Raw genomic sequence first — 72,089 nt, 5'->3', positions numbered from 1 at the left:
TAATATCACAGCGCCCCCTGGTGGCATCAGGAAATGTATGTTTTTTTGCATGTCTTACACTTGGATGTATTTCTCCTCATCCACTGACCTCAACCATGTCAAACTGTATCAAATGGGTCTCAAGACATTGATAATGAAGATATAAGATTACTGTGACTTTTCGTCAAACGCCATACTAATGGCGTGGCATCAAAGTTCATCAACTCGCCATGACACATGAAATTGCTGTAACTTCCGTGTTCATGGTTCCATCTCACTCAAACTACATGTGTGTGTTAACATTCCCCCCTTAAGATATTCATCTGGTTTTAAGAAATGGGCGTGGCAAAAAAACTGACTAGCGCCCCCTAAGGGCAGCCCTGGCACTACGATTGGTTGACATGTACAAAAATTGATTATGGCATGTGTCTTTTCATAACAAACAAATAAGTCTCTTGGATCGATATGTTAGACCAAACAGGAAGTCCGCCATTTTGGATTTAGTGGCCATTTTGACCATATTCCACATTTTTACTTTGACATACTTGTCCCAGGGCTTTCATCAGTTCATCTTTAAATTCAGATGAGTGTCATCACAACAAGATGGAGATAAAAAATGATTTAGGGATTGTTTTTTCGTCACACCGTGTGACCGTGGCGTTGCGTCAAAGTTCATCAACTCGCCGTGAAACACGAAATGCTGTAACTTCAGTGTTCATGGTTCTATCTCACTCAAACTACATGTGTGTATCAACAGCCCCCCCCCCTGAAGATCTTCATATGGTTTTAAGGCCGTGTGACCGTGGCGTCGAAGTTTGATTAAACGCCATCAAAACATGAGGTTCCTTACTCGGACATATATTGTCCAATCAACTCCAAACTAGACATGTAAGACTAGAGTCCCGGCCTGATGACATCTACACAGAAATCATGACTTTAAATCACAGCGCCCCCTGGTGCCTACAGGAAGTGAAGCGTTTATTGTCCAATTGAGTCCAAACTAGACATGTAAGACTAGAGTCCCAGCCTGATGATATCTACACAGAAATCATGACTTTAAATCACAGCACCCCCTGGTGGCTACAGGAAGTGAAGCTTTTATCCTTGCCACAGATAGGAAAACGCATCCAACGCGGAGACATGCGCTTGGTCATCGACCGCTCTCTCCCCCGACCGCAACAGGCTTCAACGTGCAGGTGCTCGGGCCCGCAAGTGCTACAACGTAGCCCTAGTTCTTATTATTATTAGGGCCCGAGCACCGAATGGTGAGAGGCCCTATTGAAATTGTAAGGATTATTCTTATTATTATTATTGTGACTAAAGTGAATTGGCTTTTTGAGGGCTTTAACATGGTGAACTTCTTACCAAACTTTGCAGATAATTAGAGAGTAGTGAAAATTTACGTATTCTGGAGTAATTTGAAATGGGCGTGGCAAAATGGCTCAACAGCGCCCCCTGGAACCCAGACCCTAGGTTTCCACATAACCGATTTTCACCAAAATCGGGCAAGAGGTGTATCGTGACAAATCATGAAAAAAAGTCACAAAGGGCATTATGAAAAACGCAACAGGAAGCCCACCATTTTGGATTTAGTGGCCATTTTGGCAATTTTTGCTTTGACGTACTTGTCCCAGGGCTTTCATCAAATCAACTTTTAATTTAGATGAGTGTCATCACAACAAGATGGAGAAAAAAGTTGACTTAAAAAATCAACTTTTCGTCTCACCGTTGTTGGGACATGGTTTTTGTGCAAAAAGGCAGGCCTCTCTTTCAGGCCTGTATTGGAAGTCAAAACCTGAAAGCACATGTCCTTTGTCCTGACAAGCCGCATGGGCTGGAGAATACTCAATCTCCCAGAGTGCAACATGTTCTCTTTGTCCTGAGAAGGTCAAATAACTCAAACTCCCAGGAGGCAACATGTCCCCTTTGTTTCAGCATCTTCGCACATAGGTGCGAATATCTACCAGGGTCAACTCCAATTGGTCAGTCTGGTCCCATGACCAAGGGGCAACCGGGTCTATAAAAGATCAAGGCTCCCCCAAAGTTTCTCTCTTTCTCCAATCCCTCGGAGGGCCGAAGGCTGCTCCAGCAGCGCTCTTCTCCACCGACCACCACTGAGGACAGCAGGCCGCTGGCCTTTCCTCCTGCATCGGCGAGTGGAGGAACCGGATTCCTCCAGCTCAAATCTTCTCTTTACAACAACTGGAGGTCAAAGGTCGAGCTTCCAGCTCATCTTCTCAAGAAAACCTCCACGCATCTCAAGCTTCTTCTAAACTCCTTGCAGCGACTCGGTGTCCTGCAGGTAAGAACTACAGATTCAATAAGCAACTGAACTGCACAGCTCAACAGAACCGCGGAAGCAGAGACCACACGAATCAGAGACTTCAAAAGCCAGAACTGCTAACCGAACTGCACAGCAACTTTCTCCCTGTCCTTGGACTGGTAACCTAATCTGGGCTTAATAATTTTACTAGGCTAAGCAAGATATTTATTTATTTGATTCTGTGTGGTGTTTATAAGTTTGATATATGTGGTGATATTGTGTTACAAGTTAAATCAAGGTTAATGTGAGTTGGGCTCTACAAAGACCCTGCCATTTTTCTGATTAGCATTTTCACAGACCCCGCATATCTCTTCACCTACTTAGCTACGTCCCCCGACCAGAAGGAGGGGGGGGGGGCCTGCTATCTTAGAGATCTTAAAAGACCACAGGAAGGTGTGACTCTCTTTGTTAGCCACCAGAGAGACCCTCACACACACACACACACACACACACACACACACACACACATCTTTGTTAGTTAGCACATATTGTTAGTGACTTGTGTTTCAATACTTTATTATGTTTATAATAAATGTTTTCTTTTAACCTTGTCCTGTCATTAATGTTGCATAAGTGAAGTTTGCCAACCTCTACACTGTCAAGAACTCTATAAACCTTAACTGTTCATTATATAGTCTTTAATAGTAAATATTAAGATTTCTAATTGAACTAGATCTAAATGAGACTGATCTTAATCAATAAATTGGCTATCTTTCCCTTCTATGAAGGGTGGTGCCCCGCGAGAACTTAGTCAAACTAAAGTTATGATTTAATATTAATATGTTAAATATTAATGTTTTATTTTCTATTTTTGATAACCACATTTATTGAACGCCTAAAGGCACACTAGCTTATGGTATCACTCCTAACCATTATTGCACAACACCGTGTGACCTTGGCGTGGCGTCAAAGTTTGATTAAACGCCATCAAAACACGAGCTTCTGTATCTCGCACATACATGATCCAATCAAATCCAAACTACACACATAAGACAAGAGTCCCGGCCTGATGACATCTGCACTGAAATCATGACTTAATATCACAGCGCCCCCTGGTGGCAACAGGAAATGTATTTTTTTTGCATGTCTTAAACTTGGATGTATTTCTCCTCATCCACTGACCTCAACCATGTCAAACTCTATCAAATGGGTCTCAAGACATTGATAATGAAGATATAAGATTACTGTGACTTTTCGTCAAACACAGTATTAATGGCGAGGCATCAAAGTTCATCAGCTCGCCGTGAAACACGAAATTGCTGTAACTTCCATGTTCATGGTTCCATCTCACTCAAACTACATGTGTGTATCAACAGCCCCCCCCTGAAGATATTCATATGGTTTTAAGAAATGGGCATGGCAAAAAAACTGACTAGCGCCCCCTAAAGGTTGGCCCCAGCACTACGATTGGCCGACATGTACAAAAATTGAGTATGGCATGTGTCTTTTCATAACAAACAAATAAGTCTCTTGGATCGATATGTTAGACCAAACAGGAAGCCCGCCATTTTGGATTCAGTGGCCATTTTGACCATATTCCACATTTTTACTTTGACATACTTGTCCCAGGGCTTTCATCAGTTCAACTTCAAATATAGATGAGTGTCATCACAACAAGATGGAGATAAAAAATGATTTAGGGATTGTTTTTTCGTCACACGGTGTGACCGTGGCGTTGCGTCAAAGTTCATCAACTCGCCGTAAAACACGAAATGCTGTAACTTCCATGTTCATGGTTCTATCTCACTCAAACTAGATGTGTGTATCAACAGCCCCCCTCTGAAGATATTCATATTGTTTTTTTAGGCCGTGTGACCGTGGCGTTGAAGTTTGATTAAACGCCATCAAAACACGAGGTTCTGTATCTCGGACATATATTGTCCAATCGAGTCCAAACTAGACATGTAAGACTAGAGTCCCGTCCTGATGACATCTACACAGAAATCATGACTTTAATTCTTATTAGGGCCCGAGCACCGAATGGTGAGAGGCCCTATTGAAATTGTAAGGATTATTAGGGCCCGAGCACCGAATGGTGAGAGGCCCTATTGAAATTGTAAGGATTATTCTTATTATTATTATTATTATTAGGGCCCGAGCACCGAATGGTGAGAGGCCCTATTGAAATTGTAATGATTATTATTATTATTATTATTTTTCCGGCAAAAGGATGGGCTTTTTGAGGGCTTTAACGTGCTCAAAAAGTTATGAAACTTTGCAGTAAATTAGTAAGTGGTGAAAATTTACGTATTCTGGAGTAATTTGAAATGGGCTCGGCAAAATGGCTCAACAGCGCCCCCTGGAACCCAGACCCTAGGTTTCCACATAACCGTTTTTCACCAAAATCGGGCAAGAGGTGTATCGTGACTAATCATGAAAAAAAGTCACAAGGGGCATTATGAAAAACGCAACACGAAGCCCGCCATTTTGGATTTAGTGGCCATTTTGGCCATTTTGGCCATTTTTACTTTAATGTACTTGTCCCAGGGCTTTCATCAAATCAACTTCAAATTCAGATGAGTGTCATCACAACAAGATGGAGAAAAAAGTTGACTTAAAAAAATCAACTTTTCGTCACACCGTGTGACCGTGGCGTGGCGTCAAAGTTTGATTAAACGCCATCAAAACACGAGGTTCTGTATCTCAGACATATTTGGACCAATCGATTCCAAACTATACACATAAGACAAGAGTCCCGGACTGATGATATCTACACTGAAATCATGACTTAATATCACAGCGCCCCCTGGTGGCAACAGGAAATGTCTTTTTTTTTGCATGTCTTACACTTGGATGTATTTCTCCTCATCCACTGACCTCAACCATGTCAAACTCTATCAAATGGGTCTCAAGACATTGATAATGAAGATATAAGATTACTGTGACTTTTCGTCAAACACAGTATTAATGGCGTGGCATCAAAGTTCATCAGCTCGCCGTGAAACACGAAATTGCAGTAACTTCCATGTTCATGGTTCCATCTCACTCAAACTACATGTATGTATTAACAGCCCCCCCCTGAAGATATTCATATGGTTTTAGGCAACGGGCGTGGCAAAAAAACTGACTAGCGCCCCCTAAAGGGCAGCCCCGGCGCTACGATTGGCCGACTTGTACAAAAAATGATTAGGGCATGTGTCTTTTCATTACAAACAAATAAGTCTCTTGGATCAATATGTTAGATCAAACAGGAAGTCCGCCATTTTGAATTAAGTGGCCATTTTGACCATATTCACCATTTTTACTTTGACATACTTGTCCCAGGGCTTTCATCAGTTCAACTTTAAATTCAGATGAGTGTCATCACAACAAGATGGAGATAAAAAATGATTTAGGGATTGTTTTTTCGTCACACCGTGTGACCGTGGCGTTGCGTCAAAGTTCATCAACTCGCCGTGAAACACGAAATGCTGTAACTTCAGTGTTCATGGTTCTATCTCACTCAAACTACATGTGTGTATCAACAGCCCCCCCTTCAAGATATTCATATGGTTTTAAGGCCGTGTGACCGTGGCGTCGAAGTTTGATTAAACGCCATCAAAACACGAGGTTCTGTATCTCGGACATATATTGTCCAATTAAGTCCAAACTAGACATGTAAGACAAGAGTCCCGGCCTGATGACATCTACACAGAAATCATGACTTTAAATCACAGCGCCCCCTGGTGGCTACAGGAAGTGAAGCGTTTATTGTCCAATTGAGTCCAAACTAGACATGTAAGACTAGAGTCCAAGCCTGATGACATCTACACAGAAATCATGACTTTAAATCACAGCGCCCCCTGGTGGCTACAGGAAGTGAAGCGTTTATTGTCCAATTGAGTCCAAACTAGACATGTAAGACAAGAGTCCCAGCCTGATGACATCTACACAGAAATCATGACTTTAAATCACAGAGCCCCCTGGTGGCTACAGGAAGCGAAGCGTTTATTGTCCAATTGAGTCCAAACTCGACACATAGGACAAGAGTCGCGACCTGATGACATCTACACAGAAATCATGACTTAAAATCACAGCGCCCCTTGGTGGCTACAGGAAGTGAAGCGTTTATTGTCTAATTGAGTCCAAACATAAGACAAGAGTCGCGACCTGATGACATCTACACAGAAATCATGACTTAAAATCACAGCGCCCCCTGGTGGCTACAGGAAGTGAAGCTTTTATCCTTGCCACAGAGAGGAAAACGCATCCAACGCCGAGACGTGCGCTTGGTCATCGACCGCTCTCTCCCCCGACTGCAACAGACTTCAACGTGCAGGTGCTCGGGCCCGCAAGTGCTACAACGTAGCCCTAGTTAGGGCCCGAGCACCGAATGGTGAGAGGCCCTATTGAAATTGTAAGGATTATTCTTATTATTATTAGGGCCCGAGCACCGAATGGTGAGAGGCCCTATTGAAATTGTAAGGATTATTCTTATTATTATTCTAACCCAAATGAATTGGCTTTTTGAGGGCTTTAACATGCTGAACTTCTTACCAAACTTTTCAGATAATTAGAGAGTGGTGAAAATTTACGTATTCTGGAGAATTTGGAAATGGGCGTGGCAAAATGGCTCAACAGCGCCCCCTGGAACCCAGCCCCTAGGTTTCCACATAACCGATTTTCACCAAAATCGGGCAAGAGGTGTATCGTGACTAATCATGAAAAAAAGTCACAAAGGGCATTATGAAAAACGCAACAGGAAGCCCGCCATTTTGGATTTAGTGGCCATTTTGGCCATTTTTGCGATTTTTGCTTTGTCGTACTTGTCCAAGGGCTTTCATCAAATCAACTTCAAATTCAGATGAGTGTCATCACAACAAGATGGAGAAAAAAACTGACTTCAAAAATCAACTTTTCGCCACACCGTGTGACCTTGGCGTGGCGTCAAAGTTTGATTAAACGCCATCAAAACACGAGCTTCTGTATCTCGGACAAACACGGTCCAATCAGGTCCAAACTACACACATAAGACAAGAGACCCGGCTTGATGACATCTGCACTGAAATCATGACTTAAAATCACAGCGCCCCCTGGTGGCAACAGGAAATGTCTTGTTTTTTGCATGTCTTACACTTGGATTTATTCCTCCTCATCCACTGACCTCAACCATGTCAAACTCTTTCAAATGAGTCTCAAGACATTGATAATGAAGATGTAAGATTACTGTGACTTTTTGTCAAACACAGTATTAATGGCGTGGCATCAAAGTTCATCAGCTCGCCGTGAAACACGAAATTGCTGTAACTTCCGTGTTCATGGTTCCATCTCACTCAAACTGCATGTGTGTGTTTACATCCCCCCCCTGAAGATATTCATATGGTTTTGATAAATGGGCGTGGCAAAAAAACTGACTAGCGCCCCCTAAAGGGCAGCCCCGGCACTACGATTGGCCGACATGTACAAAAATTTAGTATGGCATGTGTCTTTTCATAACAAACAAATAAGTCTCTTGGATCAATATGTTAGACCAAACAGGAAGCCCGCCATTTTGGATTCAGTGGCCATTTTGACCATATTCCACATTTTTACTTTGACATACTTGTCCCAGGGCTTTTATCAGTTCAACTTTAAATTTAGATGAGTGTCATCACAACAAGATGGAGTTAAAAACTGATTTAGGGATTTATCGTTCGTCACACCGCGTGACCGTGGCGTGGCGTCAAAGTTCATAAACTCGCCGTGAAACACCAAATGCTGTTACTTCAGTGTACATGGTTCTACCTCACTCAAACTACATGTGTGTATCAACAGCCCCGCCTCCGAAGATCTTCATATGGTTTTAAGGCCGTTTGACCGTGGCGTCGAAGTTTGATTAAACACCATCAAAACACGAGGTTCTTAGCTCGGACATATATTGTCCAATCGAGTCCAAACTAGACATGTAAGACTAGAGTCCCGGCCTGATGACATCTACACAGAAATCATGACTTTAAATCACAGCGCCCCCTGGTGGCTACAGGAAGTGAAGCGTTTATCCTTGCCACAGAGAGGAAAACGCATCCAAAGCGGAGACGTGCGCTTGGTCATCGATCGCTCTCTCCCCCGACCGCAACAGACTTCAACGTGCAGGTGCTCGGGCCCGCAAGTGCTACAACGTAGCCCTAGTTAGGGCCCGAGCACCGAATGGTGAGAGGCCCTATTGAAATTGTAAGGATTATTTTTATTTATTATTATTATTATTATTATTGTGACTAAAGTGAATTGGCTTTTTGAGGGCTTTAACATGCTGAACTTCTTACCAAACTTTGCAGAAAATTAGAGAGTGGTTAAAATTTACGTATTCTGGTGTATTTGGAAATGGGCGTGGCAAAATGGCTCAACAGCGCCCCCTGGAACCCAGCCCCTAGGTTTCCACATAACCGATTTTCACCAAAATCGGGCAAGAGGTGTATCGTGACTAATCATGAAAAAAAGTCACAAAGGGCATTATGAAAAACGCAACAGGAAGCCCGCCATTTTGGATTTAGTGGCCATTTTGGCCATTTTGGCGATTTTTACTTTAATGTACTTGTCCCAGGGCTTTCATCAAATCAACTTTAAATTTAGATGAGTGTCATCACAACAAGATGGAGAAAAAAGTTGACTTAAAAAATCAACTTTTCGTCTCACCGTGTGACCTTGGCGTGGCGTCAAAGTTTGATTAAACGCCATCAAAACACGAGCTTCTGTATCTCGCACATACATGATCCAATCAAATCCAAACTACACACATAAGACAAGAGTCCCGGCCTGAAGACATATACACTGAAATCATTTCTTAAAATCACAGCGCCCCCTGGTGGCAACAGGAAATGTCTTTTTTTTTGCATGTCTTACACTTGGATGTATTTCTCCTCATCCACTGACCTCAACCATGTCAAACTGTATCAAATGGGTCTCAAGACATTGGTAATGAAGATATAAGATTACTGTGACTTGTCGTCAAACACAGTATTAATGGCGTGGCATCAAAGTTCATCAGCTCGCCGTGAAACACGAAATTGCTGTAACTTCCATGTTCATGGTTCCATCTCACTCAAACTACATGTGTGTGTTAACATCCCCCCCCTGAAGATATTCATATGGTTTTAAGAAATGGGCGTGGCAAAAAAACTGACTAGCGCCCCCTAAAGGGCAGCCCCAGCACTACGATTGGCCGACATGTACAAAAATTGAGTATGGCATGTGTCTTTTCATAACAAACAAATAAGTCTCTTGGATCGATATGTTAGACCAAACAGGAAGCCCGCCATTTTGGATTCAGTGGCCATTTTGACCATATTCAACATTTTTACTTTGATGTACTTGTCCCAGGGCTTTCATCAGTTTAACTTTAAATTCAGATGAGTGTCATCACAACAAGATGGAGATAAAAAATAATTTAGGGATTGTTTTTTCGTCACAACGTGTGACCGTGGCGTTGCGTCAAAGTTCATCAACTCGCCGTGAATCACGAAATGCTGTTACTTCAGTGTTCATGGTTCTATCTCACTCAAACTACATGTGTGTATCAACAGCCCCCCCCCCCCCCGAAGATATTCATATTGTTTTTTTAGGCCGTGTGACCGTGGCGTTGAAGTTTGATTTAACGCCATCAAAACACGAGGTTCTGTATCTCGGACATATATTGTCCAATTGAGTCCAAACTAAACATGCAAGACTAGAGTCCCGTCCTGATGACATCTACACAGAAATCATGACTTTAAATCACAGCGCCCCCTGGTGGCTACAGGAAGTGAAGCGTTTATTGTCCAATTGAGTCCAAACTAGACATGTAAGACTAGAGTCCCAGCCTGATGACATCTACACAGAAATCATGACTTTATATCACAGCGCCCCCTGGTGGCTACAGGAAGTGAAGCTTTTATCCTTGCCACAGAGAGGAAAACGCATCCAACGCAGAGACGTGCGCCTGGTCATCGACCGCTCTCTCCCCCGACTGCAACAGGCTTCAACGTGCAGGTGCTCGGGCCCGCAAGTGCTACAACGTAGCCCTAGTTATTATTGTGACTAAAGTGAATTGGCTTTTTGAGGGCTTTAACATGCTGAACTTCTTACCAAACTTTGCAGAAAATTAGAGAGTGGTGAAAATTTACGTATTCTGGTGTATTTGGAAATGGGCGTGGCAAAATGGCTCAACAGCGCCCCCTGGAACCCGGCCCCTAGGTTTCCACATAACCGATTTTCACCAAAATCGGGCAAGAGGTGTATCGTGACTAATCATGAAAAAAAGTCACAAAGGGCATTATGAAAAACGCAACAGGAAGCCCGCCATTTTGGATTTAGTGGCCATTTTGGCCATTTTGGCGATTTTTACTTTAATGTACTTGTCCCAGGGCTTTCATCAGATCAACTTCAAATTCAGATGAGTGTCATCACAACAAGATGGAGAAAAAAGTTGACTTAAAAAATCAACTTTTCGCCACACCGTGTGACCTTGGCGTGGCATCAAAGTTTGATTAAACGCCATCAAAACACGAGGTTCTGTATCTCGGACAAACACGATCCAATCGAGTCCAAACTAGACACATAAGACAAGAGACCCGGCCTGATGACATCTGCACTGAAATCATGACTTAATATCACAGCGCCCCCTGGTGGCAACAGGAAATGTCTTTTTTTTTGCATGTCTTACACTTGGATGTATTTCTCCTCATCCACTGACCTCGACCATGTCAAACTCTATCAAATGGGTCTCAAGACATTGATAATGAAGATGTAAGATTACTGTGACTTTTCGTCAAACACAGTATTAATGGCGTGGCATCAAAGTTCATCAGCTCGCCGTGAAACACAAAATTGCTGTAACTTCCGTGTTCATGGTTCCATCTCACTCAAACTACATGTGTGTATTAACATCCCCCCCCTGAAGATATTCATATGGTTTTAAGAAATGGGCGTGGCAAAAAAACGGACTAGCGCCCCCTAAAGGGCAGCCCCGGCACTACGATTGGCCGACATGTACAAAAATTGAGTATGGCATGTGTCTTTTCATAACAAACAAATAAGTCTCTTGGATCGATATGTTAGACCAAACAGGAAGCCCGCCATTTTGGATTCAGTGGCCATTTTGACCATATTCCACATTTTTACTTTGACATACTTGTCCCAGGGCTTTCATCAGTTCAACTTTAAATTCAGATGAGTGTCATCACAACAAGATGGAGATAAAAAGTAATTTAGGGATTGTTTTTTCGTCACACCGTGTGACCGTGGCGTTGCGTCAAAGTTCATCAACTCGCCGTGAAACACGAAATGCTGTAACTTCGGTGTTCATGGTTCTATCTCACTATCTATCTAACTGCATGTGTGTATCAACAGCCCCCCCCCCCCGAAGATATTCAAATGGTTTTAAGGCCGTGTGACCGTGGCGTTGAAGTTTGATTAAACGCCATCAAAACACGTTGTTCTGTATCTCGGACATATATTGTCCAATTGAGTCCAAACTAGACATGTACGACTAGAGTCCCAGCCTGATGACATCTACACAGAAATCATGACTTTAAATCACAACGCCCCCTGGTGGCTACAGGAAGTGAGGCGTTTATTGTCCAATTGAGTCCAAACTAGACATGTAAGACTAGAGTCCCAGCCTGATGACATATACACAGAAATCATGACTTTAAATCAAAGCGTCCCCTGGTGGCTACAGGAAGTGAAGCGTTTATTGTCCAATTGAGTCCAAACTAGACATGTAAGACGAGAGTCCCAGCCTGATGACATCTACACAGAAATCATGACTTTAAATCACAGCGCCCCCTGGTGGCTACAGGAAGTGAAGCTTTTATCCTTGCCACAGAGAGGAAAACGCATCCAACGCGGAGACGTGCGCTTGGTCATCGACCGCTCTCTCCCCCGACCGCAACAGGCTTCAACGTGCAGGTGCTCGGGCCCGCAAGTGCTACAACGTAGCCCTAGTTAGGGCCCGAGCACCTCCGGTGGGAGGCCCTATTGAAATTGAAAGGAACAAATGAATTGGCTTTTTGAGGGCTTTCCCATGCTCAAAAAGTTGTTAAACTTTGCAGGAAGTTAGAAATGGGTGAAATTTTACGTATTCTGGAGTATTTGGAAATGGGCGTGGCAAAATAGCTCAACAGCGCCACCTACGGAAAGCCCCCTCAGTTAAACTTCACCGATCCTCACAAAAAAAAAGGTGGTTATGTATCATGAAAAGACGCACAAAAAATTCTCTCAGTGCGTTATGAAAATCGCAACAGGAAGTCCACCATTTTGGATTTAGTGGCCATTTTGGCCATATTCAACATTTTTACTTTGATGTACTTGTCGTAGAGCTATCATTGGATCAACTTAAAATTTAGACGAGTGTCAACACAACAATATGGAGATCTAAAGTTATCAAAAAAATCAACTTTTCGTCAGAGCGTGTGACCGTGACGTTGCGTCAAAGTTTGATTAAACGCCATCAAAACACGGGCGTCTGTATCTCGGACAAATTTGGTCTAATCAAGTCCAAACTAGACACATGAGACAAGAGTCGCGACCCGAAGACAACAACACAGAAATCGTGACTTAAAATCACAGTGCCCCCTGGTGGCAGCAGGAAATGTCTTGTTTTTTCAACGTCTTACACTTGGAAGTATTTCTCCTCATCCACATTGCGCAACCATGTCAAACTGTGGCGAATGGGTCTCAAGGCATTGATAATGAAGATATAAGATTACTGGGACTTTTCGTCAAACGCCATATTAATGGCGTGGCATCAAAGTTCATCAACTCGCCATGACACAAGAAATTGCTATAACTTCATAGTTCAAGGTTCAATCTCCCTCAAACTACATGTGTGTGTCAACAGCCCCCCCCTGAAAGCTGTCAGATGGGTTTAAGGAATGGGCGTGGCAAAATAACTGACTAGCGCCCCCTAAAGGGCAGCCCCGGCACTATGATTGGCCTACAGCTACGAAAATCGACGGGGACATGTGTCTTTTCATGACAAAGAAATAAGTCTCTTGGATAGATATGCTATAGTAAACAGGTAGCCCGCCATTTTGGATTTGGTGGCCATTTTCGCCATATTCAGCATATTTACTTTGACATACTTGTCGTAGGGCTTTCATCAGATCAACTTAAAATTAAGATGAGTGCCTTCACAACAACATGGAGATCTAAAGTTATTGGAATTATAACGTTTCGTCATACCATGTGACCGTGGCCTGGCGTCAAAGTTTGATTACACGCCATTGAAACACGGGCTTCTGTATCTCAGGCATATTTGTTTCAATCAAGTCCAAACTAGGCATGTAAGACAAGAGTTGCGACCTGATGACATCTACATACACACCATGACTTAAAATCACAGCGCCACCTAATGGCTACAGGAAGTGAACCGTTTATCCTTGCCGCAGTGCAAAAAAACCCATGCAACGCGAAGACGAGCGCTTGGTCATTGAACGCTGTCTCTTCCCCGACCGCAACAGACTTGGAACGCGCGTGTGCTCGGGCCCGTTAGTGCTACAACGTAGCCCTAGTTATTATTGTGACTAAAGTGAATTGGCTTTTTGAGGGCTTTAACATGCTGAACTTCTTACCAAACTTTGCAGATAAATAGAGAGTGGTGAAAATTTACGTATTCCGGAGTATTTGGAAATGGGCGTGGCAAAATGGCTCAACAGCGCCCCCTGGAACCCAGCCCCTAGGTTTCCACATAACCGATTTTCACCAAAATCGGGCAAGAGGTGTATCGTGACAAATCATGAAAAAAAGTCTCAAAGGGCATTATGAAAAACGCAACAGGAAGCCCACCATTTTGGATTTAGTGGCCATTTTGGCCATTTTGGCGATTTTTGCTTTGACGTACTTGTCCCAGGGCTTTCATCAAATCAACTTTAAATTTAGATGAGTGTCATCACAACATGATGGAGAAAAAAACTGACTTAAAAAATCAACTTTTCGTCACACCGTGTGTCCTTGGCGTGGCGTCAAAGTTTGATTAAACGCCATCAAAACACGAGCTTCTGTATCTCGCACATACATGATCCAATCAAATCCAAACTACACACATAAGACAAGAGTCCCGGCCTAAAGACATCTACACTGAAATAATTTCTTAAAATCACAGCGCCCCCTGGTGGCTTCAGGAAATGTCTTGTTTTTTGCATGTCTTACACTTGGATGTATTTCTCCTCATCCACTGACCTTAACCATGTCAAACTCTATCAAATGGGTCTCAAGACATTGATAATGAAGATATAAGATTACTGTGACTTTTCGTCAAACACAGTATTAATGGCGTGGCATCAAAGTTCATCAGCTCGCCGTGAAACACGAAATTGCTGTAACTTCCGTGTTCATGGTTCCATCTCACTCAAACTACATGGGTGTGTTAACATCCCCCCCTGAAGATATTTATATGGTTTTAAGAAATGGGCGTGGCAAAAAAACTGACTAGCGCCCCCTAAAGGGCAGCCCCGGCACTACGATTGGCCGACATGTACAAAAATCTATGGGGACATGTGTCTTTTCATAACAAACAAATAAGTCTCTTGGATCGATATGTTAGACCAAACAGGAAGCCCGCCATTTTTAATTTAGTGGCCATTTTGACCATATTTACCATTTTTACTTTGATGTACTTGTCCCAGGGCTTTTATCAGTTCAACTTTAAATTCAGATGAGTGTCATCACAACAAGATGGAGATAAAAAATGATTTAGGGATTGTTTTTTCGTCACACCGTGTGACCGTGGCGTGGCGTCAAAGTTCACCAACTCGCCGTGAAACACGAAATGTTGTTACTTCAGTGTTCATGGTTCTATCTCACTCAAACTACATGTGTGTATCAACAGTCCCCCCCCGAAGATATTCATATGGTTTCAAGTCCGTGTGACCGTGGCGTCGAAGTTTGATTACACGCCATCAAAACACGAGGTTCTGTATCTCTGACATATATTGTCCAATCTAGTCCAAACTACACATGTAAGACTAGAGTCCCGGCCTGATGACATCTACACAGAAATCATGACTTTAAATCACAGCGCCCCCTGGTGGATACAGGAAGTGAAGCGTTTATTGTCCAATTGAGTCCAAACTAGACATGTAAGACTAGAGTCCCAGCCTGATGACATCTACACAGAAATAATGACTTTAAATCACAGTGCCCCCTGGTGGCTACAGGATGTGAAGCGTTTATTTATTGTCCAATTGAGTCCAAACTAGACATGTAAGACTAGAGTGTCCCAGCCTGATGACATCTACACAGAAATCATGACTTTAAAACACAGCGCCCCCTGGTGGCTACAGGAAGTGAAGCTTTTATCCTTGCCACAGAGAGGAAAATGCATCCAACGCGGAGACGTGCGCTTGGTCATCGACCGCTCTCTCCCCCGACCGCAACAGGCTTCAACGTGCAGGTGCTCGGGCCCGCAAGTGCTACAACGTAGCCCTAGTTTCTGTTGTGGTTGCTGTACCAATTTTATAAATTCTGCCTCCATTTTATCTTATTTGATATTGCACCTTAAATTTCATTCAGTCTTGCTGACCTTTGTTATGTTCTACATTTTAGACCTCATATCACTCAAATCAGAATTTACAATCATTTTATTTGTTTTTTCTGCTCAACTCACATCTCTTTATTCAGATGTCTTACTTGTTGATCTCCAGACATTTATCTTGTATCATTAGCGCTCGGGCAGCAGATAGATTCTAACAAGACTATAATCTCTATATATCTATCCGATAAAAAGTTTATCTGATTAATGTTGCAATTATTGTCTATTCTTACAAAAGAATGAATTATTTTGCCTCCACATTATGAGGTAAGACTCATTATAATCTCACTTCTCCAAAAATCATCCACCTTCTTTACTTTCTTTGTCTTCGCTTCACTTTTTTTTGTTTTGCACTCTGCTTCATCCCCTTTCTAAACCTGATGACATCACACAGGGGTCTAAAGCACCAAAGACTAAAACATTCACATTACTGTGTGCACTTGTCAAATAAACATTGTTAAATTGTGAATCAAGTCTCTCCTGATTTAACTCTTTTTGAAGCTTTTTTCTTAAGGGGCTTTCACTGCATGTCTGATGGTGGTCATCAAGATCATCAATCAAACTGCTATATAATTACAGACCATATATCATCATCAGTAGTTTTGGAATTCAGTCAGTACCCCTACAAATACTTTGTTCAGTACCCAATCAAAATAAGAGTTTGCGAAAAAAAATTAAATACAGTCTAATAAAACAGGAAATAAATCTGAATAGGGCGATGCCTCAGATGCAACAAGCTGCGAGTGGGGAATGGAGTGTGATTAAAAGAGACAGAGGTTGAGGGTTTCTCCTCACCTCACTTTTCTTTCTCTAACTCATGTTTTAATCATGAGATTGGTTTTCAATTAAAGGAATTTTAAAAGCCAAGCTTTGGTAAAACTGCCCTGAGGTTGAACTATTTTACTTAACTAGATAGGAAACATTCAAATCATTTTGGTTCATAAGAGGGAAGGAGGGTGCACAATTATAGTGATAATCCTAAAACTAAAACAAATAAGTTCTTAAATGAGAAAATGGTGGCATTTAGAGTGGTGAATATGTGGTGTGTGAGAGTTTTTTTTTGAGTGACCAGTTCCTGGGGGTTGCTGCTGGAGTCGTCTGGCTGTTCATCAGAAGGAGGTCCAGCTGCAGCAGACAACCTGAAATGGCTTTAAGCACTAATTGGACTGCACCATGTCTCTTGTAATCATGGGGAGGGACCTTGTTTCCTTAGCTCAATTTTTAGTTGTTAATATTTGACTACTGTTTGATATTTATGTTTAATTATTGTTCCTTAGTTAATATTATATGGCCGTATACTGGGGTGTGATGCTGCGGCTGTAGTTTGTTTTTAACGTTAGTATGTCTAAGTCTATCCCCCTTTTGTGTTTTGAGTGGCCTGATCAGCCACTATGTATGTTTTTTGTGGTGCTGTTAACTTGTCTTCATCTGTTACTGGAGGGTAGTTTGGTTAATTGACCATTTACGGGCCCAGATTTGTGAAGTTTTTCTTTTTGCATTTTTGTTAATGAAAAGACCATATTTTTCACAGAAACTATCTGTTGCTCTCTTATCTTCCTTCTTGGTCCCTGACAATATATATATATATATATATATATATATTCTATTAATTTAATCTAACTCTGTCTTCGTGTCTGATTCCAGTTCTTGTTAAACATTAAAAAAGTGTTTAAATGTTAAACACTTTTGTTGACATGTGCATTTTGCACCTGTGGTAAGATTTATGTTGCACTCTCATGTACTGCAGTCATCAATCTCAACTTTATTGGCTGATTTTTAGAGAAGGTAAATATATTTAAATTTATACTGTGCCTTGACAAAGGATATTGTCGTAATTAAAATTGATATTTGTACTGGTTGTAAGAAAAGTTGTAAAATACATGATTAATTATTATTTGAATAATGCATATTTTAATTTCTTATATTTCTGAACAGTAGCTCCTGGTCTACATTTGGAAGTGATTAGTGATCTTGAAAGTTTGGCTACTACGTCTCTATTACATATGAAAAAGAAGTTTAAAAATTATTTTAGCTGTTAATTTATTCTGTTAATAAAGTGCCAGGAGACTTCCGGTGTTGCAGCTAATGGAGTAGGACGTGTTTCTCAGAGCTCCTGCAACAACTTTTTAAAAAACTATTTTAGGTACACCTTTTCCATCTTTCTTCGGTGTGGGTTTTCCCCACCTCCATAATCTAAATTTAACGCCGTCTTTTTGCCGACCAAAATGCCTCAAAAAGCCAAACCACATGTGCAACCGCCGCGGCCTGCTTCGCACACTGCATCCCCGCCTCGTAGTGATCCCCCCTCGTGCCTGGTCGAGGCCACAGGTGGGGCTCCATCACACAACTTCAAGGCCGAGCTGCTCTCGTCACTCCGTGTTGAAATGGCAGCTATTTTCAGAGCTGAACTTCAGGCTGCCTCGACCGAGACCTTGTCAAGCATCAAGACTGAACTACAGGCAGTGAAATCGGAGTTATCGAGCAGCATTGCAAACATCCAATCTGAGGTGCATGCTCTGAAGAACACTGTAGGTGAAATGGAAACATCGCTTTCCTGCTGCACCGATGACATTGTTACCATACAGGCTAAAGTGGAGCACCTGACAACTGAGCTGGCAAGACTGGACAATAAATGCGAAGATCTGGAGGCGAGATCGCGGCGCAATAACATACGATTAGTGGGAATTCCTGAAGATTTTTCCACTTTTTCTGCTGCTGCGGATGTTTCCTCTCTGCTCAAGGAGGCTTTTGATCTGGAGAAGGAGCCTCTCGTGGACCGCGCACATCGTACTCTCCAGCCGAAGCCGAAGCCAGGAGAGCGCCCTCGCCCCATAATCGCTCGTCTTCACTATCATACAGACTGTGTGGACATATTGCGCCGAGCCAGAACCCAGCAGCGGATCAAGGTTGGAGAGCTGAGTTTCTCCGTCTTTCCCGATCATACCCCGAAGACGGCTCGTGCCCGAGCCGCCTTTAATGAGGTTCGACGCCGGCTCCGCGAGATACCAGGGATCCGCTACGGTCTGCTCTACCCGGCGCGCCTCCGGATCACACACAACGGTGCGGAGAAGAGGTTTGACTCGGCGGAGGAGGCCAGCGCATTTATCAGGTCGCTCAACTTGTAAGAGAGCGGTGAGGTGATACACACCGTTGAGGAAGCAGTGACAGTTAATATTGACATTTATTACTTTTTTCAGTTTTCAGTTTTTTCTGTTTCCTCTTATTTTCATATACACAGTATGTGGTTTTCAGTTTGACTTGGTCTTGATTGGCTGTACCTTCCTGTCAAATGTTGCTAGACTTGCAGGAGCTTAACCCGAAGCTTGATAGTTATGCAAAAAGCCGAAAGTGTTCGCTTTAGGGATCTGACTCCTTGTGGAGTTAGCACTGGGTTCTCCATCGTTTGGGGATGGGGACGTTGTAAGTTAAATTGGGGGGTGGGGGGGAGGTTCAATGTGTGTGTTTTGTTTTTTTTTGTTTTTTTTCTTTTCTTTTCTTCTTTTTTTTCTTTCTTTCTTCTTTTTCTTTCTCTTCTTCTCCCTTTTTCTTCTTCTTCCTTCCTTGGGGATCCGCATTCAGTCTATTTCTATCTCTAGGGATTTAACATATGGCCACCAATACTATTACTTCTGATGTCCCACTTACTGGATCCTCTGTGAGACTCTTGAGCTGGAATATTAAAAGGTATGGGGAGTCCAATTAAGAGATCAAAGCTATTTGCTCATTTGAAACGTCTTAAAGCGGACTTAGTGTTCCTGCAGGAAACCCACATGCGTACTAAAGATCAGGTCAGACTTAAATGTCCCTGGGGTTCTGAGGTGTTTCACTCTAACTTCAACTCTAAGGCCAGAGGGGTTGCTATATTAATTGGTAAGTCAATTCAGTTTTCAGCTTCTAAGGTGATATCAGACAAAAACGGCAGATACTTAATTGTTGCAGGTACGTTATTCCATATTCCCATTTATTAGTTAACATATATGCCCCCAATTTCGATGATCCACATTTTATGAATAAGCTATTTGAACGTCTTCCCTCATTGAACAACAGCCTCCTCATAATTGGCGGGGACATGAACTGTGTAATTGATCCCAACTTAGACCGCTCCAACCCACGAACTCTGACTCCTTCTTCAATGGCGAGGTCCCTTTCAGATTTTATGTCCAGGAACAGTTGCACTGATCTTTGGAGATTTAATAACCCTCATAACAAGGAATATTCCTTCTTTTCTCAGATGCATCAATCTTTCTCTCGGATTGATTATTATTTTATTGATGCTAAACTAATTCCCAAAGTACTGTCTGTTAATTATCATCCTATTATTATTTCTGACCATGCCCCTCTTTTTTTAGATATTCAGTTCCCTTCACAACCCCGGTACTCAACACCTTGGAGGTTTAATACATTACTTCTCTCAGATGATAAGTTCACCAAATTTATTACAACTAAAATAGATGATTATATCTCTCTAAATCAAAATGATATGGAACCAGTTTCATGTTCACTGCTGCGGGAATCATTAAAAGCATACTTAAGGGGACAAATTATTTCTTACTCTGCCCACTTAAATAAGTCCCGTAAAGCCAAATTGCAAGAAATCTCTATCAATATCACCATATTGGACCAACAACTCGCTACTTGCCCCTCTCCCAGTTTACTTAAACAGCACGTCGATTTACAGACTGAATTTGATCTCATCACCACTAGTGATGCAGAGCGACTTCTTTTACGATCACGCTCCACATATTATGAACATGGTGACAAGGCAAGTCGTCTTCTGGCTCATCAGCTACGCCGCCAAGCTGCTTCACGTATGATCCCTCAAATAACAGATTCATCTGGCTCATTGCATAAGGACCCCACCACCATTAATTTGGTCTTTCAGTCATGCTAATCCTTTTTATATAAGTCTGAATCTCCACCTGACACCACTGAATTGAATTATTCCTAGATAGCCTCATCTTCCCTGTGATAAGCTCAGATGCTGCTAAAGAACTTGACTCACCATTAACAGTAGAAGAAATCATTTTCGCTGCGAGAGGTATGCAAAATAACAAGGCTCCTGGCCCTGATGGATTTCCAGTGGAATTTTTTAAGAGATTTCAGGATAAATTGTCCCCTTTGCTACATGCTGTTTATAAGGAATCACTTGAACATTGCACTCTCCCTCCCACTTTAAGGCAAGCCTCCATAAGTCTCCTCTTAAAAAAAGATAAGGATCCGAATCTCTGCGGCTCATACAGACCTCTTTCATTGATAAATGTAGATGCTAAGATCCTTGCTAAAGCTTTGTCCTATCGCCTGGAGAACATTGTACCAACTATTGTCTCACATGAGCAAACTGGATTTGTTAAGGAGCGACAGTTATTCTTTAACGTCCGAACACTCCTAAATATTATTTACTCTAAAACTGCCACAACAACACCTGAGGTAGTGATCTCGGTCGATGCTGAAAAAGCATTCGATAGGGTTGAATGGGACTATTTATTTACTGTACTAAAGAAGTTTGGACTGGGTAATGGGTTCATTTCATGGATACGTCTCCTTTACACATCACCACAAGCAAACATTTCCACTAATGGCATTAGTGGAAATGTTCGCGCTAGCTATAGAGCCCCTGTCGATTTTTCTGAGGTCCTCCTCCACTTTTACTGGGATCTCACGATTGGGCACAGAATTTAAATTGTCTCTTTATGCTGATGACTTATTGTTGTATGTCTCAGATCCTGTCCTTTCGATTCCCACAATCTTATCTGCTTTCCAGAGATTTGGTTCTTTCTCAGGCTATAAAGTGAATACTTCTAAAAGCGAATGGTATCCTGTTAATGCTTCAGCATCACAGCTCACACAATCAGATGTCCCTTTCAAAATGAGCCTTTCTGGCTTTAAGTATCTCGGGATCAACGTAACCAGAACGTTAAACTCTCTTTTTTCTGCTAATTTCTCACTTTTAATGTCTAAAATTAAGTCTGACCTCCAAAGATGGAAGAGCTTGCCTCTCGTTAATTGGAAGAATTAACGCGGTTAAAATGAACATTCTGCCCGAATTTCTTTTTTTGTTCCATTGTCTCCCACTTTTCCTGCCAAAGCAGTTTTTTAAAACAATCTATCAGACTATTTCTGACTTCTTGTGGTGTGGAAAGGCTCCTAGGATCCGCAAATCCACACTTCAGAGATGTAAATTCAATGGCGGATTAGCACTTCCGAATTTTCAACTGTATTATTGGGCGACACACATTCAAAAGATTTAATTTTGGTTCAAGTCAGTGAATCTGCCATGGTGCCACTTAGAGGCACAGTCATGTGTTTCATCCTCCTTACCTGCTCTACTTACCTCTTCTATTCCATCCAACCTCTCAGGCTTCACAAATAATCAAGTGGTTCACTCCACACTTAAAATATGGTATCAGTTTAGGAAACACTTCAAATTTAAATCATCTACTTTAGCTCCTTTACTGAACAATCATTTATTTCGACCTCCACTTACAGATTCAACCTTTCTCACATGGCATTTTAGAGGCCTGAAATGTTTTAAAGATCTTTACAAAGATGGTTTTTTTCGCAGCTTTACAAATCTCTCAGGAGAATTTCATCTTCCAACTTCTCATCTCTTTCGTTACTTTCAAATTAGACACTGCGCTAAAGCTTTGTTTCCAGTTTTTCCCTCCTTGCCGCCGACCCTACAATGGGAGGTGCTTTTAAACCACGATCCACTTCAAAAATCACTCATCTCTAAAGTTTATAATGAACTTCTGTCTTTTGATTGCTCTCCAGTTACTAAAGTTAGGGCTGCCTGGGAAGATGAACTGGATCTAAACTTAGAGGATGACTGGTGGGACACTGCTCTTAAGAAAATTCACACAAATTCATCCTGCGCTCGTCTCACACTTATACAGTTTAAAGTACTGTTTAGTAGGGATGAGCGAGTACAGCATTATCTGTATCTGTTAACCATATGAATTATCCGTATCCGTACTCGGGGGCGGGGCCTAACCCAGAAGTTTTAATTTATTTCCACACCAGGTGTGTGTGTGTGTGTGTCTGTGTGAGTGTGTGTGTGTGAGTGAGTAGCGAGGGACGTTCACTGTCTCCCGGAGAAATGAACACTCTGTGTTTTTCGTATAGAAAGACGTGAATTATATTCGTTCACAAGTCATACAGACTGGTTTTGTTATTTTCACTTTACATTAACACTTAAAGTTTAGTGCAGTGTAATTGTTTGCCGTGATAATTAAATGCCAGTGTGATAATAAATGACAATTTCAAACCATACAAACTGTCATGTTGTACTGTATTTAATAGAGGTTTACTTTACTGTAAAGTAAGTGTAAATGTAAAGTGAAAATAACAAAACCAGTCATTATGACTTGTGAACAAATATAATTCACGTCTTTATATACTAAAAACACAGAGTGTTCATTTCTCCGGGAGACAGTGAACGTCCCTCGCTACAGCTCCAGCGCTCCTCTACTGAGCCAATGCAGGTCTCGTGAAAATTTTTCCAAAGACTCGTACCCGAAGACCCAGTCGGGAAATTAACGAATCATTTCTGCTTCCTTGACTGAGCCTATGGAACAGTCCCGATGCGCAGTGAACCTGAGTGACTGAGAGACAGAGAGCTGTCCTGTGAGTGAGTGAGTAGAGCCGTGTGTGACAGGAGGATAGTGCAGCTGGTAACCAGAACGATCGTGCATTTTGTGATAAAAGCATGAAATTTGGTACACTTATAGCCAAAGGCATTCTCAAAAGATTTGGATATGGAGCCACCATGAATTTTCGAAATGGCGCCCATGGCAGCCATCTTTCAAAATGGCTGTCAGTAACAACTGTTCGCTTATGAATGATGGATATAATATGATGTTTCAGGCTTATTTACCATACATAGTACTTGGTAAATGTCTTTTGGATAATCTAAATTTGTCATTAAATATTCAAGATGGCTGACATCTTCAAGATTGCAGCCATCACTTTTATGACTGTCTGATATGGGTGATCTCGGTGTCAAACCAGTATTATTTTTTATTTCCTTTTCTTTGTGCAGAATTCAAATTTGGAACTTTACAATTGGCCAGAAGCTTCCTTCTAACTCAGAAATGGTGACCACAATAGTCACACTTGGTGACCACTGGTCACCTACAACAAGATGGCAGCCATATTTCTGAAATTAAATCTATAATTTCAAGTACACTATCATCTATTTTATTGTAATTGAAATGTTACCCAATGAAAAAAAAAAAAAGAAAAAAAAAAAGTAATAGAGTGGATGTTGAAGCACAACCAGGGCACACTGGTGACACCACTGCTGTGAAACTCAGCATGGGGTTCAGTGCCAGCTAAACACACTCCTCTTATGGGTTTCCCAAAGGAAAAAAGCACGTACTTAGCCTACGCACGTGCACAGTGCATACTCTGACAGTCCAAAGGTTACCTGCACCATTGTAGATGGGACAGCCATCATCCAGATGCTGAAACCAAGTTCAGTAAAAACCTTCAATGACTATGCCCATGTGATCTTCATTCCATATCTGACCAGAAAGTTTAAAACTGTGTCCAGGCTTGATCTGGTGTGGGACCGCTACTTGTCTGACTCTCTGAAAGCTGCTACGAGAGCAAAGCGTGGCACTGGAATTCAGAGACGTGTGGTAGGTGATGCAGCCATTCCCAGGAACTGGCAAAACTTTCTTAGAGTTGACAGCAATAAGACTGAGTTGTTTGCCTTTCTCTCGGAGGCTCTGCTCAGATGGTTTGTGCAGGAGAATAAACAGCTTGTCACCACAAGTGACATGGAAGTCCTTAGCAAGCCACCTCTCCCAGATAGGACATCGATTGCTCCTTGCACGGATGAGGAAGCGGATAGTCGCATGTTATTGCACGTAGCCCATGCAGCAAGAAACGGCCACCACAAAATTATGATTCAAACAGTTGATACTGATGTTGTGGTGCTGGCTGTGGCAGTGGCTCAGACTCTACAACCAGAGGATGAGCTTTGGTTGGCTTTCGGTACTGGTAAGAATTTTCGATATTTGGCAGCCCATGAAATTGCAGCAGGGCTCGGGCCCGAGAAAGCATGTGCACTACCAGTGTTCCATGCATTGACGGGTTGTGACACTGTGTCAAGCTTTGTTGGCCATGGGAAAAAGACTGCATGGGCTGTATGGTCTGTGCTTCCAGAACTTACACTTGCCCTGTTGAAAGTGTCTTCAGCCCCAGATGACATACCACAGGAGGTAATGGCCACAATTGAGAGGTTTGTTATCTTAGTCTATGACCGAACCAGCACATGTACAGAAATCAATACGGCAAGGAGGAAGTTATTTGCAAAGAGGCACAATGTGCAAACAATCCCCCCTACCAAGGCTGCCCTAGAAGAGCATGTTAAGAGAGCTGTATACCAAGGAGGGCACGTGTGGGGTACAGTCCTGGTGTCAACACCAGAACTACCTTCACCGTGCGAATGGGGCTGGTCAAAGTCACCTGAGGGGGACTATGAACCCTTCTGGACATGCCTACCAGATGCAGGCCAGTCAAGTTATGATCTTGTCTCATGCAAATGCAAGAAAGGTTGTGTTGGGCAGTGTAAGTGCAAAAAATCCCACTTACAGTGCACAGCCCTTTGTGTCTGTGAAGGTGAGTGTGACTGGTCTTCCCTGTGATAGACCCTAGGTTTCCCTTGCTTAACATGAGTATTTTGAGATAGAAAGAAGATTCTTAGAAATTCCAAAGTTCCCAAATCAAATTCTGCATCAAGATAAATGTATAATTAAACATAGAGATCATCTATATCTAACCAGTTGGCGGCCATTTTGAATTTTCAATGAAAATGTTCCACTATCCAAAAGACATTTACCAAGTAGTATGAATGGTAAATAAGTCTGAAATATCATATTAAATCCATCATTCATAAGAAAACAGTTGTTGCTGGCGGACATTTTGAAAAATGGCTGCCATGGGCGCCATGTTGAAAATTCATGATGGCTCCACATCCAAATCTTTTGAGAATGCCTTTGGCTATAAGTGTACCAAATTTCATGCTTTTATCACAAAATGCACAATTCCTTTATATTTTGGAACTAACCTCTTGTACTAGGAGCGCTGTGACGCTGTGTGAGGATTTTCATTCAGTCCGAGCACAGATAATGACTCCGATTACTCGTATTATACTCGTGATCGGCAAAAGTGCTTTATCCGTACCGGATACTCGTTTCAGCCGAGTATCCGGCTCATCTCTACTGTTTAGAGTCCACTTTTCTAAAGCGCGACTGTCGCAAATCTACCCCAGTATCACTGACAAATGCAACAAATGTCATGCCTCATCCTCCAATTTAACCCATATGTTCTACTCTTGTCCGCTACTCTCTTGCTTTTGGCTGAACAATTTTGACACCATGTCAAAAATACTCTCAGTGATTATAAAAGTCTCCCCCCATGTTGCCATATTCGGGCTCCCAGAGAACCATAACCGGTTTACTTCTAATCAATTAGACATTTTAGCTTTCACTTCTTTACTGGCAAGACGCCACCTTCTTCTTCACTGGAAGTCAACTAAAGCTCCTTCCAATACTCAGTGGCTCAACGACAACATGTCTTTTCTAAAGCTGGAAAAGATTAGATATTCAGTGAAAGGTAGCTCTAAAAAATTTTATAGTAAGTGACTTCCCTTTCTTACATTCTTTCACTCTTTCCAGGCCCAGCCCCCTGATTGACGGACCCCCCCCCTCTCTCTCTTTTCTCTCTTTCTTCTTCCTTTTTATTCATTCATTTACTTATTCTTTTTTTTTGTGTTTTTCCTTTTGTTTTTTGTTTTTCTTTTAATTTGTTTATATTGTACAGCTTTAATACTTAATTGTTACTTAATAGAATTTTCGGTTATCTATCTATCATTATTGTTGTTGTTTTCATTGAGTTGTGTATTGTGTCGTTCACTGGACCACGTTCATGTGGTCCAAAAAATAAGAAAAACATCCTAAGAGGAAGAATGTACATACTATTCTTGATCCATCAAGATGCGCAGTGTTTTTGTGGTGTTTATGTCTCTGTGTATTACTGATTGCCGTGCTGAGATTGTGATACCCAATGTAAATTTGACACTGATTTCTGAACTACTGTGCCTACCCTCTTAATAAAAATATTTAAAAAAAATAAATAAAGTGCCAGCATGTGTATGTAATCTTTAAAATAATGTATGTTTTGATAATGCAGATCAGCTAAATATCTCATGGAAAACATCTCACTAATACATGTAATTAGTGCATTTAATTTTTTACCAGGTTGGGATCAGTTATAAAGCTTTAATTACAAGCCCCATCACCAATTTACTCCAAAATTCTGTCTTTGAATAGCAACAAAAATAAAATCAGAGTAAATATTCTGAACAGTATGTGTTTTTTTGCAAATAAGTCTCTCAAATTGAAGGAATGAGATACTGTTTAAAGAGCATCCAAAGTTTGCAAAATCGCCTCACATTAATTACTTCATAAAGTGTTTAAAAAAAACACCCACAGCACAAAAAAATCCTGGATCCAGCCCCTAATCTGGGTCTGCACCAAAATGATGTTGCTTCTTCCCTGACCCATACAAAATTATTTCACCAAATTTCAAGGGAATCCATCCAGTAGTTTGTGTGTAACATTGCTGGCATAGTGCTGTGTATGTGTCTTTCTCTTCCTGCTGTCTCTGCTTCTCCCCCTGCTGTCTCTACAGAATGGGAGTGGCTCCTTTCTTTGGAAGCCCATTTCCACCACTGTGATGAAGAAGTGAGTGACTATTAAGGCCAATTTATGCTTGTATGTCTTTTCTAAAACGGACAGATAAGACCACCCTGTCCGTCGTGGAACGCCCTCTCCGAGTGCCTCGGAGAGCTTTTCGTACACCTCTGATTTTTCTAACTGTCCGTCTTTATTTCGGAGACCCCACGGACAGAGCTTGGCTGTGATTGGTCCGCGAACGACATAATTTCCCTACGACGTCATTTCCGGACCTCAAACTTCCTGCTTGACAATAAACCCAAACACAACTACGATTCTACGATTAATGTGACGTGTGTGTTAAGCCAGCGGAGTTGTCCGGCTGACGGTGGCTCGTTAGAGCACTGACGGCATGTGTGCACGGTCACATACGGTTATAACGAGCTTTCAAAACGGCGCTAGCGGGCTAGCCACCATGCTAACTGCGGTGGTAACAGTGCAAAAACCCGCCGTCACGACTTTAATTCCACTTCTATCATGACACTGTTTCTACAATACCGCCAGGTTAGAAGCAAACACTGGGTAGTAGTTAGTGCCGGGAGTCCCTGCTGACTGTGTGTGGAAGCTGGGAGGGGAGCTAGCTGGGATGGGAGCTAGCTAGCTCCGTCTAGCTTCAAGCTACACGGAGCTTTAAGCTGTGGAATTAGCAACAGAGATCGGAAACAAGACCGGGGAACCGCTGCGCTAAGAAACGATAACATCAGCATTTTGACCCGCTGGGTGTCACTTTATTTAGTTCTGTTAGTCGCCATGGTTCCGTTAAGGCCAGGCTTCGGACGTAGAGGCAGAGACAGAGGCTGAGGCAGAAGTAATGTCAAAATAGAGTTTTATTGGAAAGTCCAATAAGTAAGCAGGCAGGTAGACAGGCAGGTAAGCAGGTAGGCAGGCTGGCAGGCAGGCAGGCAGACAGGCAGGCAGGCAGAATCCTGGAGCTGGAGTCAGGGCAATAATCAGCTGCTGGTCCTGAGCAGGAAGACAGGGCAAAGTCAGATCACAGGAATAACAGGACGTTACAAAATCTAATAGGAACGATTAGCGACCGCTATAACTGACGTGAACAGAGTCTATAGTCCGGCGCAGACTGAGAGCAGTAGTGGAGCTTTTGAAGGCAGCTGCTCAATCAAGACCCCACTCCAGCACACCAGGTTCTCATTAGAAATCAGCCACGCCACCTACACACACCGAGAGAGAGAGAGAGCCTAGTAGGCAGGTGAGGCAGAGGGCATAACAGGTTCAGTGTGTGGGAGGCATGCCGACAGAGGTAAACAGACACACGTGGACTTCTTCTTCCCATAAATGGGGTAGGCTTCTCTGAGCTCGTCTTCCGTTGCACCACCTATGGGTTTGGTGGTGAATTGTTTTCAACGTACAGTCGTCGGAGATGTAAAAATCAAAAAGACTATCCACTCTCCGTGCAACCCTCTCCGAGAAACGGATACGTAGAAGCATAATGGAGCCTTTATTTTTATATTTTTTTAATTTATTTCCACACCAGGTGTGTGTGTGTGTGTGTGTGTGTGAGTGTGAGTGTGTGTGTGAGTGTGTGTATGAGTGAGTAAGAGAGAGACAGAGAGAGAGAGGGGGGCGGGGAGACTGTGTTCTACGGATCAAATAGTCCGATGCTGTTTGCTATTTCCCGGGGACAAGATTGACAGGAGACGTGGGTCTCTCCTGCTTCGGATGAGGATAATTAAAACAAACACGGTATAATCACATTCATGTGAACAAGAGCGTTGCAGCGAAAAAAAAAAAAAAAATCTCCGACAAGCAGAGACGCAACGCGAGTCGCTTTCTACCAGCACCACGTCTGAACGAACCCACGTTTAACAGAACTCTACCGGTTAATAAGTAAGTACAAACTGAAATAAAAACAAACTTCAAGCTGAAGAAACCCTAAACCTTAACGGAAAAGACCCACGAACCTTAGTGACTGAGAGACAGAGAGCTGTTCTGTGAGTGAGTGAGCAGAGCGGTGTGTGAAGGGGAGGAGCACTGTGACGCTGTGTGAGGATTTTCATTCAGTCCGAGCACAGATATTGACTCGTATTACTCGTATAATACTCGTGCTCGGCAAAAGTGCTTTATCCGTACCGTATAATCGTTTCAGGCGAGTATCCGGCTCATCTCTAGTGACTATGCATTGATACAGAGACATAACATAATCAATTCATGTTTTCTGCTCTGTTCATTGTCTTAGCGATGTGCTGCGGCAGCATAACTATAACCAGCGCTGCTCCAGGATTAGAACAGACGCTCATTAAAGGTCCGGTCATATCCCATCCAATAATGCCATGCATTGATGCATTGAAGCCATCCAAATTGGACTTTTCGAGAACATTTCAGCGGCCTGGATTGGGTGCAGTGCTTTTAGAACTGCACCACACTTATGCTGCCCATCTGATGACCCCAGTGATATTAGCTCCCTCCCTCCTACCTAACGCCCTCACATGTAATCATGGTTTGTATTTGGCCGCTTGTAGAAGTTAAACAGAATAAAAGCTAGCTGCTGTACAAATGGAGTGGTGAGGTTGAATCAGATACAGGAACTGCTGCAGCTCTATGACAAAACACTCCTTCATTCTCTGAGTGCTGCAGATAAAAGGAATGCAGAATGGAGACTAAAGAACAAATAGCCTTAGGTCCGGACACACAGTCAACTATAAGCACATTGCACAAAAGTCACACAAGTGTGCAGCCATGCAGGGGATACACACACACATGAATGAAACAATGCAGAGTGTTATAAATACATCCAGAGACACACATAGATGGTACTTCTGCCTCACTGGAACACAATCTCACTCTCTCGTTTCTTGCAAACATACACTTACACACTGATGTGAATCCACATGACTTCATGCACAAACACTGGCACACACACAGAGGAGAGATTGATAGCAGATAGATGAGGCATTAAGGCGACTTTATGGGGCATGAAAAAGAGATGTATCACAGTGAGATGGTGTGCAAACACACATATACACACACATATACAGTATGCTGTCATGCTAGAGGTCAGTTCCTTTTGTACTCATTCTTGAAGGGTAGCATCCCAATCTCTCCTTCAGTTACTCTTAATCTCCCTCCTTACTCACACAGTCAGAGGTCACAGTTCTCTACAGCAGTTCCATCACTGTGAAATTGATGTCAGGTGTAAATAAAAGGGCTACATGTCAAACATAGCTGTGGAATGCACAAAGCTGAATCATCTGTGGCCCAATACTTCATATTAGTTCTGTGGGGGACAGCAGAGAGAAGAGGAGGACCATTGTTTTAGTACATATATTTATAGAGGTAGAAACATCAGAGAGCCAGATGTGAGGAATTCCTTTTCCAGGACGGACAAAGGTGCAATATCTGAACGCATCCACTCACTATTAATATTATTAGTATTTATTGTATTTAATTATAGGCAATGAACTACTTCTTTAACCGCTGCACTAACACTTGTACTGTAGAGCAGGGGTCTTCAACCTTTTTTCAGGCCAAGGACCCCCAAACTGGTGGAGAGATGGAGCAGGGACCCCCTACTATATATATTTTATGAAATTGTGTTTTCTATTGAACTGGGCCTACTGCCATGTATAAACATAGCTACCCTGTTATTGTGCATTCAATACTAAGCTATTCAAATTGTAACAGCAACCCTGCTTGTCCAAACACAACGCTGAGTTTCTTCACTGATGTTTACACGGCTCTTTTTTGTTCACTTCTGGCTTGCCATAAATACACCTGGAACTGGAATGACAGTTACAAGTACACAATATTTTAATCAATGAAACCAAACACAAACATTAAAATACAACAAACAAACAAATCACCACGTGAGACACATCTGATGTGTTAACGTGACATAGTGACTCCCTTCCACGCTACCTGCAGAAAAGTGAATGGGACCAGCTTCCTTACCTCGTTCCGCTGGCGAGGGGTGTTAAACTATAGTTGTTTGGTTCCTTAGGTTTTGAGAAATGCCGCAAAGCCGGCATCCGGTCTGGTTTCTGCTCCTATCCCTGTGCCGGGCTGTACAGCAGGTATTTAATTGCACTGGGGCGGAAAAAAGGGATCTGGTGCGTCTAATAAAACCGTCCGCTCCCTTGCTGCAGGTATTTATGCGAGAGGAGTCGCTACGTGTAAAATAAAACTAAAAATAACCCAAACCCTAGTTGAATAAAACAACAAAATAAGCCCAACCCAAAACAACAGAATAAAACAGTCTGCATAAACTGGCCGGTTTAGCTGACAGTTACACAAATATTACATGGGTTCATATATTCATGTTTTTAATCTAAGCATGTGCAAGGTACAGGATGGCTATGCCACTGACATTTATAAACATACATCTTGCATACAACACTGAGCTATTAAAGTAATTCACAGATTCATTGTTTTATTTTAAACATGCATGTAGAAGAAACTGAATCCTCAAGCCATCTATGGATGCCACACATACTCCTACATTAGTGAGATGTCGGACCCTGATGGGTAGCACACAACTTATCTAATCTTGGACGGATGGAGGTAGTCAGGCAGAGGGTCAAATCAGCCTCACAATATGTTGGATGAATGTTAATGTGTATTTAAAGACATTTTAATTTGTGTGAAAAAAATTGGTTCTAAAATTAAAAAAAATTATAAAAAATGTAAAAAATTATCTAATCAACCAAAGATTTCGCGACCCCCCTGCAGTACCACCGCGGACCCCCTAGGGGTTGGGAACCCCCTGTTGAAGACCTCTGCTGTAGAGTCATCTTGCAGCTGTTGACTTGGATGCCTACAGCCAGAACTTTAATTTCTAATTAAAATATTTGGAGAACAGCCAGGTGCTTGCACTCCTCCCACTGTTCCGCCTGTTACAATTTCCAAACAGCACAAACATCACTCAGAGACAATCTTGCATGTTTATTTATAAGAACTTTGCAAAATAATTAAAACATATTTAACCAAATGGAGAATATGTGTGTATAAGAGCTGAGTTTAATACGTGTATACATTTTTCTATTAAAAAAATTATGGACGAAACATCAGTGATGTAATATCGAGAACACTGTATTTTTTGCTATGATGACATGAAATCTTCTCCTGCGGAAGGCCCTGCATTGTTTGTTCCACAGCCAGTTGGTTTTAGGGGCTACAGTGTATACAGGGCTTTGAGCTGTGACAATGTTTGTCTTCATAAATTAGAAGTGAAGGTATGTCCTGTTTTGCGAAGGGTGGGTCCTTTAAAGATCATATCATATCTTTGCTTTTACACAACCCTAACTTCAACTCTCCAGCCTCCTTGCTCTTCTTCTTTTCTCCTCTGTCTCCTCCCCCTCCAAGTGGTTCTACTGCTCATATTCCCTTTCCCCCCCACCTCTTTTCTTGTTTTCTTGTTTTTAATGTTTCCTTTGTCCTGTTGAGGTTGCATATTGCTTTGTGCCAATTGCTCAGTAAAGCACACACATACACACACACAAAAACATCAGCAAACATTTGAAAACATCAAACAAATATGGCCAAATCAGCCAAAGCCACTTTGAAGCTCCCTGCAGCTTAGCGGGGGTAAAAGAACTGAAAATGGAGAGAAATAAAGAAAGAGAGGTTATCTTTAAGACTCCAGACTGGCTTGGTCTGAAAGCATGTATTCACCCAAAGTAAACACATGGACACTCTCTTTCAGTTTTTCTACAAATGCCCTCAAAAGAAATGACTAACATTTAGCAAAAAGGGCAAACTAATTAAAGTCTCATTCCAGCGGCTTATTACAGCCCCGAAAACCTGTTTTCTGTTCCTCAAAATTACACGATCAAAAGGTGTGTTATTAAATGATGCCTCTCATTGCCTTAAATTTGTGTAGAATCTTCCTTCCTCATTTCATGACTGGGAGCTAATAATATACTCATATGACCCCACACCTGACACTTTCTCAGGATGGACGGGTGATCCTGATCTTGGGTCCTGGACACAAACTTGCCACAGACTCCCTCCCACATACAAATAGTGCACGCACTCTATGTGTGCCCTAAAGTAACAAAATTATATGTTAATTCCCCTAACCCTATTTTAGGTACAATGTCACATATAGCGCATATGTATTTCTTTATGAATATACATTAATGAACATTAATAACGTGCAAAACATTAAAAATATTTTATAATTCTGTACATTTAGTCCAGTATTTCAAAAACAAAAAAGAGTCTAAATAGTAAATCTACAAGGTTCTGGATGGTAATCCTTCATTTTGTCTCCCTGAACTCACAGCTCACCTGCAGTTAAGGAGCCTTTCATAGCCTCTTTAGTACTCAACGCTATACTAAGTCTAGTTCTAACATTTGCATGATTGTGACTATTGTTGCTCAGACTGAGAGCACATCACAGGTTTAACTTAGAGATAGTCATTTCTCACAGGGTTCATCTACCATGATTGATTGTTGTGACAACTGTGTACTTTTTTTCTCAAACTGCTGTTCATATACCTGTGTAATGACCAAGTATATGACACACTGCCACACAAACACACATCCTGCTGTCCTACTTATTTTTCTTTGTGTCCATTATCTCTGCACTCTTTGCTCGTCTGTTGTCTCTTTCATCTCTCTTCTGGCTGCCCTAATTCCTCCTCTGCCTCTGTCATCCTCTTTCCAATGTCTTTATCACACACACACTCACACAAGTGGGCTGCTGCTCATACCAGCTCTCACACATACTCACTGCCTGCACTCCTGTATATACAATATGAAGTTCGTGCATGTAGGCTTTGTAAATCAGTACTTCATGCAACAGAATTAGACTGTAGACTCGTTATGCATTAGCTGGCTAGTGTGTCTGTCCTTTAAAGTTCAAAGTTCACAGAGAGGATCGAACTAGCACTGCTCAGGAACTGAATCTTTCTCACCATATGAATATGTTCAGAACATTATTGGTCAATTCAGAATGGACACCTCATTCAGCAGTTTTCAACATTAAATTAGTACTCCTGTCTACAAACACATGGACCTCTAAATCCATCCATTGTATGTGTAGGATCTGAGTTCATTTATATTAGCATTATTTATTGTTGCTTTTATTTGTGTTTGTGGTCATGTGTAATCCTCTTCCTCTCCTGAGGATGGGAACATTTTTTAGACGTTTGGCAGGCATGACACATAAAGGGGAGGGAAAGTGACAGCAGATACGGTCATTGACCTCAGCCTCAGCATTAGCCTCAATCTCAATAGCAGATCAATGGACTTTAGACTAATGTTATTCATTTTTTTATCATGTGTATTTTGCAATAAATTACAAAGACTGAACCTTTGTATTCACCTTTTAGATGTTTTGGGTGTGGGTCTGAGAAACTGCCCTGCATGTATTGAAACATAGGAAAAGGGGGTTGCAGGTCAAACCCATTGTTAACTTGTTTTGCTGCTACAGCAAGTAAGTCACCACACAGCATAGTTTAGCCACCAAAGTGTTACAAAAGTAAAAAACTACACTTTAAAATTGGCATGGACTGCTCCGAGGCCACCCCTCACGCCGGGTTTACACCGGGCGCTGACGCGTAAGCGCTAATCCCTAGCACGCCAGCGCTTGGCTGGTCACACGGGACACCCTTAACGCCGCGGCGGTCATCCTGCGATTCCTCTCCGTAATCACACATACAGCTGATATTTGTCATTAACTGCAACGGCGTCCCAGCATTTGTCCTTTTTAATGTTGTCTTTATACAACATGTGCTGAGGATCATACAGCTCACTGTACTTTTCCACTTCAATTATTAATTTAATGTCATCCATCATCAAGCCTATGTGGAGAGTACGTAGACCCCCCCCCCCCCTCTCTCTTTTTATCTTTATGAATGCTTGTGTGGCTGTAGTGGGGGCAGAGGGGGACATTTAATAATGTGATTGGTAAAATTGGTAAAATTAAAACGCCAGGACAACAGAGGGGGAACACAAACTATGGGATGCATATTAAATCATTTATATCATATAAAATATGTCATCAATATCGTTTAAAATAATTTTTCACTGTGTTTCCCGGAGGGATACGCTCGCGTCAAGCGCAAAAAATAGACTCGACGTCGAAACGATCACTGCACGCCGCGAGGCAGCCTTGGCGCAGCGCGGGGCTTCAGCCTCTGGTGGGACCGGCACAAAGGATTAACATGGGAGTGGATGGGAGTCAGCTGTTATAAACCCGGCATCACTCCTCTTTGTGTGTTAATGTATGATCGAGTATGAATTCATTTTTGTGTTTTTCTGGTTAGTGTGGCATGTGTGTTTGTAAGTGTGATTGGCAGGTTTAGGCAACTTTAGTCTTACCTCAACTGGTCCAGATTATTCCCTCAGAATAGTTGTATCATTGTGTTGGTTTGACTATTGCTTCTGCCTGTTTCCTGTCAAAGCCACCGGGCTTCTTCTGCTGTCTCACCGCTGAATCAAGGCCACATCGCGGCAGCATGACGTCCTAGCCGGTGATTTCCAGGGCCATATACTGTCACCTTAAAACCAGACTTTATAATCACATTAAAACTTTAATTATTCTGCATGCAGTGGTCTGAGACGTTTGTCTAGGTTAAATTCTAGATCTGCCCTTGCAAATAAAATGAACACATGATCAGCCTTCTGATCTTCTTTGTTCTTCTGACCCCTGATTTTGACAGATTAGGGACAGTTGCAGGACCACAAGACACACTGCCACATGTGTATGCTGGTAATCTCTGTGATCTTGCTCACATTAATCAAACACATACATGTACTACGGGATTCACAAATCTCTGGCACCGTTATTTTGGGGTTGAGGGTATGACAAGTTTAGAATCCTCAGGACTAAAGACCTCATTATGTTTCATAAATAAATTGTTAACCTAATTCCCAAGAGTGCTTTTAGGTGCGCTATGTCTATTTGGGTGACGGGCCTGCTACTTTCGGGAAACCTGGGTTAACTTAACCAGTTGTGATCGTTTAGCCTCAGCTTAATCTCGGAAGATATCTGGGTTATGTTGAACTCGCTTCATAGTCAAGGCCCCAGCTCTGGGTAACAGTGATTGTAAACAATGTGGCTGTGCACCACTGTTATTGACGTAAAGACACACACCTCCTCGTCATTAGGCTCGCTCTGTTAACAGAGGCCAGCAGATGTGAATCTGTTCTTTACTAACAAGACCTGTAGAACCGAACTGAAGAAGACTCTTGATGAGAGATGAAACACTGAATTACATTTACAGAACGCTGATTCTGAGGACACTGTGGTGCAAATGTTTGCAACTACATGTCACTATGCACATATGGACCTATGTAATATATATAACATGGCTGCGCATATTTGGTGCTATGTCTGGTCATCACCCCATTAACACACACAGTAAATCAATATTAGTAACTGATGTAAAGAACCATAGAAAAATGCAGACAGTCTGAGGTACAATGACCATGTTGCTCCCACGTGTCAGGTTGGTTATGTTTGGCTCACACAGCTGCTCCACGGGATTCTCTAAGAACTGTGATGCATGTTTCAAAGGAATGATTGGTAAGTTGGCGGAGATTTTAAACAGGTAGATGTCTTATCTCCAACTTAAGCAGCTCCAAAGCAGCGTAGCCGTCCAGCATAAGTTACCATGGTGATTTGTCCATGAATGAAGAAAACAAGCTCCGTAGGACAGGAAACCCTAAACTAAACCTGAAGTTACCACGATAACTGCAAATCCTGCTTCATCTAGGCCTCAAGAGCTCTTCATGGTAAGGTGCAGACCTATATTTCTTCCAAGGGAATTCACAACAATAAAAATATGGTAGTATACATTACATTACATTTCATTTAATTGATGCTTTTAGATTTACAATAAGTGCATTCAACCATGAGGGTACAACAACCAGAATCAAGAAAGTACTATTTCTTCAAGAAAGCCAAACTACAAAGTGCTATAAGTAAGTGCCATTTAAGGGTTAGGGTTAAAATTGTCAGTTTAAACTTTTATTCAGGTATAGTCGGAAGAGGTGTGTTTTTGGTTTGCGGTGGGAGATGTATAGACTTTCTGCTGTCAACATTCCACCATTTAGGAGCCAGGACAGCAAACAGTCGTGATACATTGCCTCACAAGTTAAGGCTCAGGTAGCACTTGAAAAGCTGGATGACATCATCAACAAACAGCTGACGGCTGACCCAGACGGTCTGATCATTGTAGCAGGGGACTTCAATCATGCAGATCTCAAATTGGTCAAGCCTGTACATCATAGAAATGTGAATTTTCAACCAGAGAAAATAATGATACCAATCATACAGCAACAAAAAGACAGATTTCCTCATGGCTATACATCCTGCAAACCGTAGTGTTTTTCACTTCACTTTTACTTAAACAAACGCACATGCCGGCTTTACTGAGATTTTTCCAACAGGAGACAGACAAACATAACCACTTGTTTATGACCGAATACCTGGAGTATTATTTCCATCAGTCTAAGGTATATCTACAGTTTAGTGCTACCGTATTTGGCAAATGTTAGTATGAGTATGTATTTAGAGAAGTACCACCTATGTTTGACATGTTTTATACTGTCAGGGTTCATACACATTTTGACCAATGGATTTCCATGATTTTTCATTAACTTTACACCAAATTTCCATGACCAAACATTTTGTGAAATCTCTTTGTTTACCAGAAAAAGTGACAACATTTTGTATTTAAGCTAACAATGAGAATTCCAAAGCATACTTTACCTTAAATGACACAAATGAAGGAGAGAATACTAATTCAACAATAGTTTGATTGAGGTCTTTGTCTGTTGTAACCCATGGCATGTACTTTTCCATTTGTAGCCAAGCATGGTTAAATCTACAATTCCCAATGCACTAATTCCCATAGTGCATTATCCCGCCTGCTTCCACACCGAACTTTTCAATTAGTATGAGAACGTTTGCCTGCTTATATTTTGAGCATATTACTTTTAAAATCATATGAATTATTTAAAATCAGCGTAAATGAACAACATGAAAATATGAATATAACAAATTTCGTTGACTTCACCAAAACTTTTGGGATTTTATTTTTTTCAAGCACTTTTCCAGGCCTGTAAATAAACATTTTACAATTCCATGACTTTTCCAGGTTTTTCATGACCGTAGTAACCCTGACTGTATATCATACTGTACAGTATGTGCAGAGGAGTGGGCATGTGCAAACGTATTTATTCATCATGTTGCTGAAAAAAAAACATTTCATAGAATATGACATTGGCAAAGTAATAGTAAAAGGTTGTAGCTAAATGGACATGTTACCTACACTTTGAACATGTTCGTCTGACTGAGGAGGGGAAATGGATAGTTTGTCAGTTGCTGGTAAAGCTTTAAATCTGCCTCACAAACACGTGTGCCCGCACACCCACACACACAGAACAATGTATCATTGTATTGGAGACTGGCAGGGAGATCTGGATTATATTTTATTCATGATACCCTAAAGGCTCTTATTAACCTGCTATAGCCAAAAACACAAATAAAGCAGAATAGGAAGGAGGAGAGTAGAAGGGATCTGCACACTATAAGAAAGAGAAACACAAATGTACAAAATGGAAGGAATCATGTGACAGATGAGCACCAGGCAGAGAACAGCAGCACCCCGAAGCCCGGTGGGGCATTGAACAATACATCACATGTTTTGGACAGTAAGGGCTGAGAACAGATGCAAGTTTATGGTTAAGTGCTGTGCACCTACATATATTTTTGCGTCCAAGTGCTGCTTGGACCTTGGTATGAGTACAATGTACCACTCTGTACCAATGTAGTACCCAGTATGTTAACATAGTTAGTTCATGGAAAACATAACCCTTGAACACTGTCAAAGTTGTGGGCACAAATATGCTTGTCAGAGATCACCAGTATTGAATTCTACACAAAAGCCCTGCACAGATTGACCTTATCCCTACAATCCAAACCTTAAGGATATCACACTGCTCTTAAAATACTTGCCGGTGTGACCAGGCCCATGAGCTGCAGTTCTTCCACTGACCACTACAGGATGACTTTGATTCTCGTGTTTATCTTATACTGAGATGACTTCTGTTCTGTTCTTTGTTTGTGTACAGATACAAAATCATTAACCTGTGCTCACTGATAGTACCACAACAAGATCGATATGATAAACAGACGAGCTGGGGACAAGGGCTGTGCAGCCTGCACTACACTGTAAAACCTGACAAGTTAGGTCAACTCAAACTGTTTGCTGAAACTGATTGCCTTGAACCATTTAAGTTTATTAACTCAAAAAATTTAAGGTTAACAACTTATTTGATTTAAGCAAAAGTAACTCAAATATTTATTGATGAGGCAACTTGGGTAAATAAAGTTAATATTGCCGATCCCTATAAGATACTTGACCTTAAATATATTTAGTATTCTATACTCATATGCAGTATTTACCCAAACTTATTTACAATGTGTTGACAGAATGTAAGTGAATTAAGTAAGACTAACTTTAATGAACCTTCTTTATACAAATGTTCCCACTTAAGTTGAATTTACTTAGTTGTCTTTCATTTCGGAAAATTATTACATTGTAGTTGTGATAACTTAAAACTTTATTATGGCTACTCAGTTCATTTGATGAAACTGATTGCCTTAAACCTTTAAACTCTATTAACTCAAAATAAAAACACCCACATGACTCAGTTTGAGCAATTTATTTTGTTGTTCACATTTCAATGCAACCAGCTACTGAAATTAAAAAAAATATCTCTCAGATTTTTCACATATGCAATCTTAAAGGCTACAGCAGACTAAGCACATTCTTGTGCCCATAACCATGAACTGTATAACATAAAGCAGGGCAAATTTTAAGTAAACAGTTTAACCCTTGTGTTGTCCCTGCCTTCCCCGGTATATTAGGACGCACACGTAGGCAATAGACACAATCACACTCATGCACACACACACACACTCGGGGTCAATCCGACGTATCGTCCCGGGGTTCTCCATCAGTAGTGAAGTCTGTCCAGCAAAAAAATCTTTGTGTCGATCTTTTAAAATACGCCGGTGACAAGTCACGCCCTCCGTCCCCGTCGGTACCGTGTGCGACAGCAGGTGAACGGCAGGTTACCGGTAGTGAGCGCCAGGTCATCAGCTTAAACCACTCTCTTCTTCCTGTGCCCGTTTCAGAGTAAAAGCACTCTCGCGTTTCTGTTGACTGAGTCGATTCATTTATTTTAACAAGGTTTTATTGTTGCAGGAGCGGAAGATGAACGAACTAATAACTTAGAGTCTTGACGTTTACTTGCGTGTAGAGCATAGACTGTATATATAAGAGCCGTGCTTTTATTTCTGGACTATAAAATACGATAATGATTATATATATATTACTTTCAAATGTACATATGCTACACAATGAATCACGTATAATATTAGTTGGCAATTAATTTTCTGTCAATCAAGTTGTTAAAAATACCTGCTTGTACGTTATGCAATTAACATCCTCACTTAGGTTCCACTTTGGAGGATTATTAAAGATGATCTGGATGCATACTTATCCAAAATATGATGATTTATAAAAAAAAACAAAAATGAAATTTAAAATCCGAAGACATAGAAAAATAGCAGCCCATGGGAATTGCATTTTTTGTAATAGTAGAAAATCAACTTAAAGAAAACGAGTCATTGAAAAAAATGTATTTATTAGAGATGAGCCGGATACTCGGCTGAAACGAGTATCCGGTACGGATAAAGCACTTTTGCCGACTACGAGTATAATACGAGTAATCGGAGTCATTATCTGTGCTCGGACTGAATGAAAATCCTCACACAGCGTCACAGCGCTCCTCCCATTCAAACACGGCTCTGCTCACTCACTCACAGAACAGCTCTCTGTCTCTCAGTCACTCAGGTTCACTGCGCATCGGGACTGTTCCATAGGCTCAGTCAAGGAAGCAGAAATGATTCGTTCATTTCCCGACTGGGTCTTCGAGTACGAGTCTTGATGAGTGAGATGCGAGGGACGTTCACTGTCTCCCGGAGAAATGAACACTCTGTGTTTTTTAGTATAGAAAGACGTGAATTATATTTGTTCACAAGTCAATATGACTGGTTTTGTTATTTTCACTTTACATTAACACTTAAAGCCTCCTGCGTGTTTCATAGTGAGGTTGAGCTTCTTTTCTTTGAAAACTTTATCTTCTGTTCTATGAAGGTGGATATTACTCAAAATAACCACTTGAAGATGTTTGAAATGTTTGAATTTACAGAGTTCAAAATCACCTCTTTTAATGGTTATTATTATTAGTGCTGTCAGTTAAACGCGTTATTAAAGGCGTTAACGCAAACCCATTTTAACGCCGTCAATTTTTTTAACGCGAGATTAATGCAGAGCTGCACCTTCAGTATCTGTGTTCGCATCCAGTCTGACCTGCCCTCCCTTTTTGTTTTAATATTTCACCAACTAAAATATATATTTTTAAGCTATTGTAGCGTCCCAGCTTACACAGGACACAGAACTTCTTCGTGGTTTAGTGACTTTTATTATCCTCTACAAATATGTGCACTTCTTGCTCTTACCCCGTCACTCGCACTCTATGCACATCAACAACACTTCACTTCCTCATTGACCCCCGATCCCCAACAAAACCAGCCAATGAGGGTGTCAGGCCCTCATTGGTCCTATTCCTTTGGTTCATACAGTCACATGTCCCACCCCGACCCCTTCACTGACCCTCAGGATATCAGAACGCTCCTTCAACACAGTGTTTTACTGAACATACGTCAAAACCAAACATAAACATAAACCCAGTCCGTTGCACTATTAGGCTGCAGCTATATGTTTTTATTTATTTCAAAATAGGGTACTTCTTATTTCATACATTTTCCACCAATATTGGGAGGACTCAAATAGCCCTACAAAGTTGTGTGTTTAATTTATTTCAAAGTAGGCCGACACTTGCCTGTGTATTTTGTTTGTTTGTTATTTTGTTGCTTGTCTGTTTGAGTAGCTGGTTGAAAGCAAAGCAGTAGTAGGCTAACCTTTTATTGGTAACCTAACTGCACAGGTGTCAAAAGTTTTCACATTCATTACTCAAGTAGAAGTATAAATACTAGGGTTTAAAAATACTTTTGTAGAAGTTGAAGTATCAACTCAAGCTTTTTACTTAAGTAAAAGTGTAAAAGTACTGGTTTCAAAACTACTTAATGTTTAAAAGTAAAAGTAATGTAAGGGGAATTTTTTTTCCATTAAGGACAAACTCTTAAGCCGCGTCTCAGGGGCCTATAGTGCACTACCCCACCTCCTCCAAAAAAAACAGTTATCTAAAGGCCATTATGACTATCATGTTATATTAAAATGTTATGTTGAAAAATGTGGGATGCACTAGGCTACCTGTTTCAGCTGCATATATTCCCATTGAAAATTATCACATTTTATTACAATGCAAATACATTAAAGTGCCAAATGTGGACTACTGAGCATTAACATGCGTTTCATGGAGCAGAAGACATGATAACTAGTTGCCAATAAGTAATGTAATAGTGCAAAAAGTCAAACTTCATTGGAATGTTATCAATAACCTTTATTGGAAGAGACCTTGAGACCTTTGGACTAAATCTTGTATTTACAACAACACGACCAATAGGCTTTGTTCAGTAAAGAGGAAGTAAAGGTTGTAACAAGGTTTCCGTAGGTGAACCTGCGGAAGGATCGTTACCGGTACAGCATGATTCGACTCTGGTCGAGCATGGCACCCAAACCCCCCCACAGGTGCTTAGGGTCTCGCGCCGGGCTAGTGCTTTCCCCCCCCTTCTCTTTTTCTGTCTCCTCCACTTCTTCTGAGCCCTGTCCACGACCGTGCTGTGCCTCCTTATCTTCTGAACCCCACCTCCGTGCGCCTTTGCCGGCCTGCCCCGATGGCCGACGGACCCGACAGCGAGGCGCGTCAGCGGAGGCGAGGGGGGTGGCGCACGCCGCACGCAGCTCTGGCTTTGCTCTCCTCCTTTTTCTGAACCCTCTGGTGCGGTTGTGTGCCAAAATTAAATCGGAATAACGAGGCTATTTTTAAAATGTAAGGAGTAGAAAGTACAGATATTTGCGTGAAAATGTAAGGAGTAGAAGTAAAAAGTCGTCTGAAAAATAAATACTCCAGTAAAGTATAGATACCCAAAATTTCTACTTAAGTAAGGTAACGAAGTATTTGTACTTCGTTACTTGATACCTCTGCTAGAGAGTATATAATAGAGTCCTGTTTTTTTATTTACCTTCAAATCTTATTTCCCATCATGTCAAAATGTAGTGATATGTTATTGTTGCGGGTGGAAATCAAAGGCAGGAGTCGTCGTTCTCAAGTTAAACTTAAGCAGGTTTATTCAGAGGTCACAGGTCAGGAAACTGCTGTGTCCAGCAAATGGTCATGCATGGTCCTCTAATCCTACGCAGTAAGCTGCACAGGAAAAATGGCGCTTAGACAAAGTGTGCACATACTTTATATATCCATATACTGGGCGTGACAGAGGTTCTTGTACGCGGGGCAGTGCCTTGTTGGCTGGTTCACAAGGCAGTCCTGCCCTCCTGGCTCGTTGGGTCCTCCTCCTGGCGTCGCGTGTTGATGATGATGATCTGGGCGTGCACGCCATGTCGCGGTTACCAGAGGTCATAGCGTTCCGGCCTCAAAGCATTCTAAGACTGATGATCTCATTGTGTGTGTACTGATGTGTGGAACATAGCCATGCACAGGAGAAAGGACGTCCCAGAATTAACACAATGAAGTTATTCATGAAATATTGTGAGAAAAAAAGGTATGAAAGCCTCCTCTAAGTCTAATCTGTCCGCTGTGGCAGACTCCCTTTTTGATAAGGAGCATGAAACATCAGAAGTTGAGATTACGTACTGTGTGTGTGTGTGTGCGTTTACAAAGTGTTGACTGTGCGTGTAGCTGACCACACGTTAAAATGTGTGTATGTCAATATTATCTATTATATATACAATTTATTGTGCAGTTTATAGTTCAAACCATCATATGGAACGAGAATGGATAATCTACATACATGCAGAGTTTGTATCCATCTTATCTGGTCACTGACACAGTAATATAGCATGGGCTCCCTTGTTTATGTCGCTGATCATTTTTTGCTCAGTTATTGCAATTTATACAAAAAAGATAAATAAGCCATATGTGATCCTATTGTCAAAAAGTATGCAGTACATTCAGAAAAAGAACCTCACCTCTTTCTTATCTTTAACCTGATCCAGAGCAGGACATGATAAGATAAACAATGTCAATATTACTTGTGTCCAGGGCTGTAGTAAAATCAAAAAGAAATTTAAAAAAGAATGATGTTTTACTGATATATTAATGTATTTCATTAATATTTCAGTAAAACATGATGTGCTTGATTATTGAACATTTTCCAAGAGACTTCACAAATGTGATTCACCAGACAGGCTTAACATCCCACTTGACTTGATGTCAGGGCTAAACCTCTAACCCTGCAGATATTTGATGGTCTGGGCAGCTGTCCCTTTAGACAGGAGCAGGCAGGTACCAAAAAGATAAGAGAGGGCACAGATCTCAGATTAAAGGGGATAAGATTACACGTTACATATGACCTACTGGAACCAGGACAAGCTAAACACACAATCATCACTCTGCATGATAATCAAGGTCTGCTCCGATATATATTCTATTTCAACCGTAGAAGAGCAGGATAAACCAACGAGCACATTCAAAGTGATTTAGAAATATACTAAATCCACTCATCATTGAAAGTCCTTGTGGGAAGCAGCATAAATAACTCAAAGGGATATAATATCCTGCCAAAACGGAGTATATATTGTTGACATGCAATCATATGAAGCTGCATCACATTTAGTTGGTTATCAGTGAGTTTGTATTTGATTAACAAGGCCTTTGTTACACTATATTTGCTAAATGTGACCAAGGTGTATTGAAGAAGGGCCAGCATATTATTTCAAGTTATTTGATTCAACCAAGATTTCTGAAAAGGGACAGTTCACTTTCTCTGTTTCATTTAGATTTTTTAATTTTTAAAGGCCCTCTCACTGTTTATTTAGGTGAGATGCTAACAATTGCTGACCATTTACAAGCCATTTAGAATACATTTGGAGCAGGCTTTGTAATGTTGTTGTTCCCTGTTAGTTAGGTCTGGAATGTATTATGGATGACAGCAATTCAAAGCCCTTTCTCAGACTTTATTACTCATCAAACCAAGAAATTCTAAATGAGAAATCAATCGGAAGGTTTGTTAAGTACAAGCAGTGGCGATTTTAGCCTGAAATTTCTGGTGGGGCAATTTTGTATGACGTCATGTCACCATCACAAAAATAGAGGTAGCTGATTATTATAAGCAGTAGGCCTATATAGACCAGTGAGATATACCATGGGCTGCATTTTGAGTGCCAGCAGGGAGCAGAAATCCTATTTCAAATACATTTCACATGCTTTAGCGCTCAGCCAGACACAAAGATGCTGCCTATAATACAGCATTAAAGTAAAATGATTGCAACAAATTAAAAAGATTAGACAGACACATAGCTCAAATAACTGGCATAATTTATTAATTTATTATTATCAACATGAGGCGACATGCACCAGCTTCATCTGCACAACACTTTGTGTTTTCCTCCCTTAACTAAAGAAGGCCTTCAACTGTATAGAGTCATTGCTAGGTGTCATGGATAATAGAGATAATTTCTATATTCATTATATATTATATATTCAAATGAACACTTATTAGAACAATGTTTATCTTTTGCTTTCTGATTTGATACACTTTAGATAAGAACCCGGTGTTTTCTGTTTCTTCTTTGCCATAAGAGACAGAACACGGTCAGCACAGCTGTGTCCTTCAGGCTCGTCCGTACCTAATAAAATGATAGGAAACATAAAATATGGCATTATTGTAGAGGAAGTGGTACTTATGAACAAAGCTTGTATCCTTATTTTCTGTGGATATTCAACTACTTTTGAATATGGTTTTGGATTAAACTGTGCACTACCAAGACAATGCATTTACTGTTATGAAGTTCTTCCACATTATTAGTATTGCATAGCTTATTCTCCAAACACACTCATCCTCATAAACTAACGCTTCTCTCTGCTGGGTGGACTGGATCATGTAGCATGACTGCAGGCTAGCCGCCGAGCTAAGCTAACCACCAGGTACACGTCCCTTGGAATCACTTCTTACAGATAAATACAATACTAAACTTGACTTACCTCAGAAACGGGAGCTCACACGTCTTTAGCCTCTCTGTCAGGAGAATAAGCAGAACTTCAAAACGTATTATTCATCCGATGTGAGTGAACCTGTCCACAGACTCGGGTGGTGTGCACTGACGGGGCCTGTTAGCCTGTTAGCTCAGGTGATGCCGAACCGGAAACAGGCTGACACTGGAGTCGAGTAGCTTCGGAGAGTCGTAGGGCCCATCTGAAAAATCCCCACTCTCCCGGTTGGGCCCAATGTTATGTGTGGTCTGTGTGGTTCATGCTGATTTGTGCTCCCATGGCACAGGTCTGACGCTTGCCCGTTGTGCCTAGAGCAGAGATGTACGGCAAGCGAAAAGCGTTTCACAGAGCCCGGAGCAGAGACGTACGCCAAGCGAAAAGCGTTTCACACAGCGAGCACACAGACAGAAACAAACACGAATCAAATAACTCCAAAACAAGACTATAATGCTTGTGAGTCAAGTTTATTCACACACATTCAGGCTACTTTGCATATGAAATAAAATAAAATATATTTTTGCCACAAAGTTCAGATATGCAGTATTTATCTGTCTGCACAACAGCGCCACTGAGTACAAGTTCAAACATATGTATATGTGGTAACATATGGTAAATAGGGTTGAGGCATCAATACCTCAGTGGCATCTAGAATTTGTCCTTGGTGTGTGTGTATAAATCAATCAATGAATCAAAACTATTTGTACAGCCCAAATTCACAAATCCTAATTTGTCTCATAGTTTTGCTTCAGCAATAATTCATAACTGGGTGGATCAGGACAGGTAATGGTTGTGATGATATGGTGCCGAAAATGAAAGTAGGTTACAGGATACAAGGTCATTGTCAATGTTAGACAAGGACAAACTATATATTTAATTAAAATATCACAACACCTCCCCATATGATTTGCATAATTACAACTGGATTAAGAATGAACCTGTGCTTCTCATTTATGATCAAATAAGAGCTTAATCATAATAATGAAAGCAGCTGGATGAAAGGATCAAACTACGGAGCAATGTGCCCTCGTATTTAAAAAATAATTCCATTCAATGTCGGACTAAAGGTGAAACTTAAAGAAAGTCATTACAAGTTGAAATAAGTTTCTGAACATTACTTTTTTTGTAAAAGTGGAGCCATCAAAAGAAGCTCCACTCTTTCCGTCTCACTGTCAGTTTGTTCTGATCTATCAGTGAACCAACTCAAAGGAAGGTCCAAAAATGTGTTGCCTTGTTATGATGCTGAAAACATTGACATGATCATTGACATAGGTTGCTTAAATAAAATAACTGACTGTGGAGACAGTGTGATGATTAGCGCATTTTTAAAAAGAGAAAAAAATGGGGCAGCAAAACCACAACCATAATTCCTCTCAAGGAATAATTTGGATGCATTTGCTCCACTTACTCTATTGATCAGGCTATGATGACTCAAGGTTATATATATGGTGATTTGGGGAATCTGGTATATATTTTTTGCTATTATGAAAATGAACAAGAAAAGTTAAAATTATTAATAGAAATGTCATTAATACATATTAACATGTAAATGTAAATTTGAGCCTAAATAAATAAACTCAAATTCCTTAAAACATTTATATTAAGGGTGTTATACATAAAAAACAATAATTTAAATTCAGTTTATATAATTTATATTAACACAACGTAAATGGGATTAAATGTTACTTAAAATCAGGCGTCCCTCCGATGTGGTCACTCCTGACGGCATGAAAGTGTGGCGTGGAGAGCCACAGTGAACAAGGCAATACTTAAAAACGATCAGTTCCTTGGTCCGAGCCAGGCAGTCTTTATACGTTCCAACAGTGCCTTTATCAGCCGCACTAGTTCATGAAAGTGTCGTTTAAGATATCTAGTAAAACCAAACAAACAAATTCATTAGATGGTTATCAAGGTCTACTCAGAAATAAGCTCTACATTATATTTAACTTTAGTTTGAACTTTTTACTTTATTCTATATCTTTTTTACTTTTTTAACCTTTTACTTCTTATTATCAAATTACGTTAATCTTACCTTTATTTGAGCAGACTGCCCTCTACAGTTGATGTTTCTGATAGTTGTGAGTTTGAGAGAAATTAATATTTTCAATGATGTAAAATTGGTCTTCATTGAAGCTGAACATCTGGGCAGCTGAGCAGCAACATTAAGTGAAGCCAACTCTCTGACCCTGTGCAATGATAATACTCATAATTACAATAAATACCAGTCTACTGCCAAATACTGCTGATGGAAATGATCATACTTTATCATTTCCTCCTGGCTGTCGTTAATTGAGTCTTTTTTTGAGACACAGTATCATTGTAACAAAACGCCGGAAAAAAGGGGAAAGAGATATGATGGTTTTCCAACTAATGGAAGACCATTAAGATGATCATTGCCACAGGTATACGTTATCTAGCAATTCAATTCTTCAAATGCAAGCTCTCAACTCATCTCCTTTCTGCTGACAAACATTATGATATGTCACATTACTGTGTTTTAAGGAGGCATTCTTTAAAGGGTTTGTCCGAATGAGTTATGGGTTACAAGCACACAAAATATACAACTGTCATTATTGTCATATGTTACGCCAATAAACGACAAGACTATTAAGTAATGACCTTTACTTTACCTAAGCTGTGGAATTTTTTATTACTGTTCAGTTAATAAGCCCGAATGTTTGGCATTATGATCTCATTATGGCAGCTCAAGCTACTGACTATAACTTATTTTGGCAAAGAGAGGAGATATAGAAACAGCACAACAAAATGACATAGCACAAGATCCAACATTCTAGGAGTGTAGTGGGAATGAAAGAGGCACCATTCTTCTTGGTATGAGTCAGTGTACCATATAAATTATATTAAAACTGCTTTTTGGTATCAAATAGTTGCAGAGTTGCACCCTGCTGACCTCTGCACCACAGTGATAGCAGCCCCCCCCCCCTTCTCCAGTGACTATACTTCCCCCCTCCACCCTGGCTTGGACTGCCACACACCCTCCTCCAACCACTGAACATTTTAACATTTGCACTAGACTGTTACTTTTTTTACTACTGTATTATCCCGCCGATAGTGTATTCATATTTATATATATTTATATATCAATCAATCAAATTTTATTTATATAGCCCATATTCACAAATCACAATTCGTCTCATAGGGCTTTAACATGGTGTGACATCCTCTGTCCTTAACCCTCAGCAAGAGTAAGGAAAAACTACTAAAAACCCTTTTAACAGGTAAAAATACGTAGAAACCTCAGAGAGAGCCACATGTGAGGGATCCCTCTCCCAGGAGGACGGACAGAAGTGCAATAGATGTCAAGTGTAAGAAAACATCATCAGGATTAAAGTTTTTTAGCAGCATCGATGAGGGTAAACATTTTTCAATACTATGTGTGAAGCAGTCCTGCTGCAATCATAGTCTCTGGTCAGCAGCCAGCAAGATCACGATCCAGCATCAGGATGGGATCCACTATAGTCCACAGTCATTGTCCACTGCCGCCAGTTAGAATCCATTATCAGCTGCCGCCTCGGTCGTGGTCCACCATCATCCAATGCCAACGCGACAAAGGATCCTCCATTACACTACGATCAGCTGGCACGATACAGAATCCACCAAACTGGATCCTCCATTGCGATCTCTGATGCGCGATCCACAATCATAATCCATGGTGCGGCCACAGCTGTGGCCCTGCATCTGCGGGCGCTAAGGCACAGAAACTCCGGGAAAGGGGCCAAGTTAGTAACATGTACTGATGAGATTAGATTTACTAACATCTCTTTAAGGTAAGAAGGTGCCATATTATTAAGGGCCTTGAAGGTGAGGAGGAGAATTTTAAATTCTATTCTTGATTTAACAGGAAGCCAGTGTAGCGATGCTAATACTGGAGAAATGTGCTCTCTTTTCTTAGTTCTCGTCAGGACACGTGCTGCGGCATTTTGGACCAGCTGCAGAGTCTTTAACGACTTACTGCTGGAGCCTGATAATAGTGAATTACAGTAGTCCAGTCTCGATGTAACAAAGGCGTGGACTAGTTTTTCTGCATCTTTTTGCGAAAGGACATGTCTGATTTTTGAGATATTACGCAAGTGGAAAAAGGCGGTCCTAGAAATTTGTTTTAAGTGACTATTAAAGGACAAATCAGGATCGAAGATCACTCCCAAGTTCCTGACTGTTTCATTGGAAGCAAGGGCAAAGTCGTCTAGCGCAGCTACATCATTAGATAATGTATCTCTAAGGTGTTTAGGGCAGAGTATTATAACCTCAGTTTTATCTGAGTTTAGTAAGAGAAAATTGCGGGTCATCCAGGTTTTTATGTCCTTGAGACATGCTCGAAGTTTAGTTAATTGATTACTTTGATCAGGTTTTATTGACAAATATAACTGGGTGTCATCCGCATAACAGTGAAAATTTACCGAGTGTGTCCAGATAATGATTCCTAGTAGAAGCATATATAATGAGAATAAAATTGGGCCGAGCACAGACCCCTGTGGAACACCATGGTTAACTTTGGTGCGCACAGATGACTCATCATTAATTTGTACGAATTGGGAGTGATCAGAAAAATAAGATTTAAACCAGTTTAGGGCGGTTCCATTAATGTTAATTAACTGTTTTAGTCTCTGTAATAAAATTTGATGGTCAATTGTGTCGAATGCTGCACTGAGATCTAACAGAACGAGGACAGACACAAGTCCCTGCTCTGAAGCTATTAGAAGGTCATTAGTGACTTTTGCCAGGGCTGTCTCTGTGCTGTGATTTGTTCTAAACCCAGACTGAAAGTCTTCATATATATTATTTTCCTGGAGAAACTCACGCAGCTGATTGGCTACAACTTTTTCTAAGATTTTAGACAGGAAGGGGAGATTAGATATTGGCCTGTAATTTGCTAAAACCTCTGGGTCTAGGGTGGGTTTTTTGAGTAGGGGTTTGATTACAGCTATTTTAAAAGACTGTGGTACATAACCTGATGATAATGACAGATTGATTGTGTTAAGTAGCGAACTATCTATTGGGGGCAGAATTTCTTTAAGTAATTTAGTTGGAATGGGATCTAAGATACAGGTTGTTGGTTTAGAACCTGAGATTATTTTGGTAAACTGATCACGGGTGATCAGAGAGAAGCTGGCTACAGTGCTGAAGAGAAACCTTGGGTTGTTTTTATTCTCTTCTATTAGTTTTGAATAATAGGCAGCTTTTGCTTTGTGGAGAGCCTTTTTATATTCTTTAACACTACTCTTCCAGTCTAGGAGATTTTCAACACTGTTGCTGGAGTGCCACTTCCTTTCAAATTTTCTTGATATTTGTTTCAACTCATGTGTCTTGGAATTATACCACGGAGCTAATTCACTATGTTTTACACATTTCTTTTTTAGAGGCGCTATTGAGCTATTGTTAATCGTAATGAGTCTGCAGAGCTATCTACGAGGTGGCCAATCTCAATAGAGCTTGGTTTTTTAAAGAATTTGTTGTTTATGTCGACGGATAATACGGGTTTAAATGTAATCGGAATTATTTCCTTAAATTTAGCTACAGCACTATCAGGTAGACATCTAGAAAATGAGTTTTTTATTAGGGGCATATATTCAGATAATGAAAAATCAAAGGTTATTAAATTATGGTCTGAAAGTATTGGATTGCGCGGAAGTACTGTTAAATGTTCAATTTTGACACCGTATGATAACACAAGGTCAAGTGTGTGGTTACAACAATGAGTAGGTTGATGTACACACTGACTGAAACCAATTGAGTCTAGTATTGAAATAAATGCTACGCTCAGGCTATCTTTATTATTGTCAACATGAATATTAAAGTCACCAACAATAATAATTTTATCGGTCTTTAGGACTAGGTTTGATAAAAACTCAGGGAATTCTGTTAGAAATTCAGTTTAAGCCCCAGGAGCACGATAAACTACAGCAAATATGATTGGCTGTTGGTGTTTCCTGGATTGACGTGGAAGATTAAGAACAAGACATTCAAATGAGTTGTAGCTGAGTTTAGGTTTAGGATTAATTGATAGACTGGAGTTAAAAATAGCAGCAACTCCACCTCCTCGCCCGAGTTCCCTGGGAACGTGTGAATTTATATGACTGGGGGGAGTAGATTCATTTAGACTGACATATTCATCAGGATGCAGTAAGGGACAATAACTCTATATTGTAGTCTGAGACTAGTTCATTAACTAAAATAGCCTTTGAGGACAGTGATCTAATATTTAAAAGACCACATTTGAAAATCTTAGTTTCCTGTGTTGTTCCAGAGGTTGTGTTAATTTGTATAAGATTATTGTGTGGAGTTCTCGCTGTGTTATTGTTTAATTTAAATAATTTAATCGGACGGTAGACAGAGACAGTCTCTATGCGGTTGGGTGACTGATCCAGAGGGAGCGCAGAGAAGTGTTTAGCACTGCAGCTCTGCTTCCTGGTCCCAGCTCTGGGTTGTCGTGTAATAGACTTAGTAATATTCCTAGATAAGAGAGCTGCTTGGTCCCAAGTGGGATGAACGCCGTCTCTCCTAACAAGACCAGGTTTCCTCCAAAAAGTTTGCCAATTATCTACAAAGCCCACACCATTTACAGGACATCACCTCGACAGCCAGCAGTTAAAAGACAACATGCGACTAAACATGTCATCACCTGTTGTTTTAGGGAGAGGGCCAGAGAAAACTACTGTGTCCGACATCGTATCATACAATACCTCTTAATACTGTACTGTTCCATATGTATTTCTTACTGTACATTTCTTATTTATTTACATATTCCACTTTCAATATGCACAATACTATGCACTTTTTCTGCCTTTTTTGTACTTCTGGTTAGATGCTAAACTGCATTTCGTTGTATAAGTACTTGTACTGTGCAATGACAATAAAGTTTAATCTAATCTAATAATGTTGCAGATAGATAAACACAGCTAATTTTACAGGTAATAGAAACAGACAGGTCATAAAACATCAGGTTTAGAAGAAAGCAGGTAAAATACATTTGTGTAAATAGCAGTTCCATGTAAAATGCTCAAGGAATACGCACAGTAACAAGGATGTTAGGGACATAACCTCAGTTGTCCACCTCAGCGTCATCAATTGTTTTGCTCTTGTAAATAACGATACAGGCTGAACTTGATGGTACACTGAGGGCTAACTCTAACCCAGACATCATTACCTCTACCTGCACACATGGTGATCACAGTCCAAACTGTTCTTGTTTGTATGTCTATAATGGTGGGAAGACCTGCAAAATGCTAGCTGATTAGGAAGTCCCTCTCTGTCTTCAACAGTAGCCTAAAGACTCAGCTCTTCTGAGAGCGGCCGCCCTTAACATGTTACTGACTAGCACCGACTTGGCACTTCTTCACCTGATCTCCCACACTTTGTTCTTTGTGATTGAAGACATGTAGCACTTACTTCAAGCTCTCCAACTGTACCGAGGGTTTTGTGTTATCTCGCAGTTGTAAGTCTACGGATGTAAAAAGGTCAAAGTATGTGTGCGTGCGTGCGTCTTGGCCCAGTGAGGAGCAGCCAGCATACCCTCAGGGTTCTGACATGATGACTAGAGTTTGAAATGTTAGGTTAAATGTGAATACAGTACCATGCTTTTGAATGGTGAACTTCAAAGGTCTGTTTGAGGTACATTTTTTTTGGGGGGGGGGGGTGTCAGGTTAAAATCAGGTCTAGGGCAACTGTGTGTGTATGTGTGTGTGAAGTCGTCAAAAAAATTTCTGCCTGTAGATCTCATGCTCAGTAAACTCCACCATCAGAATTTTTCTTTCTTTGCATCATTTGACATTATTTCCGTCACACTGCACTCACCCAAATGCCAAGATTAACTCAAAGCAATCACAGCCACTGAGAAAGGCAGAGAGACTCTACAGTGTGAGGTGAAGTGGAAGTATTGGGTATCCCCATACTCATACTCAAATTCAAGTCCTACAAATGATCCTTCTTATTTCAAGAATCTTTGGTGTTCCATTGTTGAAAAACTTCTATTGTAAGCCTAATCTAACTAGCATTCATGTTACTTTCAGTCAACATCCCGGAATACATCAAAATTTATTTGCCTTGTCATTAATGTTTCTCTCTTGCCCAACTGTACATTGGACCCTGCACCTCCAGCTCCTACCACGGCACCATCCACATCCCATTCACCTCCTGGACCAAATTCCCCAACCTTTATCTCCCCCAAACTCACACATCAATCAGGGCTGCAACAAGGTATCCAGACCCTGTAAATAAACCCTGTAAGAGACAAGCAACACTGGCAAATTTTTCAGTTTTCAGCAACTGATCCAATTTGTAGTGATGCAAAGAAGTTGTTATTAAACGTATAGGACAGTTGACTTTGAAAGTATGATTTTTCACATGCCTATGGGGAACAGAATATACTGCCCTAGTTATGTATTTCTGTGGCTGGCAGATACAATTAAGTATTAATAAGTGAAACCATGAAAATATTTTAATATGTAGCAGGTACGATTTAATCACTATTCCACTTTGTATTTAAGCAAATAACATATCAAGTTCTATCTAGATATGGCATTTGGACTAGTGGCTAACTACTAATATTTCTATTCCTCTGACTAGTCAATGAAATGCTAATATTATTACCTCCATACACTCAGCTGGAGACCCAGTGTATGAAGACCCAAGTGGCATTATATTTCTAAAGCCTTGGTGGTTACAACATTTTTTTGTTTTTCTGTTCTTTACTAAAAGGATTTCAATTTTAGGGGAGCATCGTTGACATTTGCATTTTGAGAAAAGGTGTAAAACTGTGGACATAATGATGACGAAAAGCACAAGAAGTATAATTTTAAATTAGTGCAAGACGAGTGTCAAGCAAGGACTGTATAGCTGTGATAGGAAAGTCACCAAAATTGACAGAAAAGGCTGAATACACTATTAACATCACATTGGATTTTTACTGTCAAATAACTGTATCATGTAACAAAGCAATTTAACAGTTACATGTTTCATTTCTCTTTCTTTTGGTAAAAAATTTTTTTGGGGATACATTTATTGATAAGATTTCTTATGATACGAGTCATTCTAAAAATTATCTACTATTACCCCCTGCTCAAGTGCATACACTGGCTGTGAGAGGATATGTTAGAGAGAGAGATTTTTGTGATGGATTCAAATAATAACTGGAAATAACTAAATTCATGGCTCTCCCTACCATTATTCATCTTGTTTATTGTATACATTTTAATGTTTTTTAAATCTTATGCTCATTACTGATACAGTTAATGTTAAACTCGTTCTGTCTTTATATGAATTATATATTTATATTGTAACGGACTGGGGTTATTGTTCAAGTATGTAGTAATTGTTGTGTTTAAAGAGTGTTCTGATGTCCTGGGCGGCAGTGAAGGGGTCGGAGGCGGGACATGTGATGGGTTGGACAAATAGGGTGGGTTCTATGGTAAAGAGGCTTTCTCATTGGGCGGCAATGAGGAAGTGGTTCTTGTTGTTGATGTGCGCGACTGACGAAGTGAATGGAAAAAGGCACTTGCTCGTGTAAAAGTTAATAAAGTGAAAAACGAAGAAAGAAGCCTCCTGTCCTCTCTACGGGAGGACGTTACATTGGTGTCAGAAGTAAAAAGAGTCGCCTCCGGATTCCGCTACGAGCTCAGAGCGACCTACGATGAGTTTAAAGAAGATCAAAAAGGAAGCCGACCGTCCGGATTATACCAGCGCGGACGAGGGACAGAGTGCCGCCGAACTCAGAGAGCGGGTGAGAGAAATGACCCGGAGGATGGAGTTCAAGAAAGAAGCCGACCGTCCGAATGAGAGCAGCGCTGACGAGGGACGGGGTGCAGCCGCGCACATAGAGAGGGTGAGAGACATGACCCGGAGAATGGCCGGAGGGGCCGGCTTCAGTCGGGAGCGGCGCGACGGGGAAACGGCAGGCCGCAGTTCGCGGGTGGAGCCACACAGAGAGGCCCTCCCACCGTCAATGAAAACCCCCAGATACGACGGGAAAGCTAACTGGGAAGCATTTCATGCACAATTTGAACTGTTAGCCCAGGCTGGAAGATGGTGTGTGGAGGAGAAAGCCCTTCAGCTTTCTATGTGCCTTACTGGAGATGCTCTGACAAGCCTGTTGCTGTTAAGCCCCGCTGAGAGGAGTGACTATGATGCAAAAAAAGCTAACGCAGCTCGTGCGTGCCACCACACTGCGAGAGGAGCGGCCCCCAAGACCTCATGCAAGGGTCTGCTGGGGATGTGGACAGCCTGGCCACCTGGTTCGACAATGCCCTCGCAACCCAGCTAACCAGGGAAACAGCAGTAGGGACCGCATAACCGGGACGATGCGGACCCCTACTGCTGTTTCCCGGCTCCCTACAAATAAAGAGACATTAAGCTGCACTGATGAGGTGGGAGTGCTTCCAGCAGCAGTTGAGGTTGACAGCCAGCTGGAACGGCTCATCATGCTAGGCCAAACGTGGATCGGAGACTGCTGGTATGCACCATTGACTAGTGGGGGGACAGAGTGTTTTGCACTGGTGGACACAGGCTCTTCAGCGACGCTGGTGAAACCAGAGATGGTGAAGAAGAAAACAGATATTTTCCCCACCATAGTGAAACTGCAGACAGTCACCGGGGAGCGAACACCTATGGTGGGGGAAACATTAGTGACTCTGGGGTTGGGGAGGAAATCTGCTCGCTGTCCAGTGTGGGTGGCGAACCTCGAAGATTGTATACTGGGGCTGGATGTTCTTGGGGCATTGGATTGTGTCATTAGTACAAGGAGGGGGACCCTCACTTTTCCAGATGGACACACTATCCAGATGCATCGACGACCGCCCCAGCCAGGCTGTCTTGTGGCTCACAACATTACAACAGAGACGCTACCTGCACCCTCTCCCGCCCCAGCAACCACTGCCGTCCATCCACGACCAGCCCCCGCCACACAGCCAGAGGGAGAAGAGAGAACACTGGCGGTGAAGGGGGTCTGGCAGAACAACTGTGAAGGACTGACCCACAACGAACAGAGTCGACTATTACAGCTTCTGCTGGAGTTCAAGGACTGTTTTTCTTTGTCAGAGAACGATGTTGGTCGGACTGATCTCATCGAACACGACATCGACACGGGAGAGGCACAGCCCATCAGGATGAGACCACGACGCCTTCCCCTGGCCAGACAAGTAGCCGCTGACAAAACGCTGCGGGAGTTACAACAGGCTGGACTCATTGAGCTCTCCTCCAGCTCATGGGCCTCCCCAGTAGTTATGGTCCCCAAAAAGCAGAAGGACGACTTTCGATTCTGTGTGGACTTCAGGCCCCTCAACAAAGTGACCAAGAAGGATTCCTATCCCCTTCCGCGCATCGATGAGGCCCTTGATGCAGTGGCAGGGTCATCCTGGTTCTCCTCGCTGGATCTGCGCAGCGGATATTGGCAGGTCCCCCTCGCCCCTGATGCCAGACCCAAAGCTGCCTTCATCACTAACGGAGGTTTGTGGCAGTTTAAGGTTCTCCCATTTGGCCTCTGCAATGCCCCCGCCATGTTCAAGAGGCTGATGGACAAGGTGCTGGCTGATATTCCCCGCCGAGAGTGTGTCGTATATCTGGACGATATCCTGGTACATGGGAAATCCTTCGAGTCTTCTCTCAGGTTCCTCAAACGTGTGTTAGAGAGGGTGGCAGCAGCAGGACTAAAACTACATCCCCAGAAGTGCTGCTTCATGAGACGGGAAGTGACTTTTCTTGGTCACACGGTTGGTGAGGGCGGTGTTGGCACCATGGAAGCGAAAGTGCAAGCAGTGAAGGACTGGCCCATCCCCGGCTCTGTCCAAGACTTAAAGAGTTTCCTCGGACTGTCCTCCTATTACAGAAGGTTCGTGAAGGGGTTTTCCTGTATAGCTGCGCCCTTGTTCTGCCTGCTGAAGAAAGGGGAGGAGTTCTTATGGACAGAGAAGTGTCAAACAGCGTTTACTTCACTGCAGGAAGCCCTGCTGGAGGCACCGATCCTCTCCCCACCTGACCTCACGCTCCCTTTCGTTCTGGACACGGATGCCAGCAACGTCGGCTCAGGTGCGGTATTGACCCAGTTGACACCTGGAGGAGAAAGAGTGGTGGCGTACTACAGCAGGACATTCAACAAAGCTGAACGTCGCTACTGTGTCACCAGACGGGAACTACTCGCTGTGGTCAGCGCCATCCGCCACTTCAGGTATTATCTTGGGGGCCTCCACTTCGCTTTCCGGACGGATCACTCCGCTTTACAGTGGTTAATGTCCTTCAAGGAGCCGGAAGGCCAGCTGGCACGCTGGATCGAGGAACTGCAGGCGTATGACTTCACAGTGGTACACAGACCAGGTACGCAGCATGGCAACGCAGATGCACTCTCCCGGCGGCCCTGCCAGAGCGACGGCTGCCGTTACTGCGACAAAAGGGAGGCACAGGAGTGCGAATGCGTAAGGACTGCGGTGAAATGTGCAGCGGTGGGACCTGGGGGTCCGTCTGCCGATCAGCGACTGGTGGCTGTGGATACAGGGGAGTGGGGGAAGAACCAAGAGGAGGATGGCGACATCAAGCCAGTATGCATGTGGGTGGCAGCACGACACAAACCACGGTGGTAGGAAATATCTGTGTTTTCTCGGGCCACAAAAGGACTATGGTCAATGTTTGAGACCCTGCGCCTGTGTAATGGTGTGCTACAAAGGGGGTGGAAGGAACCAGCAACAGGAGAAACACGGTGGCAGGTGGTGGTTCCAGGGGCCCTGAAGGTGACTGTACTCCGTGCGGTACACGGAGCTCCTGGATCTAGTCACTTTGGGATCTCTAAGACTCTCCGCCGGCTCCGACAGGGATTCTACTGGGGCCAACACAGGCGAGATGTGGAAGACTATTGTCGTCGCTGCGACAGCTGCACCACACGCAAAGGCCCCACAGACAGATCCCATGCTGAACTCCAACAGTTTCCGACAGGGGGTCCTATGGAGAGAATTGGGGTAACCGCTATGTCCTCACCGTCATGGACTACTTCACTAAGTGGCCAGAAGCATACAGCCTGCCTGACCAAGAAGCGGAGACTATCGTAGACGCTTTGGTGGAGGGAATGTTCAGCCGGTTCGGGGCACCTGAGGTCATCCACACCAACCAGGGCAGGAACTTTGAGTCCCGTGTATTTGCAACCATGTGCGAAAATCTGGGCTCCCATAAGACACGCACCACACCCCTCCACCCACAGAGCGACGGCCTGGTCGAGCGGTTCAACCGCACACTGTCACAACAACTGGCCATAGTGACGGCTAAGGACCAAAAGGACTGGGACACCCATCTCCCCCTCGTGCTGATGGCATACAGGTCTGCTGCCCAGGACTCCACATCCTGCTCCCCCGCCCTACTCATGCTAGGCAGAGAAATCCGAACTCCGGGCGAGATGATGATGGGCAGACCTCCAGACACCCCGCTGGATCCTCCGGGGCCTGAATATGCCAGGAAGTTACAGGATCGACTGGAGTCCACTCACAAGTTTGCCAGGGGACAGCTGCAGAGTGCAGAGGCGAGGCAGAAGAGGAACTACGACGTACACACCAGAGGACGACATTTCGAAGCCGGCGAGTTGGTCTGGGTGTTCAACCCACAGAGGAAGAAAGGCAGGTGCCCAAAGCTGGACAGCAAATGGATGGGGCCCTGCACGGTCCTGGAGAGGGTGAGTGAAGTCGTGTACAGGGTCCAACTGCCGCTGAGAGATAGGAAAGTTGCCCTCCACAGAGACAGACTGGCTCCCTATCAAGGCTCGGCGACCCCACTGCGAGGAGAGACTAGAACGCGAGGCGACATTCCTAGGGATGTGTTCGATGAAGAGCATTCTATAAAAAATGTGTAGCTAAAACCTCATCCAACATTTACTTTACTTAATATAAAACAATTGTAGTCCTAGACTGTTATATTTAAGCTGTTGCATCTAAGCCCATCTTGATCAGCTGTTGAAGGGAGGGAGAAGGAAGGTCTGAACTTACTATCATATAGAGCAGTGGTTCCCAAACTGTGTGCCGCGGCACACTGGTGTGCCGTGAGGCAAGTCCAAGTGTGCCGTGGGATTTTGTGACAACCATAGCCTACTGCAATATAGTATACAACTATACAAAAATAATTATTTTAATTTACTATATACTACTTTGAATGCACTCATTCCATAATACAGAGGCAAACTCTTTATCTAAAAACTATTTAAAAAATCCTCAAAGAGGATCCCACATTTCGCTGTTCGCGCAGTGGCGCAGGTGAACACAACATTAAAACATAAACAAGAGGGAAAATGGAGCGCTTTCTCGTGCGGAGCAAACCACCAACCACCAGTGCAGAGACTGCCGAGTCCGACAACCCCTTTTGGAATTTTCACGTGAACACGCTGTCCCTCATAAGGACAGGCTCGCGGATGAGAGCTGGTGCGCCAGGCTGGCTTACCTTGCAGACATATTTGGGCATCTCAACGAGTTAAACGCCAAGCTTCAGGGCAGGAATGAAAACATTTTATCATCCACAGACAAGATTCGGGGCTTTATGGGCAAACTGACCCTGTGGCGCGAGGCTTTGGAACAGGGCTCCATGAACATGTTCCCGCTGGCATCAGCTGCGCCACAGGCAGCCAGTGAGCGCGCTATATATGCCGAACACCTTCAGACCTTAAAAGAGAGGTTTGAGCGCTATTTTCCACGTGTGGCGGACATCGAGGACAATGACTGGATCCGAGACCAATTCAACCAGGAGTCCGAGTCCTCAACCGAGAAGCTCACTATGAAGGAGAGAGAGGAGAGCGCAGAGCTCCGTGCGGACCGCACGCTGAAACTGAAATTTAGTGAGCTCACACTCGATCAGTTTTGGTTGGTTTGTGCATCAGAATATCCAACCATCTCCCACCACGCTATCGACCAACTTCTTCATTTCCCCACCACCTACCTGTGTGAGTTGGCGTTCTCCACTCTTGTTCACATGAAGAACAAGACCAGGTCACGGCTCTCTGTTGAGCAGGACTTGCGAGTGGCCCTCTCCTCCGTGCCACCAAGGATTAAAAAAATCTGTGCGCCCCGACAGGCACATGTGTCCCACTGATTTGTTAGTAGGCAGAATATTTACAAAAAAAGCCTGATTCTAAATGTTACAGTTATAATTTGTGGGTCAGATTCAGGACCATGCAGCTTTCTCATGGACAGTTCTCTGCTGAATTTCTGTTTCCTTTGCCTCACCTGTCTGGTTGAAATGGGTGTGTTTGATTAAGCCCAATTTGATAAAGTTTAAATATTTTTGTGAAGTATTTTGTTAATAAATATTTCATGAGTAGAATAGTTGTCTTGGTCACATCTTATTTGGCATTAGTAAATAATTATAAACTGTGTGTGCCTTGAAATTTTTATTTGTCCTTTGGTGTGCCTTGGGCACAAAAAGTTTGGGAACCACTGATATAGAGTGATATTATTGACTGTTCCCTGGTCAGAGATAAGTCAGAGACAATCAACTATGGCCTTAATTCCATGTTATAATATATCTGTACCTCACAGTAAGCAATTGATAGTCTGAAGAGTGGGAGATGCAAATCTCCAACCTTCAAGCACAGAATGTATTGCAAAGGCCAACAGAGCTTTTTAATAAAAGTCATGCTATGGTCATTTCTAAGGATATTTGTGCAAAATTTACTTTTTCCTCAGATATTTAATGGAACTCTTACACATTTTAATCTTGGTCATATAGGACCACCTCTTCAGCCTGGGAAAGGTGAAACAGTGGCTATAAACAGGGATATCAAGTAAACGTGAAAAATAGATAAAATTTGCTCTAACCTGGTCCAAAGTGAATCATGATTCTGTATAAGGTAAACAATATCTGGTCATTTAATACCACTTAAAACATATTTAACAGATTTGATCCAGCTGGGATGACCTTTAAACCCTGAACCTGAGACAGTTTTGAGGGCTTATAGAAGGGAAACAAAATATGCAACAGACATGGGATGAAGTGTTTTGAAAGGTCTTAACCCCACTACCAGAACCGAATACAAACCAATGGAGGGCGCCAATGAGTAGGGTTAAAACCTTGAAAAACTTGATTTGACCCTTTTATCAATAAGAAAGATAAAATCTGACGAAAGGTGTTTTTCTTACCCCAAAAATCTTAAAAGAAGCATACAAAGTTCCCGATCGCAGTTTCACATTAGAGTGAAACACATTAGAACTACAACAAATGGGAGCACCAAACCCTATGTACGGTAAACCGGTTCAATTTTGTTGTTCTTTGTATCGTTTTTTCGGGTTGGGATTTACAGTTAAGAGTCACCATAGCATATATGTGAGTGGCAACTGATGATGCCCTGTCTTTCAACAGCAACCACAGACGAACCAAAATACCAAACTTAAACCTGCCTGCAATTTCTGCCTGTGTCTTAGCTTGGCTCCGCCCAGTCTCTTTCGTCTCAAGTGTCTCTCAGTGTTTCCGTGTTTCTCTCCATGTTCCTTACATGGTTCTCCTCTGGCAGCTCTGCTAACGCCTTTTGAATCCAGGAAGAGTTAATTGGCCAACTACTCTCAGTTGTGCCAATCAACTCTTCCTGGTTCACCTGGAGGTGCTCTCTGAGCCACCTCCACATGTTCAACTCTTGAGAAATGTTATAAAAAAATGTTATAAAAACACACATACACTCCTGATCAAAATCTTAAGACCAGTTAAAAAATTGCATGAATTTGCATTTTGCACTGTTGGATCTTAGGAAGCTTCAAAATGCAAAAAGAAGAAATGGGAACAAGAGACCAAAAGTTGTGAGCAGGCAATTTATTGAAAACAATAATTTAACTCAAATAGGCTGTTCATCTGCTGATTAAAAGTTTAAGACCACAGCCTTTAAAAGCCAAAATCTGTGCAAAAATTTGGATTCCATGTCATTTCCTGTCAAGTAATCACACTGTGAAGATCTCTTGATGGCAAAGGCAAAAAAGCTCACCATCTTTGAACGTGGTAGGATTGTTGAATTGCATAAACAAGGCCTCTCACAACGTGCCATCGCTGCTGAGGTTGGACGCAGTAAGACAGTCATTTTGCATTTCTTAAAAGTTCCTCAGGGTTACAAAAAAATCAAGTGGTAGACCCACAAAAATCTCACCGGCGCTGACTGCAGCCCAATAACCATCAGACGGCATCTGCGAAGGAAGGGCTTCAAAAACAAGAAACTTCCTCAAAGGCCACGTCTCCTTCAATGCCCCAAAATTGCCCGTTTAGACTTTGCAAGGGAGCACCAAACATGGGACATTCAAAGACGGAAGAAAGTTTTATTCTCTGACAAGAAAAAATGTAACCTTGATGGTCCTGATGGCTTCCAACGTTACTGGCTTGACAAGGAGATGCCACCTGAGATGTTTTCTACGCGGCACAGTGGAGGGGGCGCCATCATGATCTGGGGTGCTTTTTCCTTCAATGGAACAATGGAGCTCCAGGTTGTGCAGGGGCGTCAAACAGCAGCTGGCTGTGTGGAGATGTTGCAGCGGGAATCCCTCATGACTGAGGGCCCTCGTCTGTGTGGTAACGACTGGGTTTTTCAGCAGGACAACGCTCCAATTCACAATGCCCGTCTGACCAAGACTTTTTTCCAGGAGAATAACATCACTCTTTTGGACCATCCTGCGTGTTCCCCTGATCTTAATCCAATTGAGAACATTTGGGGATGGATGGCAAGGGAAGTTTACAAAAATGGACTTCAGTTCCAGACAGTGGATGCCCTTCGTGAAGCCATCTTCACCACTTGGCGCAACAGTCGCACCAGCCTTTTGGAAACACTTGCATCAAGCATGCCAAAACGAATTTTTGAGGTGATCAACAATAATGGTGGAGCTACTCATTACTGAGTCAGTTTTTGACTCTTTAATTTCTGTTTAAGGAGGGTTTTTTTTTTTTTTTAGCTGTGGTCTTGGATCAAACTTTTGATCAGCTGAGGAACAGCCTACTTCAGTTAAATTGTTGTTTTCAATAAATTGCCTGCTCACAACTTTTGGGCTCTTGTTCCCATTTCTTCTTTTTGCATTTTGAAACTCTACTTAGAACCTTCCTAAGATTCAACAGTGCAAAATGCAAATTCATGCAATTTTTTAAATGGTCTTAAGATTTTGATCAGGAGTGTATATACATTTATCAATGCTTTTTCAGAATTTATTGTTACCGTTGAGGTGAAATAGCTCTTGTTAGAATGCATCTGCAGCCCAAGTGCTAAAGAAGACATACAAAATAAAGTGCTGGGAGACCAAACAAAGGAAAATTCAGGATTAAAATGAATATAGGTGAGCAGAGAACCAAATAAGTGTTTGCAAACAGACAGTTCGAAATTAACATAACAAAAGGTCAGCAAAGACCAAACTTAAATAAAAGGTCTGATAGACCAAATTATATCAAATGCAAAAATAAATTATAAGGTCCGACAACCGAACAGAAATTGAAGTCAGCGTGACAAACAGAAATAAAGGTTCAAAAGGGAACAAAAAATGCAGTGCACTATTAGTCCATGGGCCCAGACCTGAAATTTCACATATCGGTACAATCTGGGTGGGCAAATTCTAGTTGCTATTTTTGAATTGTTATACATCCCTAGATTATTTTTTGATGTGATAACCCTTTCAGAGTGGCAGCTTATTAGTGGTTATTACCTCTTGAACAGAGAGACCCCTATTGGGCTAACGCGGAAAGATGAATTCTCCAGTCATCATGTATAACTGTACCATTATACTATTATCTTGTCTCAATTGAAATAAACCCACCAAAAAATACTTTTAATGGCCTCCTATGTACTGGAACAGTTCACATTATCAATTTTATAAGCATATATAGCCTACTTTTGTGAAATTTGCAGTTACAAATAATAATATTTAGTGTTTTTTTCTTCAAATACAATATTAAGTTAAATTTAACTAAACAATAGTCCCTTAGTTTGTATATAATCAACCTAGGCCACAATAATTGTGATGAAACTACACATGATACAGGCAAACTGGCAGCTGTGACGGCAAAGACCAAGTCACTACCAAAAGAGGTGGCAAGTCGTTTTACTTTCTCAGATGGCTCTGTGCACTTAAAGGCCCCCGGTCAGCAGTGTTTGCAGGAACTGAGTGACCGATTCAGGAATAATGTTTTCATCCTGCTCTACATCAGGTGGCCACCGTTGACTGATGTCTTGCTTCTTGATCTCTTTACTCAACTGCAACGCTACCTTCTTCACAGCATCCCCCCCTTGATGGCCCTGGAATGTTGCAGCTCCATTTTCAGGGAGTATGTGGCTTTGGCAAGCTCACTCATAGTTAGGCAGGCTGGGTAGAGAAGTAGCCTTCCCTTGTCGTCAGATAAGATGTGGATGGACCCTGCCAGCTTAGTCTCCAACTTGCGACGAAGATGTTTCTTGGTCGAGTCTTTGACCTGGCTGAAACCAAGAGAGTCCATTGACAACACTAGTCTTGACGTCAGGTCTGTCATGGGTATTATTTCTGGATTGGAAAATAGTGCATCCACGGTAGCAGGACCTATGGTAATGCCCCTCAGCAGCAACAAGTTCTCTACTCGTGATAGCAAGTATCCTCTGGTTAACTTTGCAGATTGCAGCTTTTCTGATAGGATCTTCAGCGCGCAACTCTGAACATCGTATGAGCGGTTCCCTGGGGTTTTGACTCTTCTTGCATTTACTTTTTTTTCTGACAGAATATACAATGATCTTCAAGTACCCTTGAAGTTGTCGGGGCATCTCTAGATGATCTTCTTGCAAGTTGTTCCGCAGGCTCAACAGAGGCAGCTTTTCTGGTGATTGAGTCCAGGAGCTTCTTCATGGTGAATATACTACGGCATTTCCGATGGTATTGAACTGGGGAGATCTCTCCCTCACCTAGGCCTTCGGCAAGGTCCAAAATTGGGGCATGTTGCCGGATTTGTGCTGCCTTCAGTAAAGTCTGCCACGATTATAGATTCTGGGGTGACACTAGGTTGGAGTCATCACTGGAGCAATGGATGATGCACGTCATCCCTGCCTGCTTCTTAGGCACGCTGCTGGTTTCTTCCATCATTCCTTCAGGACTGAAACTTAAATTGTCTTTTCTCTTCTGTTCTTCGGGGTGGCTGTGGCTGAGGGGTAGAGTGGTCATCCTCCAACCTGAAGGTCGGCAGTTCGATCCCCAGTCTGACCCATCTGCCCAGAATGGCCCCCCATAGAACAAAGTGCTGCGAATAGATGCACTGTATGAATGTGTGTGTGAATGGGTGAATGTAAAACTGTACTGTAAAGCGCTTTGAGTGGTCATCAAGACTAGAAAAGCGCTATATAAATACAAAACCATTTACCATTTAAAGGCTGAAAGTAAATGCTCAACTGCGCACGATTGTGGTCAACCGAATACAACAATGTACATAAGTATATATCAAGGCAGATTTGGTGCCATCTAAGAATCAGATTTGCAAGGGATAACAACAACGTGTATCAAAAATCTAAATGTATTCTTTTCAATAGTTGCAACATTTGACTTATATAAATAATTTAGTTAATGACCAAAATTATGTCACTGTTAAGATGATATTATCACGTTAGCGATATGGGCGTATTCCGCTAAAGCACTCATCAGTGAAAACGGTAATGTAGCCCTAAAATATGAAAAGCTGCTTTTGTGCAAGGGTTATCATATATTAATAGACTTATATCAGTCCTACAAACAACTTAATATAGGTAAAGTTTTGCCCCCTCAGATGGTACCAATATGTGGTCTGGCCCATGGATAATATGCAGAAGACACCCAGTTATACATGTCAATCAAACCAGAACAATGTAACCTCGGTCTGACACCAGGAAGTTGGGAACCCCCCAGCGAGTGAAAAATGTCATTTTTCCAGACCTTTAAGACCTTTGGAGTTTGAGCATCCTTCAGGGCAAAGCTCTCCTAAAACTTGTAATAATCCACCACTACCATCTACACTGCATTTTCGGGATTTGCAGTAATAGGAGTCCCATGAAGACCACTTTTATCATTTCCCACGGAGCCTTGACCTCTGTTGTCTGGAGTTGTCCAGCTGGTTAATCATAAGAGGCCTTGTGCTTCTGGAAAAAAGGACAAGCCTTAGACATAGCTCCATTCATTTTTATGGACCTCTGGCCACCACCACACCTCCAAGATTTAAGGGAGTCTTCATCCTCCCCAGATTTCCTCTATAAGGGCTGTTATGAAAATATGCCAGACACTTGGGCAAAAGTACAGCCGGAACAACCTATAATTAAATCCAACATATTTCGATGGTACAGTTCGGTATATAGTGCGGCCAGTTGTGGGCTGTGTGATGAAAAGACTAAGGTCTGGGCAAAGTGTGTCAGATGGCTGGGCCCTTTTAAGATGGCGCCGTACTAACAGCAGCCTGTCGTAGCAACTCCTGGTACCTCTGTCGGTTTATTGTGTTTTTATTAGGTTTGCTGTTTGTTTTTTATATTTATTTTTGCACTGCTCTAAGCATCGTCGTACCGCACAAGGACGAGGTGCTTTTACTCTTTTGCACTTCGGTCTCTTCGGATCACTGGGAGCATGCCTGCTACACACGCCGGCTTTGTTTACACCCGCGACCAGCTGATGGCCCTGAGGCACACAGCCCTCTTGGCCGGAGAGAGACCCATCATCCCGGAGGAGTTAAAGAGGAGATGGCGAGGCTGCAGAGCGGGGATTAAACAGAGGATGGAGAAGAGGAAGTTTAAGCCCTTCATCCCTGCAGTCATCACTGGAAACGTGAGATCGCTGGCGAATAAAGTGGACGAACTGGAAGCGCTCATCAGGACGCAGCGGGAGTACAGGGAGTCCAGTGTTGTGTGTCTCACGGAAACGTGGCTGCACGAGCAGATACCGGACTCCAACGTCACCATTCCCGGCTTCCAGACGGTTCGAGCCGACAGAGACACCACCGCGAGCGGCAAGAAGAAAGGAGGAGGTGTAACTGTTGCCACTGTATTGCTTTATGTTGTAAAGGTTTTCTAATGTTTATTTTGTTTCTTGTATATAGCATTATTGTGACATTAGAGTAAAGGTTTTTATTTTGAAGCCTTGGCTGAGCTGCTTGTAAGAGGCGGAGCTTCCTGGGAGAGGGAGAGAGCCAGAGAAGGAAGCAGAGGTGGTGACACACAGGGAAGCAAGCTGAGGTGGTCCCACACATGTTTAAGACTTCTTAGAAGTTAAGAAGATTCCTTTTCAGTGCATGCAGCCAACGAGGTACTTTTGTCTGTTTGTCATTTACTTTAAGTTTGATTGTAATCATTGATACTGTGTTGTTAACTGTCTAACGTTGTATGTTATGTGTTTGTTACCGTGTATTACCCAGTTTTCACGGTTTGATGTGGAGAACAAGTCTTCATTAAAGACCCGTAGAAGAAAACATTTGCTGTCTGACTGTGCTTGGGAGGGAGTCACAGGGGGTCTCGCCGTGCTCGTGAAAAACAGGTGGTGTCACCCCGGGCATGTCACGGTTAAACAGCGTGTCTGCAGCCCGGACATCGAGCTCGTCGCCGTCGGACTTCGTCCATATTATTTGCCGAGGGAGTTTACTAGTGTTTTCGCCATCACTGTTTACATTCCTTCATCCGGGAACGCGGAAGCAGCGTGTGACGTCATCCACACTGTGACTGCAGGATTACAGACACAACACCCCGGTGCCTTCATCATCATCACAGGTGACTTTAATCATGCCTCCCTCTCATCCACACTCCCAACCTTCTTCCAGTTTGTCAAATGTGCAACACGTGAAAATAAGACTTTGGACCTGCTGTATGCAAATGTTAAGGATGCATACAGCTGCACTGCCCTGCCACCACTTGGCAGGTCAGACCACAACCTAGTCCTGCTCTCACCATCATACAAGCCTGTGGTTCAGCAGCACCCAGTGACAGTGAGGACTGTGAGGAAATGGTCTCCTTAAGGCTCTTGTATACTACTACGTATCCGTTTCTCGGAGAGGGCTCCACAGGGGTCGAAGAGTCTTTTTGATATTTACTTCTCCGACCACTGTACGTCGGAAAAAATTCACCGCCAAACCCATAGGTGGCGCAACGTAAGACGAGCTCAGAGAAGCCTACCCCAATTATCAGAAGAAGAAGTCCACGTAGTTGTGTATGTGTTTATTGTGAATCAGGAAGTTACAGGTCCGGAAATGACGTCGAACAGAAATGACGTTGTAAGGAAATGATGTCGTTCGCGGACCAATCCCAACCAAGAGCTGTCCGTGGGCTCTCGACACAACACGGACAGTTAGAAAAATCAGAGGTGTACGAAAAGCTGTCCGAAGCGCTCGGAGAGGGCGTTTCACGATGGATATGTTAAGGCGTGTTTGTTTATCCTATATAATGAGAGAAGCCGATCCAAGATTTTGGTTCAATCAAATGTTTTATTTAAAGATACAATGAAAAGTTATTCATAGCTATGGACAATTATCACAGCCTATGCTAATTAAGTTAGCAGTAGGAAGATGAAAATGGCCCCGAATAGAAGGGGTTTGATATAGTTATAACAGTAGATTTGATGTGATTGGTTATGAATATTTGGAGGGGAGTCACCGCAAATCACTTTGGATCTCCCTTATTGGTCCAGCCGCAGTCCCACGCCTCTTGTTACCGAATCCAGGAAGTGACAGCGAGCAGCTCTCCGTCATGCACCTACGCTACTCTACCGGTTGCTAGGGCAACTCTATCTACCCTGACAGTCTGATGTTGTCTCGTAATTCAGCCTTGAGTAGAAAGTGTCTTGCTCTAGCCATCTTGGCTGCACCAACTTAACCATAACAAAACTCTCTTCGACTCTCCTATCAGGACAGCTGTTAGACTGGCCATCCTTGTGACGTACAAACATTATTAGCAAATTCCAAATATTAAATATGATAAGCGAAAGGTTGAAAATAATGATTTGTATAAGGTAATGTTATTGACCCACTGCTCCTTCCTCCCCTTCCGCCTTTATGAAAAGAGTCTGTGCCATTATGGTTTGAGAACCTATTATTGTGTGTGTCTGCTCCATCAAAACAATCTTGACTGTGAATGTGTAAACATTCGCATCCTCGAAACTAAACAATGTCATACTGACTTTGCCCCAGAAAGGACAGCTCCTTGAATTCTGTCTGATGTTGAATACAGCTAATGAAAATATGCTTTAATATCCAAGAAGTTAATTATGAGGACAACTAAAAGATACATTATTGGCACTAAACAGCAACGGTTATTAAATTAATTTGTATGTGCATTATATCTAGCTAAAACTACCTCTAGCTTTATTATTAAGAGTTCTTTCAGACACAACCTATAGTTAAAAGTTTGAAATTCCTAACGGATAGGGCGGTCTTATCTATCCGTTTTACAAAATACGCTCAAGCATAAATTGGCCTTTAGGCCATGGACACACTGCGTGGAGCGCTGGAGGCCACAGACTGGGATGCTCTGTACGAGCCACATGGTGAGGACATTGATGGCATGACTGACTGTGTCTCTGAGTACATTGGGTTCTGCATAGACAACACCATCCCCACTAAAGAGGTTCACTGTTACCCAAATAACAAGCCGTGGGTAACAAGCGTTCTGAAGGCCCTTCTGAACGAGAAGAAGAGGGCCTTTAGATCACGGGACAGTGCAGAACTCAAGCGAGTACAAAGGGAGCTCAAACGCAGCATCAGGGAGAGCAAGGACAACTTCAGGAGAAAACTGGAGCACAAACTGGAGGACAACAACACCAGGGACGTCTGGAGTGGGATAAAGGAGATCACCTGCTTCCAGAGGAGAGGTGGGGGAGCAGCGGGGGATGAGGGACGTGCGAACGAGCTGAACACTTTCTTCAATAGGTTCAACTCCAACCCCCCCACCCCCAGCGGACCCTCCACTGCCTCCTCTGCTTCTCCGAACAACAACCCCCCACCTCCCCCCATCACCCCCTGCCCCCCACCACCCCCGTCACCGCCTCCCCCCACCCCCCCGCTGGCCTTCACCACAGACCTTCCCACACCTCCCACCCCCAGGACATCCTCACATCACCCACAGCCCCCCACCACCTACTACAACACACACCTCTCTGCACCACCCTCATCCCCTCCACCCTCAAACCCACCACTGACATCCCCCACCCCCCAGTCTGGACTCCACTTCACAGCCAGCCAGGTGAGGAGAGAGCTGGAGAGGCTCAAACAGAGGAAATCTGCAGGACCTGATCGCATCAGCCCTCGTGTGCTGAAGGGATGTTCCAGCCAGCTCTGTGGAGTTCTCCAGCACCTCTTCAACCTGAGCCTACACCTTCAGAGAGTGCCAGTGCTCTGGAAAACATCCGGCCTGGTCCCAGTGCCCAAAAAAAGACGTCCTGCTGCACTGGAGGACTACAGGCCGGTGGCACTGACCTCTCACATCATGAAGGTCATGGAGAGACTGGTCCTGGCACACCTCAGGCCG

Source organism: Limanda limanda, chromosome 17, assembly GCF_963576545.1.
Source record: "Limanda limanda chromosome 17, fLimLim1.1, whole genome shotgun sequence".
Taxonomy (NCBI): domain Eukaryota; kingdom Metazoa; phylum Chordata; class Actinopteri; order Pleuronectiformes; family Pleuronectidae; genus Limanda; species Limanda limanda.
This window is presented reverse-complemented; position numbering follows the sequence as displayed.